Source organism: Cololabis saira, chromosome 18, assembly GCF_033807715.1.
Source record: "Cololabis saira isolate AMF1-May2022 chromosome 18, fColSai1.1, whole genome shotgun sequence".
Classification (NCBI taxonomy): Eukaryota; Metazoa; Chordata; class Actinopteri; order Beloniformes; family Belonidae; genus Cololabis; species Cololabis saira.
Window position 1 is genome coordinate 20,444 of NC_084604.1, and position 71,687 is coordinate 92,130.

Consider the following 71,687-nt stretch of genomic DNA (forward strand, 5'->3'; position numbering starts at 1 on the left):
CGCAGGTTGCTCGAGGGCGCATGGGAGTTTGCCCAATCAGTCTACATGTGTTTTGTGGACTTGGAGAAGGCTTTCGACCGTGTCCCACGTGGCATCCTGTGGGGGGTGCTCCGAGAGTATGGGGTCGGAGGCCCTCTGCTGAGGGCTGTACGGTCCCTGTATGACCGGAGCAGGAGCTTGGTTCGCATTGCCGGCAGTAAGTCAGACCTGTTCCCGGTGCGTGTTGGACTCCGGCAGGGCTGCCCTTTGTCACCGGTTCTGTTCATTATTTTTATGGACAGAATTTCTAGGCGCAGCCAAGTGCCGGAGGGGGTACGGTTCGGGAGCCACTTGATTTCATCTCTGCTTTTTGCAGATGATGTGGTCTTGTTGGCTCCCTCGAGCCAGGACCTTCAGCATGTACTGGGGCGGTTTGCAGCCGAGTGTGAAGCAGCTGGGATGAGAATCAGCACCTCTAAGTCTGAGGCCATGGTTCTCGACCGGAAAAAGGTGGCTTACACCCTCCAGGTTGGGGGAGAGTTCCTGCCTGAGGTGGAGGAGTTTAAGTATCTTGGGGTCTTGTTCACGAGTGAGGGGAGAACGGAGCGCGAGATCGACAGGCGGATTGGTGCGGCGGCCGCAGTAATGCGGCCATTGTATCGGTCCGTCGTGGTGAAGAGGGAGCTGAGAAGAAAGGCAAAGCTCTCGGTTTACCGGTCGATCTACGTTCCCACCCTCACCTATGGTCATGAACTCTGGGTCATGACCGAAAGAACGGGATCCCGGATACAAGCGGCCGAAATGAGTTTCCTCCGCAGGGTGGCGGGGCGCTCCCTTAGAGATAGGGTGAGGAGCTCTGTCACCCGGGAGGAGCTCGGAGTAGAGCCGCTGCTCCTCCACATCGAGAGGAGCCAGCTGAGGTGGCTCGGGCACCTGTATAGGATGCCCCCTGGACGCCTCCCTCGTGAGGTGTTCCGGGCATGTCCCACCGGGAGGAGGCCCCGAGGAAGACCCAGGACACGCTGGAGTGACTACGTCACTCGGCTGGCCTGGGAACGCCTTGGAGTCCCCCCGGAAGAGCTGGAGGAGGTGTCCGGGGAGAGGGAAGTCTGGGGATCCCTGCTCCGACTGCTGCCCCCGCGACCCGGACTCGGATAATGCGGTGGACAATGGATGGATGGATGGATGGAAATTGTTTTATTGAATTTTCCAAACAAATTATGTGTACACAAGAAAACGCTCACATTCACTGGTAGAATGGTATATCTCCAGTACTCGAGTTGTAAAAAAAAAATCAGGGGGGGTGGTGGATTTTATCATATGGGGACAGATAATTTGTGCTGAATACAAATAATATAATATATTACAAATAATAGCACTGACCAAAACACCTGCAGAAATACTGCAAGAATGACATAGCAGCAGTTAAATGCAGCCTTCTGTAAGCTTTAAATATCCACTGGCCTTACATCAAATACATCAAAACACAACAATAAAAAACAGTTTTCTGAACTTATCAATATGACTCTGTCCTTCACAGGATAAGTAAAATGGATAACTGCAAAAACTCAAAATCTTAACAAGAATATTTGTCTTATTTCTAGTTAAAATGTCTTATTTTAGTAAAAAAAAATCTCATTGGACTTAAAACAAGACTCATCACTGGAAAAAACATCAATTTTCCCTTGTTTCAAGTAGATTCTCACTTAAAATAAGTAGAAAAATCTGCCAGTGGAACAAGATTTTTTTGCTTGTAATAAGAAGATAAATCTTGTCCCAATGGCAGATTTTTCTACTTATTTCAAGTGAAAATTTACTTGAAACAAATGAAAATGGTCAAATAAGTTATTTTTCTGGTGATGACTCTAAATGCTGAAATAGCAGTAAAACCACATTCATTTTTATTTCAGGGGGGATGATTTCGACCGTTTTTATTTCAGGGGGGGGATTTTGATTTTGATGGACAGCTTTCAGCAGAGGCTTCAGAGCTGCTGGTGTCCGGGATCCCCTCAGCTCCTTGTATTCCCCAAATCCTTGAATACTTCTCCTCCTCTCCACTTTTACTCTCAACTCCCGGGACCTCCGTAAACTGATTTAAGGTTCTGCGTTACACCAACGTACGTGCGCGTCGCCGCGTACCATACGGCGTAGGTTCTGCTGCGATTTAGCGCAGAACCATAAATCAGGCTTTACGAGTGAACGTCTCACGAGGGGCAGTCGCGTTGCAACGCCACTGTAGCCAAATCGCAAGGAGAGAACAGAGTACTGTGAGCTCATGAGAAGTCCCGGTACGCCATAAAAAGTCCCGGTACCCCAGAGGCTAATATTGAGAAGTGGGGGTACTCCGTACCGCTGCGTAACGGCCCATTTAATGCACTGCATGGATGGAATATTCCATTTTAACGCGAAAGGGAGGGGGTGTGCACGGATTCTGTATTTCTCTGTATTTTATTGTGTTGTTTTTGCTTGTGATTTAAACATACAAAATGACAATTTATAAACACATGGATGGGGCTCACTCCACACTCCAGGGGCCCCCAATTAGACTAACAGCTGTACGGGGAGTGTGTGGGTAGCTGCTCTGGGGGCCCCTATGTATGGGGAAGTTTAGTGGGACCCCAGGCGGTTGCCTACCAACGCCTCAATACAAAGACCGCCGCTGGGGGGGGATATACAGCGGGACGACAGATACTAGTCCCCTATTTAAAGGAGCTTGAGGCCGGATTGTGGCAAGATTTATGAAAAAAATCTGTATACATTTTAAGTTTTCTAGTAATAATGTCAGATGAAGCGTTCCAAACCCAAAAGAATGAGCCCTCTAGTGTATCTCTCCTTTGCCTTGAACAGGCTGTGTGCTGCAAAATGTGCTGCAATTCGGTCCCGAATTTCCCGCGCTGGGCTGCGGATGTGACGTCACATGACGCTGCATGTGCGTTCTCCCCGTTCTCCCGTGCCGGCTTCACTGTTGGCTGCAGTACCCCCAACGGCCGTCGTGGTGAAGGGTGGCGCTAGAGAGTCTCATTTCTTAAAAGGAGCCTCAAGCTCCTTTAAGTTTTTAAAATATATATATACATGTCCCAAAAATGTCAGATAACTAGTACAGTCACTGAATATATGGGAATTATAAACGCAGCATGCAATGAATTAAACTAAAAATATATTTTTCAAAAAGGCTGCTGTCGTTTGTTGGTGCCCAATTCCATCCCCATTTCACTCTGGCCAAATCCGAAGTGGAAAAATGCTTCTTAATAACTGATAAACCATGCATGATACTCACTGAACAGAGATTGTGGGGAAAAAAGGCATATTTCTCGCAAATCAAACCACACTTTTAAATGGAAATATATGCATTTTTTTAAAAAGAGGAATGAGGAAACCGCTCGCGGGCTCTGAGCGTCAAGTATAGCCGCAGACAGAATTACATTGGAGTCAATAGGAGCCTAACCCTAACCCTAACCCTACCCTTCTGCGTCTGAAAGAGACGCAGAAGGGTACCTTTTGCGTCAGTAGGTGTCGCCAAAGGTTCGTGACCGTTCATCGGATTTCGACGCATTCGGAGTGAGACTGTGTTGGAGAGGTGGGTAAACGACCCCACTCAGTGGCCAGAGGTTCATACCTCAGATATTTATAAATACCTCATTGAATCTCCAGATAATGTATGTATGACATCTATCACTTCCTCTATCAATATATACATGCATACATGCATACATGCATACATGCATACATGCATACATGCATACATGCATACAAAAATAAATAAATAAATAAATAAAAATAAATAAATATATATATATATATATATATATATATATATATATATATATATATATATATATATATATATATATATATATATATATATATCCAGTACTCGAGTTGTAAAAAAAATATCAGGGGGGGTGGTGGATTTTATCATATGGGGACAGATAATTTGTGCTGATTACAAGTGATATAATATATTACAAATAATAGCACTGACCAACACACCTGCAGAAATACTGCAAGAATGACATAGCAGCAGTTAAATGCAGCCTTCTGTAAGCTTTAAATATCCACTGGGCTTACATCAAATACATCAAAACAACAATAAAAAACAGTTTTCTGAACTTATCAATATGACTCTGTCCTTCACAGGATAAGTAAAATGGATAACTGCAAAAACTCAAAATCTTAACAAGAATATTTGTCTTATTTCTAGTTAAAATGTCTTATTTTAGTAAAAAAAAATCTCATTGGACTTAAAACAAGACTCATCACTGGAAAAAACATCAATTTTCCCTTGTTTCAAGTAGATTCTCACTTAAAATAAGTAGAAAAATCTGCCAGTGGAACAAGATTTTTTTGCTTGTAATAAGAAGATAAATCTTGTCCCAATGGCAGATTTTTCTACTTATTTCAAGTGAAAATTTACTTGAAACAAATGAAAATGGTCAAATAAGTTATTTTTCTGGTGATGACTCTAAATGCTGAAATAGCAGTAAAACCACATTCATTTTTATTTCAGGGGGGATGATTTCGACCGTTTTTATTTCAGGGGGGGGATTTTGATTTTGATGGACAGCTTTCAGCAGAGGCTTCAGAGCTGCTGGTGTCCGGGATCCCCTCAGCTCCTTGTATTCCCCAAATCCTTGAATACTTCTCCTCCTCTCCACTTTTACTCTCAACTCCCGGGACCTCCGTAAACTGATTTAAGGTTCTGCGTTACACCAACGTACGTGCGCGTCGCCGCGTACCATACGGCGTAGGTTCTGCTGCGATTTAGCGCAGAACCATAAATCAGGCTTTACGAGTGAACGTCTCACGAGGGGCAGTCGCGTTGCAACGCCACTGTAGCCAAATCGCAAGGAGAGAACAGAGTACTGTGAGCTCATGAGAAGTCCCGGTACGCCATAAAAAGTCCCGGTACCCCAGAGGCTAATATTGAGAAGTGGGGGTACTCCGTACCGCTGCGTAACGGCCCATTTAATGCACTGCATGGATGGAATATTCCATTTTAACGCGAAAGGGAGGGGGTGTGCACGGATTCTGTATTTCTCTGTATTTTATTGTGTTGTTTTTGCTTGTGATTTAAACATACAAAATGACAATTTATAAACACATGGATGGGGCTCACTCCACACTCCAGGGGCCCCCAATTAGACTAACAGCTGTACGGGGAGTGTGTGGGTAGCTGCTCTGGGGGCCCCTATGTATGGGGAAGTTTAGTGGGACCCCAGGCGGTTGCCTACCAACGCCTCAATACAAAGACCGCCGCTGGGGGGGGATATACAGCGGGACGACAGATACTAGTCCCCTATTTAAAGGAGCTTGAGGCCGGATTGTGGCAAGATTTATGAAAAAAATCTGTATACATTTTAAGTTTTCTAGTAATAATGTCAGATGAAGCGTTCCAAACCCAAAAGAATGAGCCCTCTAGTGTATCTCTCCTTTGCCTTGAACAGGCTGTGTGCTGCAAAATGTGCTGCAATTCGGTCCCGAATTTCCCGCGCTGGGCTGCGGATGTGACGTCACATGACGCTGCATGTGCGTTCTCCCCGTTCTCCCGTGCCGGCTTCACTGTTGGCTGCAGTACCCCCAACGGCCGTCGTGGTGAAGGGTGGCGCTAGAGAGTCTCATTTCTTAAAAGGAGCCTCAAGCTCCTTTAAGTTTTTAAAATATATATATACATGTCCCAAAAATGTCAGATAACTAGTACAGTCACTGAATATATGGGAATTATAAACGCAGCATGCAATGAATTAAACTAAAAATATATTTTTCAAAAAGGCTGCTGTCGTTTGTTGGTGCCCAATTCCATCCCCATTTCACTCTGGCCAAATCCGAAGTGGAAAAATGCTTCTTAATAACTGATAAACCATGCATGATACTCACTGAACAGAGATTGTGGGGAAAAAAGGCATATTTCTCGCAAATCAAACCACACTTTTAAATGGAAATATATGCATTTTTTTAAAAAGAGGAATGAGGAAACCGCTCGCGGGCTCTGAGCGTCAAGTATAGCCGCAGACAGAATTACATTGGAGTCAATAGGAGCCTAACCCTAACCCTAACCCTACCCTTCTGCGTCTGAAAGAGACGCAGAAGGGTACCTTTTGCGTCAGTAGGTGTCGCCAAAGGTTCGTGACCGTTCATCGGATTTCGACGCATTCGGAGTGAGACTGTGTTGGAGAGGTGGGTAAACGACCCCACTCAGTGGCCAGAGGTTCATACCTCAGATATTTATAAATACCTCATTGAATCTCCAGATAATGTATGTATGACATCTATCACTTCCTCTATCAATATATACATGCATACATGCATACATGCATACATGCATACATGCATACATGCATACATGCATACAAAAATAAATAAATAAATAAATAAATAAATAAATAAAAATAAATAAATATATATATATATATATATATATATATATATATATATATATATATATATATATATATATATATATATATATATATATATATATATATATATATATATCCAGTACTCGAGTTGTAAAAAAAATATCAGGGGGGGTGGTGGATTTTATCATATGGGGACAGATAATTTGTGCTGATTACAAGTGATATAATATATTACAAATAATAGCACTGACCAACACACCTGCAGAAATACTGCAGGAATGACATAGCAGCAGTTAAATGCAGCCTTCTGTAAGCTTTAAATATCCACTGGGCTTACATCAAATACATCAAAACACAACAATAAAAAACAGTTTTCTGAACTTATCAATATGACTCTGTCCTTCACAGGATAAGTAAAATGGATCACTGCAAAAACTCTAAATCTTAACAAGAATATTTGTCTTATTTCTAATTAAAATGTCTCATTTTATTAAAAAAATCTCATTACACTTAAAACAAGACTCATCACTGGAAAAACAATTTTCACCGGTTTCAAGTAGATTTTCACTTGAAATAAGTAGAAAAATCTGCCAGTGGAACAAGATTTTTTTTGCTTGTAATAAGAAGATAAATCTTGTCCCATTGGCAGATTTTCCTACTTATTTCAAGTGAAAATTTACTTGAAACAGGTGAAAATTGTCAAATAAGTTATTTTTCTGGTGTTATTTTTCTGGTGATGACTCTAAATATTGAAATAGCAGTAAGACCACATTCATTGATGAAATTACATACTGTAAGGGATGATTTTGACCCCCACCCCCCCTCAACTCAAGTACTGTATGTATATGTATATGTATATATATATATATATATATATATATATATATATATATATATATATATGTGTATATACACAATTTTAATAAATGTATTAAAATGAACATATCGGTCTATTGAATTTCATTTAATTTTATTATTAACAAAGTCCTTCTCTCTGTCGAGTCGCTCTCTCTCCATCTTCTCCTCCTTGTCCATACGCTCTCTCTGCATCTATTTATTTCAGCTCCCGGACAAATTCTCTGTCAAAACACAGCAGTGAAAAATAGTTATTTCATGAAAATACAACGAACTACCGATATATAACGTTGTCATAACACTTAAATCACTTTTATTTACCTAGCAAGCACGCTAAGATAACTAACAAAAACCTAACATACTATTAAAAACCTAATTTTAATCCTTTTTGGGCAGCATTTCGCCGCCCACTGAAGAGGCTTTGTCGGCGGATCGCCAGATTATCAGCGCGTCGGTGTCTGCTCTGTCTCTAATAACAACAAATAGATTTTAAACACAAGGCCTGATCACATTGATTCCAAAACCTAAAAAAGACCATCTTCTTATTGATAATTGGCGACCCATTTCGTTACTTAACACTGATTACAAGGTATTTGCTTCAATACTTGCCAAACGACTTAAAAATGTTTTAGACCCAATTATTGATGAGACCCAATCAGGATTCATGAGAAAAAGACATAGCCTATCTCTAATAATATTAGACTTGTTTTAGATTTAATTGATTACTCTTCTCTGTGTGCTGATGACAGTTTTATCTTATTCCTTGATTTCTACAAGGCATTTGACACCATTGAACATAAGTTTTTATTTCAGACAATTGAATATTTTGGATTCTGTGATTTTCTTTATAAAGCTGTTAAAACTTTGTACTTCAAAGGTAACAGCTCCATCAGACTAAAAAGCGGGACCTCCCCGAGATTTGATTTACAGCGGGGAATTCGACAGGGCTGTCCCGCCTCCCCTTATCTATTTATCCTTTGCACTCAACTACTCTCTATTCACATTAAAAATAGCTTATTAAAAGGTATCTCTATTGCAGGCAGAGAAATTATAATCAGTCAGTTGGCAGACGATACCACATTATTCTTAAAAAATGCTTCACAGGTTCCCATTGCTATCCACACAATAGATGCATTTTCTGCAGCTTCTGCTGGTCTTGCCTTAAACCTGAAGAAATGTGAGTTATTCCCTCTTAAAAACAGCGACGTTTCAGTGATTTACAATATACCTGTTAAAAACAAAATCACCTACCTAGGGATTACCATTGTAAAAAATCAGACAGATAGATGCTCTGAGAATTTTAATGTGATTATTGATAAGACAAGGGAAAAGCTAAACCAATGGCTTCAAAGAGATTTATCTCTAAAAGGTCGAATACTACTAACAAAGGCAGAAGGATTATCTCGTCTTACTTATGCAGCTATTCCCTTGTCTGTCGACAAAAAAATCTGTAATGCCATTTATTCTGTCCCTGATACGTGTATCATCTACGACAGATAGCTAACAGACAGGATTCAGAGAAAGTCGAACACAGTTTCTCTTCTTTCCATTCTTTATGTAAAACTGAAATAAACAAATTAACAAAGCTTTAGTTACAAAAAATATACAGCATAAATGAATTTACATTGCTTACGTACACCTGTTACGACAAGAAGCTACATTTAGCTTGGCTTAGTATTTTTAACAAACTAAACATATGAATTTCAAGTAATATATAAGTATATAAATTTCCCCAAAACATTAAAAGGTGATGAACTTACAAGCAAAGAGTCTCCAAGGCACAAACGCGAAGAAAAGAGGAGAGAAGCTGTCTCTCTGACCGCATGGAGAGCTTTTCCTGGCTGACTGAGTCACATGATCTGAACTAACCACTCAGAAACGCTTAACTTACACTACTAAACTACCACCAGGTGGTGCAAAAGAGAAATAATTTGAGGCCACAGAATGTGTGCCATGACACTCCCCGCTTGGTATTAATTATATACCACTATGTAACTAACTAAGAACATAGGAATGTCTACTAAAATGCACCAAAATATCAGCAAGGCGACATAAGGAGAACTGTTTCTGAAACAGGTCTGAGGAATGTCTTGATTGTCCCATGTTTTGCGACCCTCAACTCAATTTTTCTGACTTTCCCATCGCTACCAGGAAATGTCTTGGTCACAAGTGCCATCGGCCAGTCATTGCGCTTGTCTTGAGAATCTTTAAGAAGGACAACGTCACCCTCCTTCAGGTTTGGTCTGTCCTCTTGCCATTTCCTTCGGCTCTGAAGCGTTGCCAAGTGTTCACGCCTCCATCTACTCCAGAAAATGTCAGCAAGATGCTGCACCTGCCTCCATTGTTGTTTGTACAGATCAGATTCCTTGAAGTTGCCTGGGGGAGGAGAGAGAGTGCAGACCTTTTGAGTTAGGAGCATGGCTGGCGTCAACAAGAAAGGTGACTCTGGGTCCGTCGAGATAGGAATTAGAGGCCTTGAATTGACGATTCCAGTGACCTCTGCCATCAGGGTAGAAAGCACATCATGTGTCAAACGAGAGGGACTGTTCTGTTGTAGCATAGAATCAAGTATGCGTCTTGAGACACCTATCATCCGCTCCCAGGCTCCTCCCATGTGGGATGCATGAGGTGGATTGAAGACCCATGAACAGCCCTCTTCGCCAAGGTACTTCCTTACTCTGTGGTCATGGGGGACGGTCAGCAGAATTTCCAGGTCTTTGCAAGCCCCTGTGAAATTAGTCCCACAATCTGAGCGTATCTGCTTGGCGGGTCCTCTCAGAGCAAAAAAACGTCTTAAGGCATTTATGAAGGTGGAGGAGTCCATGCAGTCAATCAACTCAATATGTATGGCACGAGAGCTCATACAGGTAAAGAGAACAGCCCATCTCTTACTTTGCAACTGCCCTCCTCGCGTACGTCTTGCAACAACTGTCCAAGGACCAAACACGTCCAGTCCTACATACGTGAATGGTGGTTCGGTGGACAGGCGATCGATGGGTAAGTCTGCCATCTTCTGCTCGGTTGCCTTTCCACGAAGCTTGTTGCATTTCACACATTTGGGAATAATGCTGTTGATACGCTTCCTGACACCAACAATCCAATACCCTGCAGTGCGAACAGCAGCTTCAGTAAACACTCGACCTTGATGCTTTACTCTGTCATGATAGTGTTCCACAAGAAGCTTTGCGACATAGCTGCTGCCTGGAATAAGCACAGGGAACTTTTCTTTGAAGTCCAACGCAGCATGCTTAAGCCGACCTCCTATCCTGAGGAGGTCTCCATCATCCAAGTAAGGGTCCAGTTTCTTCAGAACACTGTTCTTTGGAATGTCTTTTCCGCTAGCAATACAAGCATGCTCTTCTCCATAAGCTTCTCTTTGCACACTTTTGATTATGACAGTCTCTGCTTGTTGCAGTTCTTCCACGGTACAAGGTTTTGTACAGTGGTGCCATGATTTGCAGGTTCTGTCCTGAACGTCAGCCTTATAAGACTTGGCAACATGTATTAGTGAAGCTGTGGCTCTCACTAATGACTTCCACGAAGAGAAACGCTCAAAGCGTTGAGATCCTAGGAGGAGACTCTGAGTAGATAGAGTGGTGGAGAATGAACGAACTTCTACATCCAAGTCCGGATCAACAAGGTCAAACTTGTCCTCTTCCAAAGGAGGTTCTTTTCCAGTTTGTGATAGGAATGCAGGTCCTGTTAGCCAGGTGGTGGAGCTTAACTGAGCTGCTGGTACAGAGCGAGTGGCATGGTCTGCAGGGTTATGCTTTGTAGAAACATAATGCCATTGTGTTGGGCTTGAGACCTTCCTGATGCGCTGCACTCGATTGCTGACGTACACGTAGAATCGCCTTGTCTGGTTATGGATATAACCAAGCACGACTCAGCTGTCGGTGTAAAACTCCACAGCATCTGGGATGAGATCCAATTCACTTATGACTATCTCCGCTATCTCTGCAGCTAGAACAGCAGCTCCCAGTTCCAGTCTGGGAATAGTGTGAGCAGCTTGTGGAGCTAGCTTCGCTTTACCAAGAACAAATCCAACATGACATGTCCCTTCTCTGTCGATGACACGGAGGTACACTACTGCTGCAACTGCTTTGACAGAAGCGTCCGAGAAAATGTGAAGCTCCTTTCTCAGGGCTGTAGAGAGAGTGGAGGGAGCATATGGCCTGGGAATCTCCAACTGTTCAAGATCATGGAGAGATTTCCTCCAGGTGTTCCATTGTTCTTCCTTTTCCTCAGGAAGAGGGGAATCCCAGTCAAGAGCCTCACTTGATAATTCGCGTAGCAGGAACTTTCCTTGGATGCTGATGGGCGCGACGAACCCGAGCGGATCAAAGAACCTGTTGACGGTGGCAAGTATTCCTCTACGTGTAAACGGCTTCTCTGTGTCAGCTACGCAGAAGGTAAACACATCTTTCTTCAGATCCCAGCTAAGTCAGAGGCTGCGTTGGATAGGAGCAGGATCTTTCTCCAGGTCGAGGTCCTTGAGTCCTTTAGCACGATCGTCAATGGGGAACGCTTCCATTACCTCCTTACTGTTAGAGGCAAACTTATGAAGTCTCAGGTTCGAGTCAGCAAGCATCTCCTGTGTTCGTGCTAACAGGTCGATAGCCTCAGTAGCTGTGGGCACTGACAGAAGTCCATCGTCAACATAAAACTCTCTGTCAACAAAGTGTTTAGCATCTGAGCCATAGTCCTCTTCACCATGAGCAGCCGCACGTCGGAGACCATAAATGGCCACAGCAGGGGACGGACTGTTACCAAACACGTGCACCCTCATGCGGTACTCGATGATCTCTTTGCTGGTGTCATTGTCTTTAAACCATAGAAAGCGGAGAAAATCTCTGCTGTCCTCCCTGACGATGAAACTGTGGAACATCTGCTCGATGTCTGCGGTTACGGCGACCAATTCTCGTCTGAAACGTAACAGAACTCCCAGTAGACTGTTGTTTAAGTCTGGGCCAGAAAGCAGAACATCGTTCAGAGAGATGCCTTGTTTTTGTGCACTAGAATCGAACACAACTCTGATCTGACCTGGCTTCTGAGGGTGGTAAACCCCGAAGATCGGTAGGTACCAACACTCCTGACCCTCTTGCAGGGAAGGGGTTACCTCAGCATGGTCACGATCAAAAATGTTCTGCATGTAGTTGACGAAGTGAGTTTTCATCTCAGGCTTCTTCTCCAGAGTGCATAGTAAGGATGTTAAACGTGTCAACACCTGGTCTCTATTGTTGGGGAGCCGCTTTCGTGGTGTCTTGAATGGGAGCGGTGCCACCCAACTGTTGCTGTCATCTATGAACATCTCTCTATTCATGATTTCCAAGAAGTGTCTGTCTTCAATAGACGGTCCAACTTTATCGTCGTTCTTTGACCTTTCAAAGATGGCACTCCCTATGGCACAGCTGTCGAAGGTGAGAGTGTCGCATTCAAGAGAAACTTCAGGCGGAGGTTCAACGCTGAACTTCTCCTTGACACAGAACCGGTTGGGACATGGAGGGAAAAGAGAAGGACGTCCATTTTCTAGTACCGTATTTTCGCGACCATAAGGCGCAACTTTTTTTTTTTTTTTTTTTTTTTAAATGTGCCGGGCGCCTTAAGAAACGGTGCGCCGTGTCTATTACCTGAATTACGGTAATGTCAGGTCGGCCACCATGAGAAGGTAAAAAGAGAAGGGGGCGGGTGAAGCTGAATGAGACCATCCACTGAGCTGTTTAATGCGAAACAGATGATGAAGACTTTTAAGGATTTGCTTGATGTGTAAAGTGAAATAAAATACAATCAAACTAAGTTTTGCTCCGCTCTATTTAAATAAGCACACTTGTGTGTGAGTGTTCTGCAGCGCGTGTGTTTTGCATGTCGGGAACCGATGCAGCAGCGCGGTGATGCGCGCTGCTGCAGCCGACTTCCTGGTTCCCCAAGCGGGTCCGATGACCTGGTTCCCGGCCGCTTTAAGAGCAGAGATTTCTGGGGTCTGTCTCAGGTCAGATCAGCTTCACTCTCCGAGATTTGCAGCCAAATCTGTCGGTTACAAACCCGGTACCGGATCCCGACATGCGCGTGTGTGTATTCGCGGCGCGACACACAGATTCTCATGTAGCCTATGTGGTGCTGGACTGGCGCAGCTGATGGACAGAAACTTATGGTGATTTTTAAAAGAAAAACTTTGCATAAGACGTTAAGGGGGGGGGGGGGGGGGGGCGGACCGGGACCGGGACTGGGACCCGGTCCGCCGCGGGACCAGCGCGGGGGGGGGCGGACCGGGACCCGGGACCCTGTCCAGCGCGAGGGAGCAAACGGGGAGCGGGACCCGGGACCGCCGCGGTCGGGATTTTTAAAAGAAAAGCGTTCCCTAAAGAGACTTTTCCAGCCAGAGTGAAATGAAAAGGGCTGGATGGATGAGGAGATGATCAGTGGCTGAGACAGGTTTGTGCAGCAACCCGGTGGTTTTTTTAAATTCTTTAATGCAGAAACAGAATATGAACCTTTGAAGGATTTGATTGATGTGAAAAGTGAAATAAAATATCAAACTAAGTTTTGCTTCTGCTGTATTTTTAGCGCGTGTGTTTTGCAACGCGTGTGTGTGCAGCTCCGTCTCCGTAGACGGCGCCTTTTGGGTCGGTGTGCCATATGTGTGTTTTAAAACCAAAAATGACACACAAAACTGAGGGTGCGCCTTTCCACACAGTGCGCCATATGGTCGCGAAAATACGGTACATGGGTGCGGTAGGTACTTACAGCTGCAGACTTGTGCACTGATCCTAGGCAGATGTCTCCTACCACAACCCAACCCAGATCAAGTCTGTGTGCATAGGGGGTGTTGTGGGGTCCATTCCGCTTCTCTCGCACTTTATGGAGCTGAAGGATGTCACGACCCAAGAGAATGAGAATCTGGGCTTCTGGGTCCAGTGGAGGAATGCAATGAGCAATAGGTTTTAGGTGAGCATACACCTGCGCTGCCTCTTGAGTCGGTATTTCTGTCCGGTTATCTGGCACGTCATTACATTCAATCAGAGTTGGCAGTTTTACCTTTGTCGATCCATCTAGGGACTCCACTATGAACCCTGTGGCCCTCCTGCCTGTGGTTTCTATCACGCCTGCACAGGTACGGAGTGTGTATGCTGAGCTTACTCCTTCGATGTTCAACAGGTCGAAGAACTCGGTTCTGCAGAGTGAGCGATTACTCTGTTCATCTAAAATTATGTAAAGCTTCACTGCTTTCTCTGGGCTGCCTTCTGGATACACTTTAGCTAGGCAGATCTTCGAGCACGACCTTGAGCCTCTCTCATCTCCACAGACGTCAGTACATTTAGAAGTAACATCAGGTTGAGCAGCCTCGGTCTCTCCCTCCCCGCCTTGCTCGATTGGTGTTAAAGGGGGTGGTCCCGGATGAAGAGCTGCGATGTGAGTGTCACTATTACATTCCTTACATCTGATTGCTATGTTGCAATTCCTGGCCAGATGAGTGGTTGTAGCACAGCATCTGAAGCAGATGCCATTTTCTTTTAAGAAAGTCTTACGTTCCTGTAGGAGTTTGTTCCCAAACCCTCGGCAGCATCTGAGAGGATGGGGTTTCTTATGTAGAGGGCATTTTTTGTCAACATCATCTAAATGACCGCTTGAACCTCTTGTCTGACTCGCAGTCTCTGGTAAGACTTCCGTCTTGTGGGTATAGACTGAGCTTTTCACTTGTCTTTTTACAGGCTGCTCCATTTTTGTCAGACCTGTCCTGTCTGGTCCTGATGAAAGAGCAAAACTTGGGTCGTTGCGTGTCCGTGCCTCTCTGCTGACAAAGTCACAGAAGAATGAAAATGGAGGAAAGGCTACTTTACGTAGAGTTTTGTACTGAGAACCTTGAGCCATCCACTTCTCTTGAAGACCATAAGGTAGCTTATCTACAATAGGCGCTACGCCGCGAGCTGTGTCTAGATAAGCGAGTCCTGGCAAGAAACCTTCATATTTAGCAGACTCCACTTCCTGTAGAAGATCTCCAAGCTCACGGAGTTTGTTGGCATCTTTATTACTTATCCTTGGAAAGTTGTCGATCCTGTCAAAGAGAGACTTTTCTATTACCTCAGGAGAGCCATAGCAGTCTTCCAAGCGCTCCCACACCTTTACTAGGCCTTTAGTTGGATCTCCTACATGCACGGCTCGAATCCTCCTCACGTGACGTGCTGAATGCTCACCCAACCATTTTGATAGAAGTTCTAGCTGCTCACTAGCTGATAATTGCAACCCGTCTATGGTGTTCATGTAGGAGGATTTCCACGCCCAATAGCTCTCAGGACGATCATCAAACTTGGTAAGTCCTGAGGTAATAAGCTCACGTCGTGCTAAGTACCTAGCAACATCACCCACATTGTTATCTCCAGTGAGTAGTGTTTTTGGAGCAATAGGTGAAAAAGTGAATGGAGGTGCCGGTGAGATGGGATGAGGCGCTGGTGTTAACTTTTGAGGTTGCTGTACTTCCTCATTATTAAGCATTTCGGTAAGAGCTGTAACATTTTGAGCTGTAAGGCGATTCTGCCTCGTTGGTGTTTCAGGTCTGAGTACATGGATAATAGGTTCTACTGGTTGATATGGCTCAGCCTCTACAGGAGTCGTTAATCCCAGCTGGGACTGGCTCTTTATGTAGTCGCGGATGCGTTCGGAGATGTCACCTGAATCTGAGTTCTCTCCATGATCGCTTCCTGCTGCTGCCTCTAGCACCTCTGTCTCAGCGATGGCTGCGGCCACTTCTCCATCATGCTTTAGTGTTGCTTCCATACGAGCCTCTGTCACTTTGAGTTTAGCTTTTTCAATCATAATTTCAGATTCCTTCTTGATGAACTCGGCCTTGGCTCGGGCTGCCTCTAGCTTGGCACGGGCCTTGGCAGCAGCGGTGCTAGCTGATGAGCTGCTTGATCCACGTGATGAAGCTGAGGCTCTGGATCTGGTCTTGAGAGTTTCATTTTGCTCCTTTGCATCTTCACCCTTTAATGCTTTCTCCGACATCATGTATTGCCGTTGCCTACCAGGCGTATGGAGCGTGATGATGTGTGAGGAATACTTGAGGTGAAGCTTGCTTTCTTGAGCTGTTGTGCCCGCTGTAGCGTTGCTTTTTTACTATTCTGTCCCTGATACGTGTATCATCTATGCACCACTGACAGATAGCTAACAGACAGGATTCAGAGAAAGTCGAACACAGTTTCTCTTCTTTCCATTCTTTATGTAAAACTGAAATAAACAAATTAACAAAGCTTTAGTTACAAAAAATATACAGCATAAATGAATTTACATTGCTTACGTACACCTGTTACGACAAGAAGCTACATTTAGCTTGGCTTAGTATTTTTAACAAACTAAACATATGAATTTCAAGTAATATATAAGTATATAAATTTCCCCAAAACATTAAAAGGTGATGAACTTACAAGCAAAGAGTCTCCAAGGCACAAACGCGAAGAAAAGAGGAGAGAAGCTGTCTCTCTGACCGCATGGAGAGCTTTTCCTGGCTGACTGAGTCACATGATCTGAACTAACCACTCAGAAACGCTTAACTTACACTACTAAACTACCACCAGGTGGTGCAAAAGAGAAATAATTTGAGGCCACAGAATGTGTGCCATGACACCATTGACAAGTTATTATTTAATTTTATTTGGAAAAACAAGACGCATTATGTAAAAAAGTCTGTTATTATGAACACTTATGATTCTGGTGGTCTAAATTTTCTTGACTTTACCACCCTCAACAACACCTTTAAAGTTAACTGGATAAAGCAGTTCCTACATAATCCTACGTCCACTTGGAATTTTATACCCAAATTTATTTTTTCTACCATTGGAGGTCTTGAATATGTGTTATGTGACTATAAAATAGAAAAACTTCCCTTAAAAACTTCCCTTGACCTTCTTATGGCCTCAGATAAGGGATTAGTGTCCATATTGGTTTTACTGGACCTCAGTGCTGCTTTTGACACTGTTGATCATGGCATTTTACTGCACAGGTTAGAGCATGTTGTTGGGATTAAAGGGACAGCTCTACGTTGGTTTAATCATATCTATCTGACAGGTTCCAGTTTGTTCATGTACATGAGGTTTCTTCAGAACAGTCAAGGGTCTGTTATGGTGTTCCGCAGGGTTCAGTGCTAGGGCCAATCTTGTTTAGTTTATACATGCAGCCGTTGGGAAGTATAATCCAGAATCACGGCATACACTTTCATTGCTATGCTGATGATACGCAGCTCTATTTGTCTATGAAGCCGGATGAGACAGAACCGTTGGTTAAACTTCAGGCATGTCTTAGGGACATCAAGGACTGGATGTCCAGAAATTTCTTGCTTCTAAATTCAGATAAAACAGAGGTTATCATTCTTGGTCCAGAGCATTTTAGGAAGGGACTAGATGGTGTTGTGATGGCTTCCAGTGCAACTGTGAGAAACCTTGGTGTTGTTTTCGATCAGGATTTGTCGTTTAAACCATATGTTAATCAGGTTTGTAAAATAGCGTTTTTCCATCTCCGTAATATTGCAAAAATTAGGAAAATCCTCTCGCAGAGGGATGCAGAAAAACTAGTTCATGCGTTTGTATCTTCTAGACTGGATTACTGTAATGTGTTGTTAGCAGGATGTCCAAGTAATTTGCTGAATAGGCTCCAGCTGATCCAGAATGCAGCAGCACGAGTGCTGACAGGAATCAGCAGGAGAGACCACGTCTCTCCAGTGTTAGCGTCGCTCCATTGGCTACCTGTAAAATTCAGAATTCAATTTAAAATTTTATTACCTGCATATAAAGCCCAAAACGGCTTAGCTCCGCAGTATTTACAAGATTTGATAGTGCCTTATGTTCCCGGCCGAGCTCTCCGCTCCCAGGGTGCAGGTTTACTCGTAGTTCCTAGAGTATCTAAATGTAGATTTGGAGGGCGGGCGTTCTGCTATCAGGCACCATTACTTTGGAACCAACTTCCAATCTGGGTTAAGGAGGCTGACACCACCTCCACCTTTAAAACTAAACTTAAAACCTTTCTGTTTAGTAAAGCCTATAGTTAGTGTTTAGTAAACCTCTAGCTGGTGTTGGTAAATCTCTAGGTAGTGTAAACTCTAGTGTGTTAGAGTCAGTAGTCATAGTCGAAGCTATAGAACAAAACTATAATAGTTAGTCTCAAATATAGCTTTGCGGTAGATATGCTGCTACAGGCTTATGCTGCAGGGGGGCACCGACATGATCCGCTGGGCGGTGCCTCTCACCCTTCTTCTCCTCTCCTTTTCCCTGCCTCTCTTCTCCATTACCATTTTTTTAATTATAAATATCTCATAGCTATCATTTTTGTCCATCGTTCCTGTAGTTTCCTGTGCCGGCCCCCCTTTTTTTTCTCTTTTGTGTATGTTTGCAGGCTGGAGCCTCGGGAGCTGCGTTCTGGCCTGTGTTTGGCCCTCCCCCCCATTCCCGGTCATCCCGTTGCTGCTTCCACCTGCCTACGTGGATGTCTGCTGTTGCTGCTTCCGCCTGCCTGCACCCCCCCCCCTCTGGTCATCCCGCTGCTGCTTCCACATGACTGTTGTGTGCTGCTGACGCCCCCCCCCCCCACCTCTGGTCATCCCGCTGCTGCTTCCACCGGCCTGCTGTGTGCTGTTGACGTCCCTGACTCCCCCAGTCTGGCCTTCGGCAGGAGGGTCCCCCCTTATGAGCCTGGTCCTGCTCAAGGTTTCTTCCCTCCTAAAGGGGAGTTTTTCCTTGCCACTGTTTGGCTTAAGGCTTTTCTCCCACTATGGGAGTTTTTACCTGCCATTGTTTATATAATAATTGCTCGGGGGTTTATGTTTATGTTTATGTTCATGTTCATGTTCATGTTCTGGATCTCTGGAAAGCGTCTAGAGACAACATCTGTTGTATTAGACGCTATATAAATAAAATTGAATTGAATTGAATTGAATTAACTTTGTCAAACTTTCATAAACAAATGTTGTTAGCATGGTCCTTAATCTATAAGCACAATTTCTCTCCACATAGATGCTTTATTTGGAACAATCAACAAATCAAATATAAAAATAAATCCCTATTTCTTAACTCATGGTTCAACAACAACATTATTTTAGTTACCCAACTGCTTAATGAAAATGGTAATCTGCTAAATTACACTGAATTCCTTACAGTTTATGGTGTTCCTGTGACCCCAAAAGACTTTGCAGTTGTAATGGATGCTGTTCCGTCTGGTATTCTAAATCTATTAAGGGGCGCTGGTAAACCAGTCTGTCCTCCCTTAGATCCTATATTAACACCAGTGGGGCGAGATCTCTTTTTCAGACTGACATCACCTCTACTCCATATGTTGTTCCGTACTGGTCTAATATTGTTCCTGGACTGAATTGGATCCATATATGGAACCTTCCATACAAATATCTAATTACAAATAAAGTTAGAGAAGTGTCTTACAAACTAATTCATAGATATTACCCAGCCAAACATTATTTGTTAAAATTTAAGAAAGATTTGTGTGTGAATTGCTCCCTGTGTGAATCTGAACCTGAAACTGTAATACACTTATTTTGGCTCTGTAACTCTACTGCCATCTTCTGGAGAGAAGTAACCCGTTACATCACCTTGAAGATTGACTGATTTTTCTTTAGATTGGAACAATGTACTTTTTGGTGTCCACGATGTCAAAAGTAAGAAACAGAAAGAACTGTATGTCATAAACTTGATAATAATATTAGGGAAGTATCACATACACAAAGGTAAATTTACTCGCTCGAAACCATGCTTTATTGCATTCCAAAAGGAAACTGAACAGTACATACAAAGTATTTGTGAGTCGAATAACAAGAAAGCTATGAAAACTTGTGATTTGTGCACCTTGTTTTCTGTATTTATTTAGCAGCCTACCCCCTGGCTGATGTTCTGATGTTTGATATTTCATTGATAAGACTTGCTTTTGTATTGTTTGATTGTTTGTTCTGTTAATAAAGAACTGAAAAAAAACAAAAAAAAACAAACAAATAGATTTTAAGTTATATATTGTTTTCTTCTTGACAGCTTTCTATCGTTAACAGTAACGTTACTTTAGCTGACTTAACGTTACGTTATCGCTTTGTATTAACGTTATTAGGACAAATATGACAAGTTCTACATTCATTACAAATAGGCAACGTAGCTTTGTCACAATTTTTAATCGTTGTCCTTGCACTAAATTGAATTAAAAAGGTTATATATTAAAGTTACTTACATTTATATTCCTCCTTCTCCACGGTGCAACTAGTCCTTTCTGCCATCACAAAATTGTGCTGTCTGATCGCCGCTGTTTTGTCCTGCACTTGTGTTTTCTCTCAATAAAGCTTTGACAAAAAAAAAAGCGCTGTCCGCCCCCGGGTCTCGCACTCAGAAGGCACGCCGATTTTTCAACCCAGAAAAATGCTCTGGGTTTTTCTAACCCAGAGCATCATGGGAGGTGACTCAACTGCGCATGCTCTATGGGCCGCATAAAGCGGAAGTAAACCCGGAAGTCAGGAATTTTTTCGGCTTTTTATAATGGATCCATGATGCCAGCCCCCCAGTCTCGCGCTCAGAAGGTGTGCCGATTTTTTCCAGTGTCCAGCCGCGGTACTGCAACAAAAATCCCATGGGGCCCAGAAAGCTTTTTTCCCATAGACCGCAATAGTGAAAGAGAAGCCTCTAAAACTGTTCACAGGACACCTCCAGCTGTAATCACCGGCAATTACTAATCTTTGTATTCTATATTTTTAAGTCATGGACTTTATATCCGTCAAAAATGTTTTATAACGGCCAGAAAAGTCAAAGAAAAGTCTCTTTCTGGGCGTGACGTCACGGCTGACGTCACAGCCGTGTCCTGCATTCCACGGATGTATTATATTAATATATATTATATAATTATATTATATTAATACATTAATAATATATGTAATACTATACATGTAATAATATACATGAATTAATATATTATATTAATACATATATGAATACTCATTGCCCCGGGGCATGATGGGAGGCCCCAGAGCATCATGGGAGGTGACTCAACTGCGCATGCTCTATGGGCCCGTGTATGCGGAAGTAAACCCGGAAGTCAGAGATTTTTTCGGCGTATGCGCTGGCTGAGCAGAATGCATTGAAATGAATGGGCGGCCATTTTCAATTTCCCATCCAGTTCTATAATACATCCATGCGTATGCGCTGGCTGAGCAAAATGCATTGAAATGAATGGGCAGCCATTTTTTGTGTCCCATCCAGTACTATAATACATCCATGATTCTAGTAGGCGAGCTAGACTGGTCTGATGCATGCTGCGGATTTTGTTCCAAATCAGTAAGACATCCGGGTATTTTTCGCACACTGCAGATTTTCTTATGTTCACATACAGCATACTACTTACTACATATTGGCCAAATCAGTATATACACTATACAGTATGCAAGTTCGGATACAGCCTAATTCTCTTAGCTTCTCATGTGGAATTCTTTACCATTCTTGCTTGATTAACGGCTTCAGTTGTTCAACAGTCCGGGGTCTTTGTCGTATTTTACGCTTCATAATGCGCCACACATTTTCAAAAGGGAGACAGGTCTGGACTGCAAGCGGGCCAGGGGAGAACCTGGACTCTCTTACTTCCAAGCCACGCTGTTGTAACACGTGCAGAATGTGGCTTGGCATTGTCTTGCTGAAATAAGCAGCGGCGTCCATGAAAAAGACGTGGCTTGGATGGCAGCATATGTTGCTCCAAAATCTGTATGTACTTTTCAGCATTTATGTTCCTTCACAGAAATGTAAGTCACCCCTGCCATGGGAACTAATGCACCCCCATGGGAACTAATGCACCCCCACAGATGCTGCTTTGGAACTCTGCGTTGATAACAGTCCGGATGGTTCCGCTTCCTCTTTGGTCCGGAGGACACGACGTCCAGTGTTTCCAAAAACTATTTGGAAAGTGGACTCATCAGACCTCAAAACACTTTTCCATTGTGCATCAGTCCATTTTACATGAGCTCGGCGTTTCTGGATGTTGTTCATAAACGGCTTTTGCTTTGCATGGTAGAGTTTTAACCCGCACTTACTGATGTAGTGACGAACTGTATTTACTGACAGTGGTTTTCTGAAGTTTTCCTGAACCCATTTGGTGAAATCCTTTACACACTCATGTGGGTTTTTTAAGGCAGTGCCGTCTGAGGGATCGAAGGTCAGGGTCATTCAGTCTTGGTTTCCGGCCGTGGCGCTTACGTGCAGTGATTTCACCAGATTCTCCGAACCTTTTGATGAAATTATGGACCGTAGATGTTGAAATCCCTAAATTCCTTGCAATTTTGCTTTGAGAAATGTTGTTCTTAAACTGTTCAACTATTTTCTCACGCAGTTGTGGACAAAAGCCCCATCCTTGCTTGTGAATGACTGAGCATGTTTGTGGAGGCTCCTTTTATACCCAATCATGGAACCCACCTTCTTTTTTGTTTTTGTAATTGCATTACAGAAAATCACAATATTCTAATTTTCTGAGACAGTCCTGTATGTTTCTTTTGTGACTTTGCTTTTAGATTAAACGTTAAGGATGCAAAGGATTTCAGTTAATATGTAAAATTATTTTATTTTGATGTGCTTGTCCAAAGGTTTTTTATTTATTCATCATGTTTTCTTCCTGTTTGACTTGCAGTTTTCAGCGGGTCAGGGACTACGGATGCCAATGAGCAGCCGTTCATTTCTGTGAGAACGTTGAACTGAACGCAACATATTTGCAAATAGAGAAATTGAACTTGTTCATTCTGCAGATAAACTGGAATTTGAACTGTTCAGATTATGCGAGTTTCAGCTTCACTGTTTAGGTCCAATTATTACGGAATAATCCTTATTTCACCAGCGGGCGGCGCGCACATTTAACCCTTGTACTGTCTTTGGGTCAAAATGACCTAATTCTCCTGTCCTTTCCTCCTGCTCTCTTCTTCCTTCTCCCTTCCTCTTTTCTCCCTTCCTTCTTTCTTTTCTCCCTTCCTTCCTTCCTTGTTTTCTCCCTTCCTTCCTTCTTTCCTCCCTTCCTTCCTTCCTTTTCTCCCATCCTCTCTTCCTTCCATCCTTCTTTTCTCCCTCCCTTCTTCCCTTCCTTCTTCCTTGACCCGAAGACGGCACAAGGGTTAAAATACTCGAGGCGATGACTTCACACTACATTACCCACAATGCAGTGCACACTAGCATAGCAACGGGACCAGCTCCATGGCAACGGTGGCCCGAGCCCGGTGCATCTTTACATGACCAGTGAAGAGAGAGACGTTGCAGACGCAGCATCAGCGAGACGTCAGATGATGATCCTTATCATTATCTGTGGGAATTTTACACATCGTCTCCCAAAGAGTCCGACGGTAGAAATCTAACCTTTCTGTGCAAGTTATGTCCACCTGAGAAAACAAGTCAGAGCGTCTGCCTCGTCAACTTCACATTGTAAACGTCATGTGGAGTTAAAGCAAACGTCCAGTGTGAGAAAATATCTGCAAGTCCTTGACAATCAAAAAAGTTCCCAGAAAGAGCAAGAAGACCCAACAGCCCCAAACGACCCCAGTCCCTCTGCTGCACCTTCAGGGGGAGGATTTACCTGCAAAAGGTAGAAACACTGATAATGGACTACATTGTTGAAGATTTACAGTCTCTGAATACAGTTAAAAAACCACTAGGAAATACATGATTGTATACAGTGAACAATTTTAGGATAGGGGGGCGTTTCATTCGAACTTCTCACCTAAAAATATTGAAATTAACTGAATTTGAACTTGTTCAAAGTTAAAATGGTTGAACTAGTTCATGAGAAGTAGGAACTTGTACAACACTGGTCTACGGTTGAACTTGGCTAAGACCTCAGACCACGTTACCAACGGCAGGTATTTCACATGCTGAGTGTCGCTACCATAGCAACCATCGAGCTACTCCACAGCTGAAATAACCCATCACAGTGTCAGGAGCCTATTTGACTTCAAACTGCAGTCCAGCGCCACCTTAAAAGCAACCCAGACACACCATACTACATGAAAATTCATTTAATCATGCTGGATAATTAAGTTAAAATACAATGAGATTCAATATAAACACTTTCATGGTTCTAATATACAATTAAACAAAAACAAAACTTGTTCATCACATAAAACACACAACAGATCATGAGAAAGTACCAGGCTGGACCAGTCGGGCTGTCAGACGTTTGGGTTGGAGCGGCAGTGAAAGCACCGTGTTCCTCCCACAGAACTGAGATCACACTCGCGTCATCACGCTGTGCACGGCCGGGAAAAACGTGTTCAGTGAGGGAGGTGTGAGGGGAAACATTCCTGTGAGTCGAACATTTGGAGATCAGAAAACAAAACAACAGTACAAGGATTTCCAAAGTGTGGACAATAATAAGGCTGAAGTGTCTGGGCCACAATCAGTGTTCATTTCACTCCACCTTTCATTAGTAAAACAAGCCATGTCCTTTAGGTTTTTTCCTTTTTAAAAAGCATCATTTAACCCCTGAAACACATTTTTTTGCATGATTCGGCATCCATGTTGCACATTTGGGAACACGGGTCTCATCTCTTTCCACAAAACCTTTGAACACATTTGGTAGTTTGAGACTCTGGTGGAGGACCGGTTTCTTTCCAAGACAGCAGAACTTAAAAACAAAACAAAAAAGAGCTGCTTGATAGCTCTTAAATAGACCTGAGTCTTACTCCGGGGAGAATGCGTGCTTTAAAACCGGAGCAGCCGGTCGCTCCAGATTACCAGGACGTGCCATCCGTCTGACGGAGCGCCCAACAAGTCATGAGTAGGCACGTTGGAATCCACTGTCACCGTGGTGACAGGCATCTCTGCGTGTCAAGAGTCAACATCCTTCTTTTTTAACACAAGTGAAATTTAGAATTACATTTGCCACCGTTGTTAATTTGAGTGATTTTCTTTAGACGGCGTTTAATACTTCCAGCTGGAGCCTGGGCGGTTCTAGTAGCGCGCGGCGTCATCGTAGGAGCTTACGTCCATGTCGAAGAACTCCTCCAGCTTCCATTGGAGCGTTTCAAACGTGGGCCGGTCCTTCTCGTTTTCTCTCCAACAGTCTTCCATGACAGCGTAGAGGATTTTGGGGCAGTTGGCGGGACACGACATCCGGTAGCCCTGCGTGATCTTCTGGGCCACCTGCATGTTCGTCAGGTCTACGAGAACAAGACAGTGAGTGAGTTAGGGGGAAATGTGAGACCAAAACATTTGCTTTGGAAGGTTTTTTTCTGATTGTTGCGCAGAACTTCACCTGGGTAAGGCATCTGGCCGAACGTCACGATCTCGTACAGCAAGACCCCGAAGGACCAGACGTCAGATTTGATGCTGAAGCGGTTCTCGTGCATGGCTTCAGGAGCCGTCCACTTAACAGGGAATTTAGTTCCTTCTTTAGCCTCATACACGTCTTCGTTTTCTTTCTAAAAGAAAAAGATAAAATAAAAGGCACATGTCACACAATCTGACAGCTTTAAACCTTCTTAGAAGTGAGTGGGAGACTGACTTTGATGAGGCAATCCCAGAAGAAACCTGGCAGAAAATAATTAAGAATATTTTTTCATCCTCTATATGTCTAAGGTTTGCCGTCATCCAGTTCAAAATTGTTCATGGTTTACACTGGTCTAAGGTCAAGCTTTCAAGGATCAATGCTGAAATAAATCCCACATGTGATAGATGCAGCCGGGCCCCTGCTACTCTGCTGCACATGTTTTGGACTTGTCCTAAACTTTTTTTATTTTGGCAGAACATCTTAGAGCAATATATCCCCACATATTTTGGAAAAAGTCTCTGTTTGGCTCCTGTGGACTCTCCTCTATTTATGCGGCGGGAAACCAACATGATGGCCTTTTGTTCCCTCCTGGCTCGGAGACTGATTTGGTTTAAATGGAAAGACTCTGCTCCACCATCATCTAACACTGGATCAGGGAAGTTGTGGCTCATCTCAAACTGGAAAAGATCAGGTAACTGTTCAGGGATCCACTGAGACCTTATAGAGGATCTGGCAGCCTTTGCTGAACTTCGTGGAGGGTATGGATGCTGACAATATAATAAAGGGTTTCATTCCTTTTCATTTATATTGGCCCTGTGTCTGATGATTATCTGGCAATATATGTTACTTTTTTGGGGGGTTTATTTCTGGTTTTTGGGGGTTATTAGGGCCCGAGCACTTACAGTGCGAAGACCCTATTGTATCTGTAGGAATTTTAATTTTTTTTCCCCCCGACGAAAGGAGGCCCTTTTTAACACCTAAACGTGCCCCAAGAGTCACCAAATTTTTCACCAAGCCAGGCCTGGCAAAAAATTTGACATTTAGTGGTTTGCATTAATGGGCGTGGCCTAACGGCTCAACAGCGCCCCCTAGAAAACTTTGTGCCTCAAGCCCCACAATATGGTTTGACGTACATGCACGAAAATCGGTACACACCTTTATCATGTCACAACTTAAAGAAAAGTCTCTTGGCGCCATGGCCGAAACCCAACAGGAAGTCGGCCATTTTGAATTAATCATGTCATTTTGGCAAAATTTATGCCATTTCTTCCGCCGCTTCAGAGCCCGAACCGTAACGTGCACCCAGGTCTGTTATACATCAAAATGTGCGTCTCCATCCTTTACTTTTCTCTTTCAAAAGTGTTACCGTGGCGAATGCTAGATGCCAAAAAGCGCCCCCCCTTCTTCTGATTGGTCCATATCTGATTCTTATTTTCTGCCATAACTTTTGAATGGTTTGATATAGAGAGTCATGGGTGGTTTCATCCGCTAAATGTCCAGGCCTGAAGAATCTACATGAAGTCATACAAGCTTCCACTGCAGCCTGAACCTGCACAAGGGTGTGAGGGCCTGTTCATCGCTGCTTGCAGCTTTAATTTTTCTTGTTTCTTGTTTTTTTTTGTTTCTATTTTCTGTTTGACTGTATGATCCTGTTATAATGATAAAAATAAGGCACATGTTTGTCAGCAAAGGCTTGTTCTGGTGTCATTTAAAAACGCAGCTTAGGGGTTAGGTGTCAAACCCACCATGAAAACCCTGGCCAGGCCGAAGTCGGCCACCTTGCAGATGTTGTTTTCCCCCACCAGCACGTTCCTGGCCGCCAGATCTCTGTGGATGTAGTTCTGCAGCTCCAGATAAGCCATGCCTGAGGCCACCTGGGCCGCCATCTCTATCTGGTCTGAGAGACTCAACGTGGCGCCCTTGTCCTCTGGAATCCAAGCAGAAATGTCATTAGATTTGAGTTAATACATGTCCGAGCCGAACACCCAAACATCCCAGTATGGAAGGAAGAAGAGCTTTTTCAGTGGTTTGCATTCATCCAGGATGGAGGCCCTGCAGTGGAAGAAAATGGATCATGGCAGATCCACTGTGTCCCGATAGGTAAGAACACCTTTCTTAGGTGTTCATCAGTATTGGCAGTACTGGAGTTGAGGGGGGATGAGGGGAGACGGCATCCCCCCCATAAATAAAAATGGTCCAAATCATCCCCCCCTGAAATAAAAACGGTCCAAATCATCCCCCCCTGAAATAAAAACGGTCCAAATCATCCATCCCCCCTGTAAAACTGCCATCCCCCCTTTCCATCCCTTATGTAATTTCATCAATGAATGTGGTTCTATTTCGTCCCTACTGACCGCCAGGCGGTGCTGTAAGCACTGGATATCTCCCCTCGCGCATGCGCATGTCGAGTACAATACCAACAATGTCACGTCACCCGTGACCCCTGCATGACCCCCGGAAGGGTATATCTTCCGGCGTCAAGCATGGGATCGACTCCTTATTCTTCTCGCATCGCGCTGAAGTACAGGACGGAAATAGAAGGCTGGTTGAAAGCTTCTTCCTTTCCTCCCTAAACCGCCGGCCCCGGTGCAGCTTCGTGCCGTAAGGTAGGAGTAACGATCTCTGTCGTCCTCCGAGAGGCTGTGGCCGCGCGGTATTTATTGGTGTTCGTTGCGGCGGTGGCGTCTCCCCGCCCCCCTGGCCCAGCTGACAGAAGGTAAGCTGTTGGCTGCGCCCGACACCTGAATATTCTGTGCAGTTATTTTTTCTGCTGAAAAAAAAAAAAAAAAAAAAAAAAAGACAGAAAGGGATTATTTTTTTCTTTTGGGAAAAAAAAAAAAAAGACACCTTTTTTGTCCTTCTTACAGCCGTGGTGAAGGCCACGCCCCTCTCCCACCGGCACACTTGTGGTGACGGCAGCGTTTCGCTCTCCCACTTTATTAATGTGACAACATTATTTTTTTCCTTGCAGATTATTTTTTCTTTAAAAAAAAAATATAAGAAAGGAAAAGAACAGCGCCTTTCCGCTCCCTCTCCCACCGGCTCGTTCAGGGTGACGGCAGCATTCGCTCCCTCTCCCACTTACTGATGTGACATTATTATTTTTCCTTGCAGTTATTTTTTTTCTTGAAAAAAAAAAAAAAAAAAAAAAAGAGGAAAAGAAACAAGAGAGGATTGTTCTCTTCTTTTTGAGTAAAGACGCCTTTTTTGCCTTTTCTCATAGCCGTGGTGATGGCAGCGTGGCCCTCCCCTCTCCCGCCGGCATATTGGCGGTGACGGCAGCGTGCTCGCTGTGGTGACGGCAGCGTTTCCGCTCCCCTCTCCCACTGACACACCAGTATTGACGGTAGCGTGGCTGCTCCCCTCTCCCACCTGCATATCGGTGGTGACGGCAGCGTGCTCGCTGTGGTGACGGCAGCGTTTCCGCTCCCCTCTCCCACTGACACACCCGTATTGACGGTAGCGTGGCTGCTCCCCTCTCCCACCTGCATATCGGTGGTGACGGCAGCGTGCTCGCTGTGGTGACGGCAGCGTTTCCGCTCCCCTCTCCCACTGACACATCCGTGCTGACGGTAGCGTGGCCCTCCCCTCTCCCGCCTTCATATTGGTGGTGACGGCAGCGTGCTCGCTGTGGTGACGGCAGCGTTTCCGCTCCCCTCTCCCACCGACACCTACGTGGTGACTGCAGCGCGTCCGCTCCCCTCTCCCACCGGCACATCCGTGGTGACGGCAGCGTGACCGCTCCCACCGACACATTCGTGTGGACGGCAGCAGCCGGGGCCGTCGGCCAGCCTCCCCTCATCCCAGCCGGGGTCTTCTCTGAAGCGATCGGCGAAGAGAGTGGTGGGGGCCCCCAAACGACGGCGGATGACGAGCCAGCTCTCCTCGAAGGTAGATCGCTTGGCTGCCGACATGGAGCAGATGAAGGCGCTCCTCCTCAATCTGCAACCTGGTACTGGCCAGGTGGAACCTGCCGTGCCAGAGTTTGCTCTGGGGTCGCCACCGCCGCTGCCAGAGGACGCAATCTCCATTGCAGCCTCGGCGAGCCACTTCAACGTGTCATCAGGGGACCCGGCCTCACAGCGCTCGGGGTTCTCCTCGCACTCATCTGCCCAGGGCTCTCGGGAGGGGACGGTTTGTTCCTCCGTGCAGAGCATTATCCGCACTGCCCTGGCACACTTGCAGCTGGATGCACCGCGTGCGGAGGTGGCCTCTAGCGCCTTCCACAGGCGCAATCCTTCTCTGGTGGAATTCACCATTCCGCCTTCGTCGGATTTTTTGAGGGAGCTGCACTCATGCTGGAGAGATGTCACAGCCCTCTCCAGGCTAACAGCTGATGACCGTGCTCTGACGGCGATGGAGGACGCTGCAGTGGCTGGTCTCCACCACATGCCCCCCATCGAGCCCTCCATTGCAGCACTGATAGTGGCTCCTGATGAGGCTCTGAAGCCAGATCCCAAGTGCCCCTCTACCCAGTGTAGGGTTACTGATGGGCATATTTGTAAGGCTTATGAAACAGCGGCGCGCATCGGCCGGCTGGGGAACACCCTTTCTCATCTGCTACTGGCTCTCTCCACCTCCCTGCAGGATGCACAGGTGGATGATTCCACACGGGACTTGTGCGATGTGTCCCTACAGGCTTTTGCCTCCCAGACGAGGGAACTGGGGCGGCTGATGTCCACCCTGGTGCACACGCGCCGTCATGTCTGGCTGGTGCAGTCACCCCTGACGGAGACTGCTCGTAGGGTTCTTCGTCAGGCACCGGCAGAACCGGGGGAGCTGTTTGGGGCAACTGCCCTGGAAGCTCTGAACCGCACCGCCCTGGCCGATGAGACCAGGCAGCGACTGGTGCACCTTCACAGGAGGGCGCCCGCTTCCAGTAAACCGAGGGGCCCTTCGTCCGCCCCTGGACGTCGCCCCCAGCAGCCAGCGCAGCTCCCAACGGCCCGTTGGACAGCCTGCCGGGGGATTTCGCCCCCCTGTGCGCGGACCGCCCCAGCAGCGTCGGGGTGTTGGCCTCGACCATCGCCCCCCCCGGCACGTCCAGAGGCCGGGGGAGACGGCGCTAGGGCCACGTGGCCGGTCGTCGGCTGCTTTTCCCGGCAGCAGCTCAGTCACTGGGCTGCCTGCTCGTCGGACCCCTGGGTAATTTCCACCTTAACCCACGGGTACGTACTGCAGTTCCGACACCGGCCCCCTACCTCCGGCCGGGTCAAGATGACCATCATCAGAGACCCGGCGAACATTCTGGCTCTGACTCAGGAGTTGTCCGTCCTGCTGGCCAAGGGCGCCATTGTGCCGGTAGACCCCCTGCTGCAGCCCCAGGGGTTCTACTCAACCTACTTTCTTGTCAGCAAGAAAGACGGCGGCCTTCGTCCCATCTTGGACCTGAGAGGCCTCAACGGGTACATGAAGGCCCTGCCCTTCCGGATGCTGACCTCAGCAGATGTTCTGCGTGCGGTCGGTCAGGGGGAGTGGTTTACGACGGTAGATCTACAGGACGCTTACTTTCACGTGCCGATTGCGGCACAGCACCAGCGGTTCCTGAGGTTCGCCTATCAGGACCGCCATTACCAGTTCAGGGTGCTCCCGTTCGGGCTCTCCCTGTCCCCAAGGGTTTTCACCAGGTGCGTGGCGGCAGCCCTCGCTCCCCTGCAGGCACAGGGTATGAAGGTTCTGCCGTACCTGGACGACTGGCTGATATGCGCGCCGTCCCGAGAACAAGTGGTGGCAGACACGGCCCTCCTTTTGTCGCATGTGGCCAAACTAGGGCTCACAGTGAACAGAGGGAAGAGCTGTCTGGCTCCCTCCCAGCGAGTCGCCTACTTAGGATTGGTACTCGACTCGGTGACCATGAGGGCCTGTCTCTCACCGCGGCGTGTGAGTGACATCCTGCGGCTCCTCCCCCGATTCAGGAGGGGCAGACGGCTGCCTTACCTCCAGTTCCTGCAGCTTTTGGGCAGATTAACAGCCGCCTCGGCTGTTGTGCCTTTGGGCCTGCTGAGGCTACGCCCCCTGCAGATGTGGCTGAACAGCCTTCGCCTGGATGCCGAAAGGCACAGGCTAGTCAGGGTGTCGCGGGTATGTGTCCATGCCCTGGCACCCTGGAAAGACGGGGCATTCCTGCTGGGGGGTGTGCCCTTGGGCACTATCACCTCCTTCCGGGAGACTGTCACCGCAGATGCCTCCCTCTCGGGGTGGGGTGCTGTTTGGCGCGGCAGGCCTGCCCAAGGGCAGTGGTCTGCGCGGGACCGCACACGCCACATCAATGTGCTGGAGCTCCGTGCTGTACACCGAGCACTCGAGCACTTTTTACCTCACCTATGGGGGAGGCACGTACTGGTTCGGTCGGACAATGTGTCCACTGTCTCCCAGATCAACCACCAGGGGGGCACCGGGTCTGCACAGCTGCTGCAGGTGTCCCGGGGCCTTCTGACGTGGGCCGCTCCTCGCCTCCTCAGCCTGCGGGCGATATACCTGCCAGGGGTCAGGAATCAGGTGGCAGACTTCCTGTCCCGACACAAGCCTCCCCCAGGAGAGTGGCGGCTTCATCCGGAGGTAGTGGGGATGATTTGGGTCCTCTTCGGCAGAGCGGTGGTGGACCTCTTCGCCTCGGGCGTCTCGGCTCACTGCCCCCTCTGGTTCTCCTGGACAGAGGAGACCAGTCCTCTGGGTCAGGATGCCCTAGGGCACGAGTGGCCCGACGGGCTCCTGTACGCGTTCCCCCCACTACCTTTAATCCTGCCGACGTTGCAGAGGGTCCTCCAGAGAGGTCACAGGCTCCTCTTGGTGGCCCCCTTCTGGCCGGGGAGACCGTGGTTCCCACTACTCCGGAGGCTCTGCTGCGGCACGCCATGGCGCCTACCCGACCGGAGGGACCTTCTGTCCCAGCTGGGACCCCCGTCGCCCTCAACTCTGGGTCTGGCCACTGCAGGGCCCGACCCGTTAGTGTCAAGCTGTACTGAGCCCGTCAGGGCTACCATCTTGAACGCTCGTGGGCCCTCCACCCGCCTCCAGTATGAGTGCAAGTGGAGGAGATTCTCTGCCTGGTGTGCGGACAGGGCAGAGGACCCTATGCTTTGCCCTGTGGCCACGATCCTGGAGTTCCTTCAGTCCCTCCTGGATGATGGCCGTGCTCAGTCCACCTTAAGGGTGTACGTGGCGGCCATTTCATCACGACATGCCCTGGTCGAGAATGCCACCGTGGGGTGCCACCGGCTGGTTTCTCTCTTTCTTAGGGGGGCTCTGAGGCTGCGCCCCCCGAGGACCCCAAGGGCCCCGGTGTGGGACCTGTCTATGGTACTAGGTGCCCTCTCTTCTCCACCTTTTGAGCCCTTGGCCCAGGTGGACCTGAAGTGTCTCTCTATGAAGACGGCTTTTCTCCTCGCTATGACGTCAGCAAAGCGAGTCAGTGAGTTACATGCCCTGTCAGTCAGCGGGTACTGCCTGAGGTGGAACCCGGATGGCTAAGGGGTTACGTTGTGGCCGAACGTGGCGTTCCTGCCCAAGGTCCTGCCACGCGATCATGCTAATCGGCCTATCCAGCTTGCCCGGTTCGACCCCGAGCCTGCGGAGGGTGGGCCAAGCCCTTTGTGCCCCGTACGGGCCCTTGCTGCTTATGTTGCTGCCACCGCGCCTGTGCGACGGTCGGAGCAGCTTTTTATCTGTCATGGTGGCCCTGACAGGGGGCGTGCTATTTCTAGACAGCGCCTGTCCCACTGGGTGGTGGACACCATCGAGCACGCCTACAGGGCCAGTGGCCGCCCCTTACCAGTGGGGGTGAGGTGCCACTCGACCAGAAGCGTTGCAGCTTCTTGGGCTGCCCTGAAGGGGGTGCCTCTGGAGGACATCTGCGCAGCAGCTTCGTGGACGTCGCCGGACACGTTCTCCAGGTTTTACCGGATCAATGTCGCCACTCCCCAACCATTGGGCGTGGTTCTACTCCCGGGTCCTTCTGCCCATGGTCAGTGAGGTATGTGACCGGGATTCTATGTGACATTGTTGGTATTCGTCATCCAGTGCTTACAGCACCGCCTGGCGGTCAGTAGGGACGAAATAGAACGAAAGTTACGCCTGTAACTACGGTTCTATGAGTCCCGGATGACCGCCAGGCCTGCCGGTCACTCCGAATCCTCGTGCTCTCGCGAGAAGATTCTAGGAGTCGATCCCATGCTTGACGCCGGAAGATATACCCTTCCGGGGGTCATGCAGGGGTCACGGGTGACGTGACATTGTTGGTATTGTACTCGACATGCGCATGCGCGAGGGGAGATATCCAGTGCTTACAGCACCGCCTGGCGGTCATCCGGGACTCATAGAACCGTAGTTACAGGCGTAACTTTCGTTTTACTGCTATTTCCACATTTAGAGTCATCACCAGAAAAATAACTTATTTGACAATTTTGACTTGTTTCAAGTACATTTTCACTTGAAATAAGTAGGAAAATCTGCCAGAGGGACAAGATTTATATTCTCATTACAAGCAAAAAAAATCTTGTACCACTGGCAGATTCTACTTATTTCAAGTGAAAATCTACTTGAAACAGGTGAAAATTGTTGTTTTTTCCAGTGATGAGTCTTGTTTTAAGTGTAATGAGATTTCTTTACTAAAATGAGACATTTTAACTAGAAATAAGACAAATATTCTTGTTAAGATTTTGAGTTTTTGCAGTGATCCATTTTACTTATCCTGTGAAGGACAGAGTCATATTGATAAGTTCAGAAAACTGTTTTTTATTGTTGTGTTTTTATGTATTTGACAGTGGATATTTAAAGCTTACAGAAGGCTGCATTTAACTGCTGCTATGTCATTCCTGCAGTATTTCTGCAGGTGTTTTGGTCACTGGTATTATTTGTAATATATTATTATTATTATCTGTCCCCATCTGATAAAATCCACCATCCCCCCTGATTTTTTTACAACTTGAGTACCGAGTACTGGGGATGGGAATCGAAAACCGGTTCTTGTTGAGAACCGGTTCCCAGTGTTTCAATTCCTTTGTTCTGAAAGTTTGGTTACATTTTACCAAAAAGGATGACAACAGGGCGACTTGCAATACTTGCAATGTGGACATTTCAAAGGGAGGAAACACTAGCAACATGCAAAAGCGGAAAGCTTTGTGTGCGTGCAGGCGTTCTCCACAGCTGGAAACACCACAAGTCCAGAAAGATCGCGTATCCTTCCCCTTAAAAAGCAGATATGCTTATTTTTCTGCAAAAGAAATGTACATTTTTCATAGTTGATGTTTGCAGAATTGCACAGATCCATTGGACTTGAGTTGATTGTATTTGTCACTGGCTGACGTGGTTTTATCTTTGAGTGCTCAGCTCGGATATCCTTTTAAAAAGGAGAATTTTAATTTCTATTAGAAAAATGTTGAAAATGCTACTGGACATTCTTGTATAATTGCCACAAAATAATTTGCTGTATTTAGTTCATTTCTACAGAAGAATATTTATTTTATTATTTTATATTTATTTTCAAGACAAATAGTTTTTTCTGGGGACCTCCTGGCCTCTTTTAAGACCTCACTTGTATTTTTTTATTCAAAGATACAAAACAAAGTTGATGCTAATCGACCCTTTTTTCCATGAGAATCAATAAGAGAATCGAATCGTTGAACAGAATCGAAAATGGAATAGGAAAAATCTTATCAATTCCCATCCCTAATCAGTATGCAGAGCTGGTGAAAATGGCAATGATAGCAGCTGGTATTTATACTTGAACTTTCAGTTTGTCAATCTGCAAAAAAAAAAAAAAAAAAAAAAACCCACACAGCGGTGCGAGTTCCTTTGTACGACACGGCATCTTCAGATTCTGAGTGTCCTTTTCTTTGCTCCGCCCCCACATACATACAACAAATAAAATGGAGCAGATCTTGTGCGAGTTACAGTTTATAAATGTCAGACAGTTATTTTTACTGAAATGACAACAATCTGGTTTGAGAATAGAGATACCAAGGATGGAGTATCTCTGTAGAGCTGCGGTGACGATCCAAGTGACATTACAGATCATTTCATTTTTTATTTTATTTTTTTTCCACTGAATTACATCACTTTGTTCCCGTCTATAAAGTTTTTTTGTTTCAGTGACGGCTTTTGTCATAAAATGAACCTCATTGAATGTAATATTAGTTCAAACTTAAAGATTACTCAAACACCAAACTATGTTTTCACAAAACATTACACGTTCCATTTCTTCTTGTATGATCAAAACACGGATGCTACAAACACCTTACACTGCCTGCCAGAAAGAGAAAAGTTCACCCAGATTTAAATAAGCAAATATTAACCTTCCCAATGCAAAAGTACTGCAGCAATTAAGGCATTTCAACATCACCAAGCCAGCTTGGTAAGCGTTTGTTCCTTCAGCGGTTTTGTCAGAGGATATTTACTGCAGCTGCAGAGAAGGAGGAGGAAATCACCAACAGCACCGCCATGGTGACAGAGCATTCATCAATGATGATGATATGTATGGATTCAAATGGAGTCCAGATTTTCTCTGTTCCACAGCAATGACAAACAAATGGACGTAGCCATGCAACCATCACTGACTGCGTTTCCATGCATCAATAACCCTTTTAAAACCCGAATATTGGCAATAACCTGAATTTGCACGGCCATGTAAACACCAATAACCCCTTTGAATAACCCCAATTTGCTCATATTGGGGTTTTTAAAAACCCCAATATGAGCCCTGGGTTACTCCTTTTAAAACCTGAATATTCGGTCACGTAAACGCCAAACAGAATATGAAACGGAACAGGAATTTGTTTTCTGCACATGCTCTGTTCACAAGGAATCCTGGTCTTTTGAGTCCAGGAAGTTCTTCTAAACACGGAGAAACCAAGACCAGGAGGAGACTAATCACTTCATAAATGTAATGAAGGATATGAACATTTCTGCATTTGTAGACGGTAGAAAGTATCGGGATAGCCAGATTAACAAGAAGATGAGCGAAAAGTTGCGCAAAGCAGGATTTGTTTTGAATTTGGATACAGGAAGAAGAAGCGGAAATGACGGGAATTGCGTCATGATGTTCTCCGTGCGTCGCTGGTTTGTTCGAGATATCCTAATTGATTAATTACTATTATTATTATAATTATACAGGGATAACCCTGTTTGTTCACGCATGGAAACAGAATATTCTGAATGTTTCAGTAACCGGCATATTAGCAATAACCCGAATTTTGACTGCATGTAAACGTAGTCATTGTATGGTGACAAAAAACCCCAAACATCCCCGCCGGTGGATCAATCAGGGTAAATTAGTTCAGGAACTCCCCTTCATCCAGTAACCAGCCAAGTCCCAGGCGTATGCAAGACTTCAGTCTGGCTTTCATCTGCATTTAATACAGTAATCCCTGTTTTTTTTTGTGGGGGTTACGTTCCAAAAAGAACCCGTGATAAGTGAAATCCGCGAAGTAGCAGCCATTTTTATTTTTTTTTACAATTACTTTAAAACACTTTAAAAAAAAAAACCTTATGTTGTACATTTTTGCTTGTACATTTTCTCATACATTTGCTCTAGTATTGTATTGCACTAATCACCACAACAAATTCCTTGTGTGTGTTTAACAAACCTTTTTTCTGATTCTGATTATACAAGGCTTCAAATTGCAGAGATCAGCACCGCCCCACCGCGACCCGAGTAATTGGATTTGAACGGGAGAAAATGAAAAATTATTATGAAAAAAATACAATACAAGTACAGTAGGACAGATTTTGACTGGTGCGTATTTCCCTGCTCTTCTGAGCCGCTGCAGCCTGACTCACTCTGCAGCGTCTTTTTCTTCTAAAGCCCGCGGTGCAGGAGTGTTTTTTTAAGAGAAGAACATAGTTATGGGTCGTTGTCTTTTTTTCTTCTGGGCAAAAAGATTCTTCTAAACCGACATGCCACCATGGTTTATATCTGAGACTGTAATGAACGATTCATCAAAGGTCCCGTTTTAGAGCTGCTGCTGAAGCTAATTGGCCGTTCTCAGCTTGTTGCTAAGCAACCAACGTTATTGACACAGGAAGTGAAGAAGCGGGGAGACTGTTGAGCCAATCAGAATGCAGAACACGATGCACAATGCAAATCCGTGAAGCAGCGAGACGTGAAAGGTGATAGCCAGGGATTACTGTATACGACAATATTCCTCACGGTGAAGTTGACTCTCACAGTAAAATAGAGCGGTAGTGCCGGACTGTTCTGCTGAGGAGTAGAGGCAGCGAGTGGTCTTACTCTGGAGATAGCCCAGCAGGCTGCCGTTCTTCATCAGCTCCGTGATGATGTAGATGGGCTCCTGCAGCGTGCAGACGGCGTACAGCTGGATCAGCTTCCCGTGCCGCAGCCTCTTCATGATCTGAGCCTCTCTCAGGAAGTCGTCCGAGGCCATCGTACCTGGGACAGAAAGGACCCGTCGTTTTAACTTCAGACACCAACGCTGAATGTTTATACGACTAAAGGAGACATGTTAGTTGAAGGACAGGTGTGGTGTTGTGACCAAATGGCGTAATAGACATTTCGTTAGGAACCAAGTCTTCGCCCCTAAAACCGTCTGCTTTTGTCAAAGCTGCGGAGCGATCCACTCAACTTCACACCCAAAACCTGATACATCATATGATGGATAAATAGATGAGTAAAGAAATTAAAATAAATCAATTTTTAGAAAGATAAAGATTTCTAATAAAATCAAATATTTATTCAAACCAGAGAAACTCTTCTGTAGATCAGTCCACAAACGTGGGCTGTAATAGTTAATGGAGGCCTTGCGGTACATCTGACCCAACAGTTTGAGAAGCTCCAGAAAGCAAAAGCAACTGTGATTTAAACAAAAAAAAAAAAAAAAAAAAAAAAGGCAGGACAAAAACCATGAGGAGTTTTATAAATGACAATTAATTCTGAATTGGCTATCCAGTGCTGGCACTTAACACAGATGTAATGTGCATCCTGGTTCTGGTTTTAGTAAGTAAACCTGCAGCTGGGTTCTGAGGGAGCATCAATTGTGAAGTGATTTTCTTAGGAAGAGCAGAAATGTGCAGGTGATGAGATTCTGCAGGTATTGTATCGCAGTGGCTAAAGAGAGAAATGGTTGTACTCTGGAAATACAGTTTTACTTCATCAGGATTGTTTTTCAGATCTCGGTTATGTCCTGATTGAGCTGTAGAAAACAATTAACCAACCATGACTTGATATGCAGAATGCACTCTGAGGTTGTTGACTGGACTCAAGTCATCAGCAGACTACAAATATAACGCTGCGTCTCGTCTGTGTAACTAAGGAAACTGCAACTAAGGAACCAGAGGACGACATCTCCAACAGAAAACAGGTTTAGATCAAGAACTGTTGGACCTAGAATGGAACCCTGTGGAACACCAGTAAATTGTGTTTCAGATGTGCAGTCTGAGAAATACTGAGAAGAACAGTCTGGGAGATATGATTCAAATCAGTTGAACAAGCGCACTAGAGGGCACAACCAGGCAATAGAGGCCTGTCTGAGGTCCCCTGCTGCTTCCACCTGCCTGCGGTCCCCCACTCCCCTCTGGTCATCCCGTTGCCGCTTCCATCTGCTGCTTCCACCTGCCTGCCCACCCCCCCCTCCTGGTCATCCCGCTGCTGCTTCCACCTGCCTGCTGTGTGCTGCCGACGTCCCCGACCCCCAGTCTGGCCTTCGGCAGGAGAGTCCCCCCTTATGATCCAGGTCCTGGTCCAGGTTTCTTCCCTCCTAAAAGGGAGCTTTTCTTGCCACTGTTTGGCTTAAGGCTTTTCTCCCACTATGGGAGTTTTTACCTGCCATTGTTTATGTAATAATTGCTCGGGGGTTTATGTTTATGTTTATGTTCATGTTCTGGGTCTCTGGAAAGCGTCTAGAGACAACATCTGTTGTATTAGACGCTATACAAATAAAATTGATTTGAATTTAAACACCCGACGGATGTGGCAGGGAGTCAAAGTGCTGACAAAACTAGGCAGGGGGTCCACAATGCTTCTCTTCCCTGAAGACTCAACAACTTCTTCACATGCATGGAAAAATTGAACCCCGCAATCAGAAAGAAGGGTTGATCCTTTTCTGTCCGTGAAGCTAGTGTTCACCACAAAACGTAGCAGACACACGGAAGACCCTAACCAGGGTCAACCCACGAAAAGCAGCAGGTCTGAACAACGTCCCAGGACATGTGTCCTGGCAAGCTGGTTGATGTTCTGACTGACATTTTCAACAGGCCATTGTCCCCAGATGCTTCAAATTGCCCCCCACAGTTCCAAGGGCAAAGACATCAGTTGTAATCTGTCTCAATGACTACCGCCGCATCGCACCAATTGTGATCAAGCGTTTTGCACGGCTTGTCAAACCACACATCACAGCCAGCCTCCCTCATCGCTCGACTCCGTTCAAGTCCCTTACTGTCCCAACCGCTCAACAGAGGACGCAACATCCACCACCTTGCAATCAGTCACTCACCTGGACAATAAAGACACCTACGCTAGAACCCTGTACATTGATTCAGCTCAGTGTTTAATAGCATTGTCACTCAGAATCTAAGAGAAACTCTAAATACTCAGCCTGGGTACTGCCACATCATGTGTCTCGGACATGGACTTTTTGACCAAGAGACCCCAGTCTGCTCGGGTTGGAAACGACATTTCCAACGCCATCATGCTGAGCTCTGGATCTCCTCAAGGCTGTGTGCTCAGTCCACTGTTGTTTACACTGCTAACACACAACTGGTGATCCAGATCATCAAGTTTGCCGATGACACCACAGTGGTGGGACTAATTCATGGAAACGAGAAATCAATATACAGGGCTGAGGTTAAACCCGCTGTTCAAAAACTGGACAAAACAAAAGGAGATAGAGAAGTTCCTTGGAGTGCTACCTCAGTGATCTTCAAAACGGTCCCAGCAGACACTGCATTTCCTGAGATAGTTGAAACAAGCCTTTCCCCCACCAGGGTCCTCAGAACTTTCTACAGAGTTGAGGTCATCCTGACATACTGCACCTCAACATAGACACTCCGGCTGCAGTAGGTCAGACAGAAAATCCCTGCAGAGGACGGTCATGGGAGCTGAGAGGGTCATCCGAGTTTCCCTCCCCTCTGTCCAAGACCTTTTCCAGAGCCGCTGCAGGAGCCGGGCACTGAATCAGGGAGCCAGGACTCCTCACACCCTCTCCATAAACTCTTTGAACGGCTGCCATCAGGCAAACATTTCTGGAGCATTAAAAGCAGAACCTCTAGACCAGGGATTGTCAACCGGTGGTCCGCGGCCCTCTGGTGGTCCGTGGCGGTATTGCAGGTGGTCCGTGAAATTGTAAATGGAAAACAATAAGACTCAATTTATTTTCCATTTACTATTCATTTTTGTGAATAATTTACCCATCCAAATTATGTCAAATGAGTGAGAGTGAACTTTGTAATATTATAAGCCCTCTTGGCTTCCTATTGTTAATTTTTCATTGACTGTTTTTTTTTTTTTTTTATAGCAAAAGGTGCCAATAAAAATATACACTGATCCTAATAAATGGCCCATATAGGCCCATACTCTTATTTAAAAGCAAGGTGCAAAATAAAACAAACATCCCCCAAAGCAGTGGTCCCCGAGTTGCTTCTTGGCTATATTGGTGGTCCCTGGGACAAAACCAGTTGAAAACCTCTCTCTAGACCAGGGGTGTCGGACTCCAGTCCTCGAGGGCCGGTGTCCCTGCAGGTTTGAGATGTTTCTCTGGTTCATTGCACCATGATACAAGTGACTGTGTCATCAACAGAACTATCCAGACTTTGATGACAAGCTGGTGACGATGATTAATTAGAATCAGGTGTGTTAAAGCAGTGAAACATCTAAAACATGCAGGACACCGGCCCTTCTGGGATTCACTTTGACACCTGTGCTCTAGACCGATCAAAAACAACTTCGATATTCCATAAGCCGTCAGAAGGTTGAACTACTGATCTGGATACGCAGACACATCTGCACTTTAATCTTTCAGTATTTAAGTTATTTATCATTCCACAACGTCATTTTAACCGTTGTGCACTTTATATCACAGGCTGCTGCTATGGACACCTAGCAATTCAACTGCCTACTTTGTCAATTTTGTCTCGATATGTGGGTGATGATGTGAGGGTGTTGTAAGAGCCTTTGCAAAATATTCTATTTTCATGGTACATAATTCATAGTTGATTTCATAATTTCATCTGTTAAAAAGATGAACAATTTATTTGATGTAAAGTTAAAATTGAAGTTTAATAGTACAGTAAATTGATGTTATTTGTTACACTTAAGAACGATTAGGCACGCCTATCTGTCCTCTAGCTTTGGTTTACACGTTACGAAAAAACACACGAGTGGCACAACAGAGCGGATATCTCTCACTGGACTTCGCTACAAGTAATAAATATGCACTTCTGAAGCTAAAGCAGATGTCAATGGACGTTCTAAAGACTCTTAAAAGGAACCTCTTTTCAGGACAAGCGGCCAACGAGTTATTTTGTTATACGTAGATACAGTGTGTGTCTTTTGTACATGTATGCCAAGTGTTGGTTTGTTTCATGTTGTACAATTGTTATTTACGTAGTTCTCACGGCGTGATGCGGGATGATGGAGATCAGTGCTTCCAGACGATGGTCTTAGCATTCTCCATTTAGTTATTCTGTAAAAGTATAGTGCTTCTTCAGAGATTCAGGAAACATTACTGAATTGAAATGAGACGTTTACAAGTGTTGAGTAAAACACTTCGGTCATGTACCAATCCATGGGCTTCCATCCAAATGTGTTATAAAGTGCAAGAGTCAGATATTTCCCATATACAGGTAACTGTTTAGGGGAAAGATCGCCACACATCTCAAGTTCCTTATTGTAGACATTTGATAGCACGTCAATGAAATCTGAGCAAAGTCCATTACACCAGCGCTAATAAAAATGTACTTCCTTTAAGTAGCACGGGAGAGAGAGAGAGAAAAAAAAGGGAAGGGGAAATAAATTAAATACCACACACACACACACACACACACACACACACACACACACACACACACACACACACACACACACACACACACACACACACACACACACACACACACACACACACACACACACACACACACACACACACACACACACACACACACACACACACACACACACACACACACACACACACACACACACACACACACACACACACACACACACACACACACACACACACACAAACTCATCTTCTTCCGCTTATCCGTTCCCGGGTCGCGGGGTCAGCAGACTTCCTTCACCCCAGACACTTCCTCCAGCTCTTACGAGGCGAGTCCGAGGCGTTCCCAGGCCAGCCGAGAGATGTAGTCTCTCCAGCGTGTCCTGGGTCATCCCCGGGGTCTCCTCCCGGTGGGACATGCCTGGAACTCCTCCCTAGGGAGGAGGGACATGCCTGGAACACCTCCCTAGGGAGGAGGGACATGCCTGGAACACCTCCCTAGGGAGGAGGGACATGCCTGGAACACCTCCCTAGGGAGGAGGGACATGCCTGGAACACCTCCCTAGGGAGGAGGGACATGCCTGGAACACCTCCCTAGGGAGGCGTCCAGGAGGATCCGGTACAGATGCCCAAGCCACCTCAGCTGACTCCTTTGAATGTGAAGGAGCAGCGGCTCGACTCCGAGCTCCTCCCGAGTGACCGAACTCCTCACCCTATCTCTAAGGGAGCGTCCAGCCACCCTGCGGAGTAAACTCATCTCTAAGGGAGCATCCAGCCACCCTGCGGAGGAAACTCATCTCGGCCGCTTGTACATCTCGGTCACTACCCAAAGTTCATGACCATAGGTGAGGGTAGGTGCGTAGATTGACCGGTAAATCGAGAGCTTCGCCTTTCGACTCAGCTCCTTCTTCACCACGACGGTCCAGTACATCGACCGCATAACTGCGGTTGCTGCACCGATCCGTCTGTCAATCTCCCGCTCCATCGTTCCCTCACTCATGAACAAGATCCCGAGATACTTGAACTCCTCCACCTGAGGCAGGACTTCTCCACCCACCCGGAGAAGGCATGCCACCCTTTCCCGATGGAGAACCATGGCCTCGGTTTTGGAGGTGCTGATTCTCATCCCTGCCGCGTCGCACTCTGCCTCAAACCGCCCCAGCACATGCTGAAGGTCCTGGTCCGATGAACCCAACAGGACAACATCATCTGCATAAAGCAGAGATGAAATCCTGAGGTTCCCAAACCGGATACCCTCCGGCCCCTGGCTACGCCTAGAAATCCTGTCCATAAAAATTATGAACAGGACCGGTGACAAAGGGCAGCCCTGCCGGAGTCCAACATGCACCGGGAAGTCTGATCTACTGCCGGCAATGCGAACCAACCCCCTGCTCAGATCATACAGAGACCGGACAGCCCTTAATAGAGGGCCCTGGACTCCATACTCACCGAGCACCCCCCACCGAATGGCACGAGGGACACGGTCAAATGCCTTCTCCAGATCCACAAAACGCATGTAGACCGGTTGGGCAAATTCCCATGAACCCTCGAGCACCCTGCGGAGGGTGTAGAGCTGGTCCAGTGTTCCACGACCAGGACGAAAACGCATTGTTCCTCCTGAATCCGAGGTTCAACTATCGGCCGTAATCTCCTCTCCAGTATCCTGGCGTAGACTTTCCCGGGGAGGCTGAGAAGTGTGATCCCCTTATAGTTGGAACACACTCCCCGGTCCCCCTTTTTAAACAGAGGGACCACCACCCCGGTTTGCCACTCCAGCGTACTGTCCCCTTCCTCCATGCAATGTCGCAGAGGCGTGTCAACCAAGACAGCCCTACGACATCCAGAGACTTGAGGTACTCAGGGCGAACCTCATCGACCCCCGGTGCCCTGCCACTGAGGAGCTTACGAACCACCTCAGTGACCTCGGCTTGGGAGCGGAGACCTTGCAACCACAACTTCAAGCCGCCGCGTTGACAATGGAGGCAGAGAACATGGTCCACTCGGACTCAATGTCCCCCGCCTCCCCCGGGATCTGTGAGAAGTTCTCTCGGAGGTGGGAGTTGAAGATGTCCCTGACAGAGGGCTCAGCCAGACGTTCCCAACAAGACCCTCACAATCCGTTTGGGTCTGCCCGGTCTGTCCAACCTCCTCCTCCGCAAGCGCATCCAACTCACCACCAGGTGGTGATCAGTTGACAGCTCAGCCCCTCTCTTCACCCGAGTGTCCAAGACATGCGGCCGAAGGGCAGATGAAACGACCAAGTATATATATATATATATATATATATATATATATATATATATATATATATATATATTCTTTTCTGAATGAATGTGTATTTTGTATAGATCAGACACACACTACATTCAATAAGGGAAAAAAAAATATTGTTACTTATTTTCCTTTTCTGAATAAATGTGTATCTTTGTATAGATCACCATTATTTACTACTATGCATGTTCAAAGAGGATTGTGACGTTGATAGATATTTATTATTATATTCTACATCACTTATTTAATTCATCAATTACCCCCTACTTTTACTTTGTTTATTAAATATTATTATTATATTTATGTATGTGTATGATCTGATCCTACCCATACATAACAAGAAAGGGGAGGGGGAAAGGGAAAGTGAAAACTTATAATAAAAGGAAAAGAGGAAAATGCGAGAATATGAAACATACTGAATTAAAAAGCAAATTGAAGGGAAAAAAAAAACTGGCTCTGCCGTCCAGGCCCCGCCCCCCTTTTAGCTTTATTTACTTATATATTTTTGGCTGCATTTATCTCCTTAAATGACCATCATTGTAGAATTTCAATTCAATTTTATTTATATAGCGTCTAATACAACAGAGTTGTCTCTAGACGCTTTACAGAGACCCATACCCAGAACATGATCCCCGAGCAGTTATTACATAAACAATGGCAGGTAAAAACTCCCCTAGTGGGAGAAAAACCTTAAGCCAAACAGTGGCAAGGAAAAACTCCCCTTTAGGAGGGAAGAAACCTTGAGCAGGACCAGGCTCATAAGGGGGGACCATCATAGAACCATACCATAGAACACCATCATACCCATCCACAACACACACATAAGCGCCTTCATACACGCACGCACCTGATCGAAATCTGTGCAAAAACATTGACTTTGTTGTTTTGTACCGTTTCGTTTGACTGTTTTTTTTTGTGTAAATAAAAATTAAAAAAAATAAATAAATAAACACGGGAGATGTTTTTTGATTTCTCAGCATCTCAGTGATTCCGGTCATCTGGGAATCTGATTGGGCGTGAAGCTTTGAAGGGATCTCCGTCAGCTGAACAAACAGGGCTGAAGGGCCACATTTACACCACTGGGATTTCAGATTTCACTCAAAAAGAAAAAGGGGATTGTTCCCTACCGGCTTTGAGGGTCTTCACTGCTACGGGCGTGGTGTCGTTCCAGAGGCCCTCGAACACTTCTCCAAACTGCCCGGCTCCCAGCTTCTTCAGCAGCTTGATGGACTTGCGGTCAATCTCCCAGTGGTCCACGGTGTTGTAGGACAGGCCGTAGGTCTGGGGGGCTTCCATCTGCAGCGTCTGGGGGAGTTACGGGGCAATGAACGTGGTGGTCAAGGAAACCGCTAAGGGCCAGTCCCAATACACCCCCTAGTCCTACTTTTGAGCCCTAACCCTAAATTTTGCGCGTTCCCGTGAGGGTAGTGGTGTCCCAATTGCTCTTTGCATGTCGGGCTAGTGGCTTAAACGAGGGGTAGTGGTTATCAATCTAGCCCTTCACAGTGAGGGATTTCAGATGTTTACTTCGCGACGGAGGGCTAGAGAAAATTTCCCAGAATGCTTTACGTCATTTGCAGACTGAATCAAACAAAAAAACATGGACATTTTTAATTTTTAGTGAATAAAATCAATATTTTGAGTTAGTTTCTGCATAAAAATGCGTTTTGATTACATTTCTAGTGAGAAATATATATTTTACTTTCATAATATTCACTCAGTGAATGTACATAATCACTCGTTTGCTCGTTGTTGCGTTGTATCTTCAGATCTCGCCAGAATAAAGGCTGATTTATGGTTCCGCGTTACACGCGTTAGTCGATTTAACGCGGAACAATAAATCGCCGGCGGCTCTTCTCATCCCCGAAAACATCGGATCAAATTTCTTAACAGGCGTTATTTGGATAAACTGAGCCCAGGTTGGGGATCTTAACGGTTACTTTTACGCCTGAAAAAATATTAAAACTTCATAAAGTGGCCTATTAACAGCGCTACAGCTGAAATTTTGGCTCTCAGCTTCCTGATATGGTGTGACGTATGTGCAAACGTAACTACGCAGTCGCTTACGTACCCGAACGTAAACCACGCAGTGACGTAGCAAGTGGTGTCCCAATCACTAGGGAAGATTACAAGGGCCCTACGCCTGTGGCTTCATTTTTAGGGCTAGTGGTAGTGAGTGAGGGCTAGTGGTAGTGAGTGAGGGCTAGTGGTAGAAAGTAGGGTGAACATTGGGATTGGCCACAAATGCTTCCATCGTGGGATCATGTGATCATGGGATTTTACCTTCTTGCACGGTTCACCCAGACGCACGCAGAGGCCGGCAGCCTGTTTGGAGTAGTATTCCACCAACTCCTTCAGGGTTAAAAACGACTGCTGCCTGGTCACGAAGTACTGACCATTATCAGTCTTTCTCAGCCTGTAATGCTTCACTATTCCATCATCCAGCACTGGAAGAGAAGAGAACCCTGCATTAATCCCTAGGCAAGTTTATTTGTCTAGCACAATTCAACACAAGGTAATTCAAAGTGCTTTACATCAACATTAAAAGCGACAAGACACAATTAAACAGTAAATAACAAATAAAATTAAATAAAATGATAAGAAAATAGGTAAAATAATAAAAAGCACAAGTTGTTAAAAAGTCAGGGCAGTTCAGTACAGCAGGTACATCTCATTCTTACAATGGCAAGAATTACTGTACGTTTCTATACGGTCAAAACGTACAAAGACCGGGTCAAATACAGTAGTACAAAAGTAATCTGTGCCGATTCGTGCGGTGAATCAAACCAATTTGACTATTCCTGCATTCAGGGCTTATCCATAACTAGTGTAACTTTGCGCGTTTAAAAAAGAATCATAAGTATTTAATGTAAGAGTACGCTTGAGTAAACAATGTTTTTAGGCCTGGAAGTTTGTTCCACCGGTGAGGAGCAGAATAACTGAACGCTGCTGAACCTTGCTGGTTCTGGTTCTGGAACCACAACAAACCAGATCCAGATGAACCTCAGGGGTCTGGAAGCTTCACAGGAACTAACAGATCCAGATGAACCTCAGGGGTCTGGGAGCTTCATAGGAACTAACAGATCCAGATGAACCTCAGGGGTCTGGGAGCTTCATAGGCACTAACAGATCCAGATGAACCTCAGGGGTCTGGGAACTTCATAGGAACTAACAGATCCAGATGAACCTCAGGGGTCTGGGAGCTTCATAGGAACCAACAGATCAAGCATGGATTTTGGTCCAAGGCCATTCAGTGATTTGTAGACTAGCAGTAAAACAAAAAAAAAGTTTTTGCCTAAAAAAAAAAAAAAAGAATGCATGCATGCATTCAGGCTAAAAAAGGCGTGTCCCCTCTGGCGCTGAGTCGTATGAAGACAAAGGCACCGATCTGCATGTCGCGTGGCTCTTTTGAAGCATTTTTCAACTTCCAGTGACAGTGAAGAGATTTCAATGACGTAACTTCTCTGTTCATCAGTATTTATACAGTTTCGGTGCTTAAGCATGTTCATGGCGTGTGTTGCAAAACCGGTTCAGCATATCCAGAGAATGCTTTGTTACCTTGGTTACGTAACCAACAGCGCAGACAGGTTCTCCGATGCCCGGCCAGTTCAGCGTAGCTACTCACTTGAATCATCCCATAAAAGCCAGATGCTTCAGGAACTAACAAGCAGTCAGGCAAGTATCTCTCGAGAAGGTAAAGGCTTCAGAGAAAACAGGAACTTTGAAAGGTGCATGTCATCTTATCTTCTGAAGGAAGCTTTTACGCTGAAAGAGGACAAACCCGCAAGCTGTGTTTGGAAACGGGCTGTTGAAAGCGTGAAACGTGACAGGCTTGAAAGTATGGAGCTAGAACAGTCTCATAATTGACAAATGCACAGGACAACACACACCGTTTCACACATGCACAGAACAATTCACACGTGCGTAGGACAAGATACACAAATGTATTTTTGATGCACACACAAATATAACCTGATTTACAAAACGTGTTTTTGTCTGTGAGCTGCACTGGATTTGCGTGTGACTTTTGAGACTCCCCTGACGTGACTCGATCCACAAATACGTTTTTTTTTTTAACACCGAAGGATCTGCAAACAATCAGATTAAAGGGGCGGAAACACCTGCTGTTTGAATTGCGTTCGCTTAGAAAAGTGATTAATATTTCGAGTTGGTGGAGTAAAGATAAATAAACAGCAACAGGAGATAAAAGATAAATAAACAGGATGGAGAGGAGATCACTGTTCTGATTTTCTTGTGATCTCGGTAAAGAAAACAGCGCAATCTGAGATGGTTTGTTGGGCCGTTCAACCAGAGCCATCAGGAGACTGCACTCCAAGTCCTGCCGATGCAGCAACTGATGAGAAACAGCAGAGATATTTATGTATTTGCTCCGTTTGGTTTGACTATGTGTCACACGGTATTGTCCCGCTGATTCAGAACCAGACGGACCGCAGCAGAGAGCTGGCCGTCATCCTTCTATCTGACGGGAACGAGCTGCAGCGGCCAGGTGGAGCGAGCACGCGCATATCAGGAGATTAATTTACCGAAATATCTGGAGTAAAGTCGATATCAGTCGACTGATAACCGAAGAACTTCTGTATCCAGCTCAGATGTTTGATGATCGGTGGGCTAAACCCCGAACAGCATCATCACGGCTGCATCTTCCCATGAGCATGACTCTGCACCGGGAATGTGTTGATCTGCCACCGCTGTTTTGACACATGTTTGTCTCTGTGTGGTGGCAACGTCACATCATAAATGTGAGGATAACAGCTGCTTGTTTCTGACCTCCACGTCTGGTCACTGTGGTCAGCTGGTGTCTGACCGGGACCAGCGCCACTCGCGGCCAGAGCCAGAATGCGACCTGCAGCAATATTCCCCCCCGTCATTTGACGGGGGGGAATATTGCTGGCTCGCTGGCAACAGGCTCGTTCTCCTGAAAGACACCTGTAGTTCAAATACATAGGCTTAATATCTCTGCTGTTTCTCATCATCAGTTGCTGCATCGGCAGGACTTGGAGTGCAGTCTCCTGACGGCTCTGGTTGAACGGCCTGACAAACCATCTCTGATCGCGCTGTTTTCTTTACTGAGATCACAAGAAAAGCAGAACAGTGATCTCCTCTCCATCCTGTTTATTTATCTTTTATCTCCTGTTGCTGTTTATTTATCTTTACTCCACCAACTAGAAATATTAATCACTTTTTTAAGCGAACGGCGCTGACGCAGTTCAAACAGCAGGTGTATCCGCCCCTTTAATGTGATTGGTTTAGACGAGTAAGTCGTGTTTTATCCACTGCTCTGCGTCCTCCACGTGGGGTGCGCTCTTATGATTGGCTGGAACAAAGGAAAACATCTGATTGGTTGCAGTTCCTTCCGTGTTAAAAAAAAAAACGTATTTGTGGATCGAGTCACGTCAGGGGAGTCTCAAAAGTCACACGCAAATCCAGCACAGCTCACAGACAAAAAAAAACGTTTGTAAATCAGGTTATATTTGTGTGTGCATCAAAAATACATTTGTATATCTTGTCCTACGCACGTGTGAATTGTTCTGTGCATGTGTGAAACGGTGTGTGTATTTGCAAATCGGTCTGTGCATTTGTAAAACTTGTCCTGTGCATTTGTCAATTATGAGACTGTTCTAGCTCCATATGAAAGCCTGTGGAGATGACCCGACTAAAGCAAACTGGGGGACGACGTTCAGCCTCACAGACAATCGCTCGGGTCTTAAAAATCCATTTATGAACCGCCTTTACATACGAATGAAAATGAAAATCTGATTATGTCTGGTGTTCATGAATAAATGTAGAGATTTCACTGAGAGATGTCACGAAACAAGAGACAGATGAGAGGTAAAGTCCTCCAGGAGGCGCTTTTCCACTAGTACCTACTCAGCCCGACTCGACTTTGCACTTTTCCACTAGGGGTCTAACGTACAGAGTAGATACTTTTTCTGTAACTATTCTACCGAGGTTCTAAGCTGCTGAGTCAGCTGTATCTGACATCATCACACTACAGGCCACCGATTGGTCGGGGGGTTGGAGTCAGACGTCTAAGTCAGGAGGAGGAAATCAGAGAAAGAGAGACTGACGGCTTCTTGTTCATTTTATTCAAAAGTGTGTTTGGTGATCCAAATCTGAGGTGCAGATGTTCATAAATCTGGTGCCTGAGGAGAGAATTAAGAAAAGGGATCTAGACGGGCGATAAGGAACGACCAGATCCACCAGGAGCTCTGTCACTTCATAGCTACTCACAGCTCCAGCTGACTTTCAGCAGCGCAGAGACAAACTAAAAAGCGTCGCCGCTTGAAGCTTCTTTATAGCTGAGAGGGAATTCATGAAAATCGTGCACTTCGTGATATATTAGTTATAGAGATAAGGTTTTCAAAAATCACTGCAAACAAATTGGGACACCCCTAGTGGCCGGTTCGCAGAAAATTCAAAATGAATCAAAAAGCAATAAGGCGATAGAGGCAGAATTGTAGGTGTTGAGTTTAAATATGCACAGCTGAAGTTTGTGTTATTTTAATAAAATCCTATTCTTTCACTGTGACTTAGTTCTGAGGTTCTGTTCATCTTAAGCCTGAATGAATGAATGAATGAAGCCACTGTTCTCATCCAATCAGATTATTGACACTACAGTGATAGTGACCTGTCCAATAAACAGAAAACTGCATTCCTTGGGGGTGAAAATAGGATCTAGAGCCTCTATAATCTATGTGACTTAATTCTAGAGTTTTTTGGGCAAAATATGACATTGAAAATCAAATTTGACCTTCAACATGACCTTGAAATAGGAAATTTATCTCAGAATTGAATTCCTAGCACCAAAAAAGTAGAGAAAGTGACAGTATACAACAATCCCAAATTGTTTGCGGTGGTTTCTGGAAACCTTATGTCCATAACTACCACCATGCCAAATATCAAAAACTTGTCACCAAGTGAAAGATTTTCATGATTTCTGACATATTCCCTCCCAGCTAATACTCTCATTTTTTAACTTGATATCGAACACAAGCCACAGACCCAGCAGCACATTTATCATCTCCTCCAGGTTCTACATCTTTAGTGTTGTTGTCTTCTTCGTTTAGATCATACAATCAAATACGTCACAGCAGCTTCGTTCCAACCATTTTGATGCTCCAGGTGCTGAATTGTTATGGAAAAGAAACCAGGCCAAGTTGAGATAAGTAGAGCCGAGTAGGTGCTGGTGGAAAAGTGCCATTATTGGTCTCACCTGAAAGGGAGAGCTGTCCCTTCTCACTCTCCCGTTGTCTGATGAGGAAGGCTCCATGCAGGTTCCCGTCGGCCATCAGCATCTTCTCAGCATCCACCCTCTTTGTGTCTGCGAAATACCACCTAAACACCGAAGAGTAAAACGGTTTCAGACGTTCAGCAAGATGACGAGAAAACTTCAAGTGGTCCGACCCAGAGCCGGATTAAATAAATGGACTACACTAGGCAGCCTGTGATTTTTGGGCCCCCCTCCATCGATGTTATTTATGAAATCTTAAACTTACCAAAGTTACTAATAAAACTTAATTCACATTTTACATAGCAAAGTCATAGTCAAGTTGGCTCTTTGTATTCCAAAATAAGTCATGTGTTGTATATTAAACAGTCTATCAGACTATCTTTAGATTTTTATTATTTATACGTTATTAATAATAATAATAATAATAATAATACATTTTATTTGAAGGCGCCTTTCTGAGCACTCAAGGTCGCCGTACAATAGTTAAAAACAGTGTAACACAATAATAAAAGCTAGGGGGTAAACAAATACTCAGAATAAAAAACCACAACAACGACACAACGACACAGTGCAAGTGGGGTCAGAGGGAGAAGGCAGTTCTGAACAGGTGGGTTTTCAGTTTGGATTTGAAGTGAGGGAGTGAGGTGGTGTTCCTGAGATCCGGTGGTAGGCTGTTCCAGAGACGGGGAGCAGAGCGGCTGAATGCTCTGCTCCCCATGGTGGCAAGACGGGCAGGTGGAACAGTCAGGTGGATGGAGGAGGAGGATCTGAGGGTGCGTGAGGGCGTGGCGACGTGGAGGAGGTCCGACAGGTAGGGAGGGGCAAGGTTGTGGATTGACTTAAACGTTAGGAGAAGGATTTTGAAGTCGATTCTGTGTTTTATTGGAAGCCAGTGGAGCTGTTGTAGGACAGGGGTGATGTGGTTGATGGATGGGGTCCTTGAGATGATGCGGGCAGCTGAATTCTGAACTAACTGGAGTTTGTGGAGGAATTTGTGAATGACACCGGAGAGGAGAGAGTTACAGTAATCAAGGCGAGAAGTGACGAGGCTATGCACAAGAATAGAAGTGGTGTGGGGGTGAGGGAGGGGCGGAGGCGGTTGATGTTGCGCAGGTGGAAATAAGCGGACCGGGTAATATTGTTGATATGAGAATGAAAAGATAGGGTACTGTCGAGGATGACACCCAGACTCTTGACCTGTGGGGAGGGGGAAACAGTGGAGTTGTCAATGAGTATAGGGAAACTGTCGGTTTTGGATAGTGTTGATTTAGAACCAATGAGGAGGACCTCGGTTTTGTCACTGTTTAGTTTGAGGAAGTTGGAAGAGAACCAGGATTTGATATCGGTTAGGCAGTCAGCGAGGGACGAAGGTGGGAGGGTGGAGGTGGGCTTACTGGAGAGGTAGAGCTGGGTGTCATCCGCGTAGCAGTGAAAGCTGATGTTGTACTTACGGAAGATGTTGCAGAGGGGGAGAAGATAGATGATGAAAAGGAGGGGCCCCAGGACAGAGCCCTGGGGCACACCTGAAGTGACAGGGGAAGGCTGGGATGTGAAAGATTTAAGTTGAATGAACTGAGTGCGGCTTGTGAGGTAGGAAGTGAACCAGTTTAGAGGAGTGTGGGTGATGCCGATGGCGCGAAGTCTATTGAGGAGGGTGGGGTGGCTGATGGTGTCGAAGGCCGCACTCAGGTCAAGGAGGATGAGGATAGTGAGTAAACCAGAATCAGCTGCCATGAGGAGGTCGTTGGTTATTTTTACAAGTGCAGTTTCGGTGCTATGGAGGGGGCGGAAGCCAGACTGGAATTGTTCATACAGGTTGTTAAGTGATAAATGGTGCTGGAGTTGTGCAGCGACTATTTTCTCGAGGATCTTGGAAATGAAGGGCAGGTTTGAGATAGGACACAATGCACAATGCTCTATTAAATGCTAGTAAATTATCCTTATCTTATCGATTGTGAGCATTTTGCAGAAAATCTTAATTAAATGTGTTGATTAAATTGAATAGTTAAATAAGAAGTAAAATCTACAAAGACCAATACAATTTGCAGTAAGACAAAGTGTGCTGTAGTATGTACCGTATGTCTGTATGTGTATATGTATGTATGTATGTGTATGCGTATGCAGAGCCGTTTGAGAGATTTGCGAGGCCCTGTGTGAAACAGCCAGGGGGGCCCTCGCGCGTGAGCGTAGCGAGCGCGCGCGCGCTCGAAATTTTTGGGTTTTTCGGGTCGGATCGGGTGTCTATATGCGCAATTTTAACTCTCCAATTAGCAAAATACTGGATACCTTCCCCTGCCTCATCATCATCTCTTGCCTCGACGCGGAGCCCCACGGCTGCTTGAGACCCGGGCGGATCGGTGATTTTTGTAACAAATTTATCAAACGTGCCTTTCAGAGAGGCATTAAACTCTTCCATTTTCTTTTGTTTTTTTCTTTTTTCATCCCCTGATGGAAATTTCCTTAATCTGTCTCGTTCTCTCGACATTGTGTGACAGTTTGTTCCAACTCCACCCGTCTGGATCAGAGCAGCTTGTGTCTGCGCTTAGTCTGATCAGTTGTATTGAACAACAGACACGCGTCATTATTGCACATATATTTATTGATATGCACAGACTAGTACACATTTAGGTCCGTAATGGAACGTGACTGTTGATATTTATAAGGAAAAAAAAAAAAATTGGGGAAAAAAAAAAAACGGCCCATAGCGCCAGGCCCCTTGGGGCGCCAGGCCCCTTGGGGCGCCAGGCCCCGTGCGGTCGCACGGTTCGCACATCCCTTGCGGCGGCCCTGTGCGTATGTATGCGTATATATATATGTATGTATACTAAATATAGTAATAATGCACATATATATATATGCCTTAGGTTTTTACCGGCATGTTATCAACCATTAATATGTGTGCAGACAAAAAAAAAAAAAAAAAAAAATCTTTTTTTTTTTTGTCCCTCTGTCTGGGCCCCCCCCCTGTCGGGCCCTAGGCACGTGCCTAGTCTGCCTTTGCGTTAATCCGGCTCTGGTCCGACCCACTAAATCTGATTATGACAGATTCCAATATTTAACAGAATAAATACAAACAATTTAGGAAATTATTGCAAACTCACATTAAAGCAAATGTTGTACTGCAAGCATCGGTATAGTAAAGCCAACATTAGATCATTGCAAGCATAATAAAGTTAAAATATTCCAGGATGTACTAAAATGAAGGTTGTATCACTGGTGTGTTTATACTGAACTTTGAACTATAAGACGCTGCCCTTCTCATGACAATAATATAATAATAAACTTTATTTATATAGCACCTTTCTTAAAGTTACAAAGTTCTTCCCAAGAACAATAAGATCAAACATCAAGATAAAATTACAGTGCATAGTGGATGAGAACATAAGACAGTAATAACCCAGTCTGAAATTAATAATATTCACACCACAATAAAAGCTTTTCAAAAAAGGAATGTTTTTAGTAAAGATTTAAAAGCAGTGGGGGATTTACCTGAATGGATCTTGCCAATAATCCCATCATCTGAGGTGACAAAATAACATGACCCTGAGCTCACCGAAACCAAAACATCCTCATTTAAAGTAAAAAGTAAATTGAAGAAAAAAAAAAACTTAAAAACTTGACGTGGTCAAGACGGTGATGGGCTGTTTACTAGCAGTCCATCACTCAGGACCAACCAGCCGGTAGCCACGGTAACCAGGCCCAGGGTCTTTACGGATGCAGGAAATTCACCCCTCTGCTAATTAAGTGCACGTCTACAGGCCTAAAGCCTGTTCGTGCATAAAACACCAGCAACCCAGATGTGACACCTGCTCCCTGTTACTCTTTATCAGGGCTGGGGATCGATTCAAATGTCAAGAATCGATCAGATTCCGATATTGATTTGGGTTAGTGTTGTTATAACTGTTTTTTGAGCTGTTGCATGAATTATATGACTGTAGTTCTGCAACATATTAGTACTTGTATTTTACTGAGATTCAACAGCAAGTATTGCAGCTAATGATGCTGTAAGGACCAATCAGCTCCCAGAATGCTGATAGAACTGCTTTCAGAAACATTGTATGGGTCAGAATGATCAAACACATCCAGGGAGGAAACAGGTATGAAATCGGTTTTATTCTTTCCCAGATTCCGTTTTAATTTTTGAGAATTTGGTTTTAGCATTTTATGCAAATGTGACCCCAAGACAGTATATAAAGTAATGAAATATAGACAATGTATGCAATTATAACTGAAAATTGTAATATTTTCATACCTTTAAACATATTTAAAGGCAAAAACAATGTGCCTAACAAAACATCCTTTTTTGGGCATAACACAAAAATACCAAAAGTTGTAATGTAATGATAAAAAAAAAAATACATCCATCTTTAGACATACAAATCGATTTTTAGGAATTAATATGAGAATCGATTTAGAATCAGAAAATCGATTTTTTTTTCAACACAGGCCTACTCTTTATCTTGAAACTTTGACTACATTTTTTATAAGATTCGACTTTATTCACTCCAACAGTGAAAGGCTGCTTTTGTCCATCTTATTTATTAAATAAATAAACTTCTGAAGAATTCCTTGTTTTGTGTAGCCCTTTTTTACTTTAAAAAAGGGAAAATAAAATCAATGTGGTGCTTCTAACATTTTTTTTCAAGAACAGAAAATGTAAAAACTTTTATGTTTATCTTCAGCCCTTGTGTGACCTATTCCCGTCATGGACTGTCCATCTTCGGGCCCAACTTTTTACCGGGGAGGTATTTGCGTACTTCAGTCGCAATACTTGCTATGAAAGGTTCTGGTACATTTTTAAAAAGTCCAGTAATATTTAATTGGGGTGACCGAGCCTTTTCAATTGGAACAAGCTCCCCTGCAACTTACGCACCATCTCTGACCTGACTCTGTTTAAATCAAGGCTTAAAACCTATTTATTTAGAATGGCTTTTAATACCCAGTAGTGTGGTGACACTTTTTACTGCTCTGTCTTATGATTGTATGTTGTATTTCTGTACGTTTTATTCTGTAAAGCACTTTGGCTCACCTGGAGGTGGCTGTAAAGGGCCGTATAAATAAAGTACATTTAATTATCAAATGACACTTTAAAATATTTCAGATAAACCAACGGCTACGACTGCGTCGGACTGAACAGCCGACAACATTCCACCCGTCACCGGTGAACGCTCGTCTGCAGATGTGTATCACGGCTGCAGATGTGGATCAGGACGCCGTGATTTGTCACCGCTGCGTTATGAAACATTCCTGCTCCGCAGCCGGGTCGGCGCTGAAACCAGGAAACACTGAACGGCTCTCAATCTTTTAAACAAAGCAGGAAAAACCAGATCACCAGCGACCTGCCGGGTGCAAAACACTCCACCAACACCTGTTTCCATGACGTCGCCTTTCCAGTTATTAAGCTGCGGACGGCAATAAAAGGAAAAGACACACCTTTCTGATTAGGGTTAATATCCAACAATCTACTACTGCTGAACTGGTTAGCGACAGCTACGTTCACTTTTGTTGCACAACCAGTTTATGTCCAAGTGCACCAGGAAGTAGTTGAGCTCCAGATGGTCTAAGAAATGCCAAAAATGGTTTTACTGTACCATTGTTCCCGTCATGGGAATCATTAACCTGAGAACCTTCACTTCCTGGTCTCGTAATGATCGACTTTGTTCGAGCCCGGACTTCATCCATCATTTCAAACTCCAGACGGAAACACTCGGCCTGTTATCACCCTTTACAGTCCCTCGGCTCTGACATGACAAATAATAGCCGTGGGACGTTTGTGCAACCGCAAAACGCTTCAATCAGAGGACAAATCACTGTCAGAGTAAATCTGTTGAGCGTCAGACAAACTCATATTCACCTTAGAATAAAGGCTAAAGTCCCTTTCAAAAACATGACATGTACAACGTCTTTGCTAACCACTCCAAATATTCAAACATGTCGTGTTTTTCCTCAGTATTTAGCCTACCACCAGATTAATCTGAAGAGTTGAAATTATCACTGCTGTCAATCAAAAACAAACAGGATCCTGTAATCATTTCTGGAGTTCTGTGTAAAACATCTGCCCCGATCCTGATGTGGCACCAAACAACCACTTTGTTAAGATGCTGAAAATACACTGATATCCCAGCTGATCCATTGATTGGGCGACCAGTTAATTAGTGGATTGATTACTGGCCCGTTTTATGTTTTGGCTTCAGACGAACCAATGATAAAAGATAAAACACACAAACTAAACCCCCACATGCTGGGACCAACAGGTCACCACCTTCCGGAACAAGGGCTTTTTTACTTTCAGGTGGATTTTCCCAGCAAGATGTTCACAATCCGACTTCCACCTGCTCCGTTACTGTTCAACAGTTTCTGCTGTTTCTGTTTGGACTTGAAACAGACTGCAGAATCAATGCCGGTGTCACCAAAGCCCCGGTTCCAAGCGTCGTGGGAGTCGTGCACAGACTTCCACGGTACAGAGTCCAATCAAAAAAGCTGCGCCAGCTGACGCCGGAACCGGCTGACTGGACCCTGGAACCGGGTCATCGGAAGTGAAGGTTCTGGGTGCAGTACTGGAGTTGAGGGGGGATGTGGAGGGATGTCATCCCCCCTGAAATAAAAACGGTCCAAATCATCCCCCCTGAAATAAAAACGGTCCAAATCATCCCCCCTGAAATAAAAACGGTCCAAATCCTCCCCCCTTGTAAAACTGCCATCCCTCCTTTCCATCCCTTGTGTCATTTCATCAATGAATGTGGTTTAATTGCTATTTCAACATTTAGAGTCATCACCCAGAAAAATAACTTATTTGACAATTTTCACCTGTTTCAAGTAAATTTTCACTTTAAATAAGTAGGAAAATCTGCCAGTGGGACAAGATTTATCTTCTCATTACAAGCAAAACAATCTTCAAGTGAAAATCTACTTGAAACAGGTGAAAATGTTAACTAGAAATAAGACAAATATTCTTCTTAAGATTTAGAGTTTTTTGCAGTGATCCATTCTACTTATTCTGTGAAGGAGAGAGTCATATTGATAAGTTTAGAAAACTGTTTTTTATTGTTGTTTTGATGTATTTGATGTAAGCCCAGTGGATATTTAAAGCTTACAGAAGGCTGCAGTTAACTGCTGCTATGTCATTCCTGCAGTATTTCTGCAGGTGTTTTGGTCACTGCTATTATTTGTAATATATTATTTGTAATCAGCACAAATTATCTGTCCCCATATGATAAAATCCACCACCCCCCTGATTTTTTTTTTTACAACTCGAGTACTGTCCGGGTGACTCTGGCTCGTCCTGCTGATCAATAATAACTTTTTTCCTGCAGGTTTGTTAATGATCAGTCCCAGTCAGGTCCACTCACGGTTCTGCGTCGATGCTCTCCACGGGCGCCACGTAGTTGGCGGGGATGTATCCCTGCTGCTGGGCCGACACCCCGGTCACCCCCCGGGCGAACCACCAGTCCCCGGCGCTGCAGTCCAGCGCCTGCAGCCGGTCCCCGGCGGAGAAGCTCAGGTCCTGCTCGGTGCGGGCCGAGTAGTCATATAGGGCCACGTACAGGTCCCCCCCGGGGGGGGGCGAGGGCAGGGGTCTGGCCAGGGCCGGGGCTGGAGCGGGGGCCGGGCTGGGGGAGGACCGGTCCCCGTCCCCGGTCCCCGGGTTCACTATCACTATGTCCGCCCGCTTCCCGGGGGAGGACTTGTGGAAACAGCCGGTAAAGCGCTCCCAGCACGCGGAAAGCCGCTGTCGCATCTCCATGGTCGGGGTCGGCAAGATCAGCCGGTCATGGTGAGAATAAACACGGGGGGGAAAGCTGCTCCGCTCCGGTCTCAGGACCCGCTCATGGTCCGCGGGGGAGCTGGGTTTGATGAACCCTCTGCGGGTTAGAGCTGCTCTCTGGACTGGTCTTTGCCCTCAGAAACACCCAGCAGTAGGTAAACCACCACCCCGGTCGAGCGAATTCCTTTTCTGCCCAGGTTTGAATCAATCACCTGCACCTGAGGAAGGGGGCGGGGCTACGCTCACCTCCACTGGAAGGGGGCGGGGCTACGCCCACCTGCGCTCACCTGCACTGGAAGGGGCGGGGCTACGCTCACCGCCACGGGAAGGGGCGGGGCTACGCTCACCTCCACGGTGACGCCACGCCCCCTCCGGACCGGACTACCGTGCAAATGTTAAAAATAAAAATACCCAGCAGACTATTATAGCCCCGTAAATACGTCCCTTAAAGTTTCTTTATCCATGAGATCACCATGTGTCTGTACATTATATATTCAGATTCAGATTCATATTCAGACGACTTTAATCCCTTTGGGAGGTTCCCTCGGGGAAATTGACATCTCCATCTCTATGGAGGTAGATTTGTGTCTTAATTATTCAATAAAAAAAAAGATTGCTTCAATGAAAAAATATATTTTCAATTTAAAAAAAATTCACTTCAATCAATAAAAATGATTTCAATCAAAGAAAAAACGTGTTTGAATGCAAAAGAATATTTGAGACTCAAAAAAATGCATTTGAACACTGTTTTTCTTTGACTAGAAATGTTTTCTTTGATAGAAGTGAAGGTTTTTTGTTTGAAGCAACTTTTTTGATTGAAGTAGTGTTTTTTTGTGTGTGAGCCATATTATGGGTAGGACATTTGTGTCTTTATCATTTATTCAAAAAAGAAGTTGCTTCAAAAAGGAAATAAATATTTTCAATAAAAAAAAAACTTCAAATCGAAAAAAATATTTTCAATCCAAGAAAAAAAGTGTGTGCATGCCAAAAAATATTTGAGACCCAAAAAATTGCATTTGAACAATTTTTTTTTGGAATGAAAATATTTGTTTCGATTTGAAGTGATTTTTTTTTTTGATTGAAGTGAAATAAGATTTGAAGTTGTTTTTTATTGAATCATTTTGACACAAGCATCCCGCAGTGGGCGGATGCTTCCCCATTGGTCAGCAGGGTCAGGCATGTTTGAGTGACAAGTGTCTACACCAACCACGTCTTTCTGATAAGCAAGTTATGGTCGCCAGCAAGACCTGCGTGAAGCTGCCCCGCCACCCCACGCAAAACTCAGTGAAAATATTCTCAATCGTTTGTGCTGGTTTGGGCAATTTGTGGTTTGTGTGGTCTGGGTCCTCTGGTGTGGGTCCTCTGGTGTGGGTCCTGTGGTCTGGGTCCTGTGCTCTGGGTCCTCTGGTCTGGGTCCTCTGGTGTGGGTCCTCTGGTCTGGGTCCTCTGGTCTGGGTCCTCTGGTCTGGGTCCTGTGGTCTGGGCCCTGTGGTCTGGGCCCTGTGGTCTGGGTCCTGGGGTCTGGGTCCTGTGGTTTGGGTCATGTGGTCTGGGTCCTCTGGTCTGGGTCCTGTGGTCTGAGTCCTCTGGTCTGGGTCCTCTGGTCTGGGTCCTCTGGTGTGGGTCCTCTGGTCTGGGTCCTCTGGTCTGTGGTCTGGGTCCTCTGGTCTGTGGTCTGGGTCCTCTGGTCTGGGTCCTCTGGTCTGGGTCCTCTGGTCTGGGTCCTGTGGTCTGGGTCCTGGGGTCTGGGTCCTCTGGTCTGGGTCCTGTGGTCTGGGTCCTCTGGTCTGGGTCCTGGGGTGTGGGTCCTCTGTTCTGGGTCCTGGGGTCTGGGTCCTCTGGTCTGGGTCCTTTGGTGTGGGTCCTCTGGTTTAGCTCCTCTGGTCTGGGTCATGTGGTCTGGGTCCTCTTGTCTGGGTCCTGTGATCTGGGTCCTCTGGTGTGGGTCCTCTGGTGTGGGGTCTGGGTTCTGGGTCCTGGGGTGTGGGTCCTCTGGTCTTGGTCCTGGGATGTGGGTCCTGTGGTCTGGGTCCTGGGGTGTTGGTCCTGTGGTCTGGGTCCTCTGGTCTGGGTCCTGGGGCCTGGGTCCTGGGGTGTGGGTCCTGTGGTCTGGGTCCTGGGGTGTGGGTCCTGTGGTCTGGGTCCTCTGGTGTGGGTCCTGTGGTCTGGGTCTTGGGGTGTGGGTCCTGTGGTCTGGGTCCTCTGGTCTGGGTCCTGGGGCCTGGGTCCTGGGGTGTGGGTCCTGTGGTCTGGGTCCTGGGGTGTGGGTCCTGTGGTCTGGGTCCTGTGGTCTGGGTCCTGGGGTGTGGGTCCTGTGGTCTGGGTCCTCTGGTGTGGGTCCTGTGGTCTGGGTCCTGGGGTGTGGGTCCTGTGGTCTGGGTCCTCTGGTGTGGGTCCTGTGGTCTGGGTCCTCTGGTGTGGGTCCTGTGGTCTGGGTCCTGTGGTCTGGGTCCTCTGGTCTGGGTCCTGGGGTCTGGGTCCTGGGGTGTGGGTTCTGTGGTCTGGGTCCTGGGTTCTGGGTCCTGGGGTGTGGGTCCTCTGGTGTGGGTCCTCTGGTCTTGGTCCTGGGGTGTGGGTCCTGTGGTCTGGGTCCTGGGGTGTTGGTCCTGTGGTCTGGGTCCTCTGGTCTGGGTCCTGGGGTGTGGGTCCTCTGATCTGGGTCCTGTGGTCTGGGTCCTGGGGTGTGGGTCCTCTGGTCTGGGTCCTCTGGTCTTGGTCCTGGGGTGTGGGTCCTGTGGTCTGGGTCCTCTGGTCTGGGTCCTGGGGTGTGGGTCCTCTGGTCTGGGTCCTCTGGTCTTGGTCCTGGGGTGTGGGTCCTGTGGTCTGGGTCCTCTGGTCTGGGTCCTGGGGTGTGGGTCCTCTGGTCTGGGTCCTCTGGTCTGGGTCCTCTGGTCTGGGTCCTCTGGTCTGGGTCCTGTGGTCTGGGTCCTGGGGTGTGGGTCCTCTGGTCTGGGTCCTCTGGTCTGGGTCCTGGGGTGTGGGTCCTCTGGTGTGGGTCATCTGGTCTGGGTCCTCTGGTCTGGGTCCTCTGGTGTGGGTCCTGTGGTCTGGGTCCTGTGGTCTGGGTCCTGTGGTCTGGGTCCTGTGGTCTGGGTCCTGTGGTCTGGGTCCTCCGGTCTGGGTCCTCTGGTCTGGGTCCTCTGGTGTCGGTCCTGTGGTCTGGGTCCTGTGGTCTGGGTCCTCTGGTGTCGGTCCTCCGGTCTGGGTCCTGTGGTCTGGGTCCTGTGGTCTGGGTCCTGTGGTCTGGGTCCTGTGGTCTGGGTCCTGTGGTCTGGGTCCTCCGGTCTGGGTCCTCTGTTCTGGGTCCTGGGGTCTGGGTCCTCTGGTCTGGGTCATGTGGTCTGGGTCCTATTGTCTGGGTCCTGGGGTCTGGGTCCTCTGGTGTGGGTCCTCTGGTGTGGGGTCTGGGTTCTGGGTCCTGGGGTGTGGGTCCTCTGGTCTTGGTCCTGGGATGTGGGTCCTGTGGTCTGGGTCCTGGGGTGTTGGTCCTGTGGTCTGGGTCCTCTGGTGTGGGTTCTGTGGTCTGGGTCCTCTGGTGTGGGTCCTGTGGTCTGGGTCTTGGGGTGTGGGTCCTGGGGTGTGGGTCCTGTGGTCTGGGTCCTGTGGTCTGGGTCCTGGGATGTGGGTCCTGTGGTGTGGGTCCTGGGGTGTGGGTCCTGTGGTCTGGGTCCTGGGGTGTTGGTCCTGTGGTCTGGGTCCTCTGGTGTGGGTTCTGTGGTCTGGGTCCTCTGGTGTGGGTCCTGTGGTCTGGGTCTTGGGGTGTGGGTCCTGGGGTGTGGGTCCTGTGGTCTGGGTCCTGTGGTCTGGGTCCTCTGGTCTGGGTCCTGGGGCCTGGGTCCTGGGGTGTGGGTCCTGTGGTCTGGGTCCTGTGGTCTGGGTCCTGGGGTGTGGGTCCTGTGGTCTGGGTCCTCTGGTGTGGGTCCTGTGGTCTGGGTCCTGGGGTGTGGGTCCTGTGGTCTGGGTCCTCTGGTGTGGGTCCTGTGGTCTGGGTCCTGGGGTGTGGGTCCTGTGGTCTGGGTCCTCTGGTGTGGGTCCTGTGGTCTGGGTCCTCTGGTCTGGGTCCTGGGGTCTGGGTCCTGGGGTGTGGGTTCTGTGGTCTGGGTCCTGGGTTCTGGGTCCTGGGGTGTGGGTCCTCTGGTGTGGGTCCTCTGGTCTTGGTCCTGGGGTGTGGGTCCTGTGGTGTGGGTCCTGGGGTGTGGGTCCTGTGGTCTGGGTCCTGGGGTGTGGGTCCTCTGGTCTGGGTCCTCTGGTCTGGGTCCTCTGATCTGGGTCCTGTGGTCTGGGTCCTGGGGTGTGGGTCCTCTGGTCTGGGTCCTCTGGTCTGGGTCCTGGGGTGTGGGTCCTCTGGTGTGGGTCATCTGGTCTGGGTCCTCTGGTCTGGGTCCTCTGGTGTGGGTCCTGTGGTCTGGGTCCTGTGGTCTGGGTCCTGTGGTCTGGGTCCTCTGGTGTCGGTCCTCCGGTCTGGGTCCTCTGGTGTCGGTCCTCCGGTCTGGGTCCTCTGGTCTGAGTCCTCTGTTCTGGGTCCTCTGGTGTCGGTCCTCCGGTCTGGGTCCTGTGGTCTGGGTCCTGGGGTCTGGGTCCTCTGGTCTGGGTCCTGTGGTCTGGGTCCTTTGGTGTGGGTCCTCTGGTCTGGGTCCTCTGGTCTGGGTCCTGTGGTCTGGGTCCTGTGGTCTGGGTCCTGTGGTCTGGGTCCTCTGGTATGGATCCTGTGGTCTGGGTCCTGGGGTGTGGGTCCTCTGGTCTGGGTCCTCTGGTATGGATCCTGTGGTCTGGGTCCTCTGGTCTGGGTCCTCTGGTCTGGGTCCTGTGGTCTGGGTCCTCTGGTCTGGGTCCTCTGGTCTGGGTCCTCTGGTATGGATCCTGTGGTCTGGGTCCTCTGTTCTGGGTCCTGGGGTCTGGGTCCTCTGGTCTGGGTCCTTTGGTGTGGGTCCTCTGGTTTAGCTCCTCTGGTCTGGGTCATGTGGTCTGGGTCCTGGGGTCTGGGTCCTCTGGTCTGGGTCCTTTGGTCTGGGTCCTCTGGTTTAGCTCCTCTGGTCTGGGTCATGTGGTCTGGGTCCTATTGTCTGGGTCCTGGGGTCTGGGTCCTCTGGTGTGGGTCCTCTGGTGTGGGGTCTGGGTTCTGGGTCCTGGGGTGTGGGTCCTCTGGTCTTGGTCCTGGGATGTGGGTCCTGTGGTGTGGGTCCTGGGGTCTGGGTCCTGTGGTCTGGGTCCTCTGGTGTGGGTCCTCCGGTCTGGGTCCTCTGGTGTGGGTCCTCTGGTCTGGGTCCTGTGGTCTGGGTCCTGGGGTCTGGGTCCTCTGGTCTGGGTCCTGTGGTCTGGGTCCTCTGGTCTGGGTCCTCTGGTCTGGGTCCTGTGGTCTGGGTCCTCTGGTCTGGGTCCTGTGGTCTGGGTCCTGGGGTGTGGGTCCTTTGGTCTGGGTCCTCTGGTCTGGGTCCTCTGGTCTGGGTCCTCTGGTATGGATCCTGTGGTCTGGGTCCTCTGTTCTGGGTCCTGGGGTCTGGGTCCTCTGGTCTGGGTCCTTTGGTGTGGGTCCTCTGGTTTAGCTCCTCTGGTCTGGGTCATGTGGTCTGGGTCCTCTTGTCTGGGTCCTGTGATCTGGGTCCTCTGGTGTGGGTCCTCTGGTGTGGGGTCTGGGTTCTGGGTCCTGGGGTGTGGGTCCTCTGGTCTTGGTCCTGGGATGTGGGTCCTGTGGTGTGGGTCCTGGGGTGTGGGTCCTGTGGTCTGGGTCCTGGGGTGTTGGTCCTGTGGTCTGGGTCCTCTGGTGTGGGTTCTGTGGTCTGGGTCCTCTGGTGTGGGTCCTGTGGTCTGGGTCTTGGGGTGTGGGTCCTGTGGTCTGGGTCCTCTGGTCTGGGTCCTGGGGCCTGGGTCCTGGGGTGTGGGTCCTGTGGTCTGGGTCCTCTGGTGTGGGTCCTGTGGTCTGGGTCCTGGGGTGTGGGTCCTGTGGTCTGGGTCCTCTGGTGTGGGTCCTGTGGTCTGGGTCCTGGGGTGTGGGTCCTGTGGTCTGGGTCCTCTGGTGTGGGTCCTGTGGTCTGGGTCTTGGGGTGTGGGTCCTGTGGTCTGGGTCCTCTGGTCTGGGTCCTGGGGCCTGGGTCCTGGGGTCTGGGTCCTGGGGTGTGGGTTCTGTGGTCTGGGTCCTGGGGTCTGGGTCCTCTGGTGTGGGTCCTCTGGTGTGGGGTCTGGGTTCTGGGTCCTGGGGTGTGGGTCCTCTGGTGTGGGTCCTCTGGTCTTGGTCCTGGGGTGTGGGTCCTGTGGTGTGGGTCCTGGGGTGTGGGTCCTGTGGTCTGGGTCCTGGGGTGTTGGTCCTGTGGTCTGGGTCCTCTGGTCTGGGTCCTGGGGTGTGGGTCCTCTGGTCTGGGTCCTCTGGTCTGGGTCCTCTGGTCTGGGTCCTCTGGTCTGGGTCCTGTGGTCTGGGTCCTGGGGTGTGGGTCCTCTGGTCTGGGTCCTCTGGTCTGGGTCCTCTGGTCTGGGTCCTCTGGTCTGGGTCCTCTGGTCTGGGTCCTCTGGTCTGGGTCCTGTGGTCTGGGTCCTGGGGTGTGGGTCCTCTGGTCTGGGTCCTCTGGTCTGGGTCCTGGGGTGTGGGTCCTCTGGTGTGGGTCATCTGGTCTGGGTCCTCTGGTCTGGGTCCTCTGGTGTGGGTCCTGTGGTCTGGGTCCTGTGGTCTGGGTCCTGTGGTCTGGGTCCTGTGGTCTGGGTCCTGTGGTCTGGGTCCTCCGGTCTGGGTCCTCTGGTCTGAGTCCTCTGTTCTGGGTCCTCTGGTCTGGGTCCTCTGGTGTCGGTCCTGTGGTCTGGGTCCTGTGGTCTGGGTCCTGTGGTCTGGGTCCTCTGGTGTCGGTCCTCCGGTCTGGGTCCTGTGGTCTGGGTCCTGGGGTCTGGGTCCTCTGGTCTGGGTCCTGTGGTCTGGGTCCTTTGGTGTGGGTCCTCTGGTCTGGGTCCTCTGGTCTGGGTCCTGTGGTCTGGGTCCTGGGGTGTGGGTCCTGTGGTCTGGGTCCTCTGGTCTGGGTCCTCTGGTCTGGGTCCTCTGGTATGGATCCTGTGGTCTGGGTCCTCTGTTCTGGGTCCTGGGGTCTGGGTCCTCTGGTCTGGGTCCTTTGGTGTGGGTCCTCTGGTTTAGCTCCTCTGGTCTGGGTCATGTGGTCTGGGTCCTATTGTCTGGGTCCTGGGGTCTGGGTCCTCTGGTGTGGGTCCTCTGGTGTGGGGTCTGGGTTCTGGGTCCTGGGGTGTGGGTCCTCTGGTCTTGGTCCTGGGATGTGGGTCCTGTGGTGTGGGTCCTGGGGTCTGGGTCCTGTGGTCTGGGTCCTCTGGTGTGGGTCCTCCGGTCTGGGTCCTCTGGTGTGGGTCCTCTGGTCTGGGTCCTGTGGTCTGGGTCCTGGGGTCTGGGTCCTCTGGTCTGGGTCCTGTGGTCTGGGTCCTCTGGTCTGGGTCCTCTGGTCTGGGTCCTGTGGTCTGGGTCCTGGGGTGTGGGTCCTTTGGTCTGGGTCCTCTGGTCTGGGTCCTCTGGTCTGGGTCCTCTGGTATGGATCCTGTGGTCTGGGTCCTCTGTTCTGGGTCCTGGGGTCTGGGTCCTCTGGTCTGGGTCCTTTGGTGTGGGTCCTCTGGTTTAGCTCCTCTGGTCTGGGTCATGTGGTCTGGGTCCTCTTGTCTGGGTCCTGTGATCTGGGTCCTCTGGTGTGGGTCCTCTGGTGTGGGGTCTGGGTTCTGGGTCCTGGGGTGTGGGTCCTCTGGTCTTGGTCCTGGGATGTGGGTCCTGTGGTGTGGGTCCTGGGGTGTGGGTCCTGTGGTCTGGGTCCTGGGGTGTTGGTCCTGTGGTCTGGGTCCTCTGGTGTGGGTTCTGTGGTCTGGGTCCTCTGGTGTGGGTCCTGTGGTCTGGGTCTTGGGGTGTGGGTCCTGTGGTCTGGGTCCTCTGGTCTGGGTCCTGGGGCCTGGGTCCTGGGGTGTGGGTCCTGTGGTCTGGGTCCTCTGGTGTGGGTCCTGTGGTCTGGGTCCTGGGGTGTGGGTCCTGTGGTCTGGGTCCTCTGGTGTGGGTCCTGTGGTCTGGGTCCTGGGGTGTGGGTCCTGTGGTCTGGGTCCTCTGGTGTGGGTCCTGTGGTCTGGGTCCTGGGGTGTGGGTCCTGTGGTCTGGGTCCTCTGGTGTGGGTCCTGTGGTCTGGGTCTTGGGGTGTGGGTCCTGTGGTCTGGGTCCTCTGGTCTGGGTCCTGGGGCCTGGGTCCTGGGGTCTGGGTCCTGGGGTGTGGGTTCTGTGGTCTGGGTCCTGGGGTCTGGGTCCTCTGGTGTGGGTCCTCTGGTGTGGGGTCTGGGTTCTGGGTCCTGGGGTGTGGGTCCTCTGGTGTGGGTCCTCTGGTCTTGGTCCTGGGGTGTGGGTCCTGTGGTGTGGGTCCTGGGGTGTGGGTCCTGTGGTCTGGGTCCTGGGGTGTTGGTCCTGTGGTCTGGGTCCTCTGGTCTGGGTCCTGGGGTGTGGGTCCTCTGGTCTGGGTCCTCTGGTCTGGGTCCTCTGGTCTGGGTCCTCTGGTCTGGGTCCTGTGGTCTGGGTCCTGGGGTGTGGGTCCTCTGGTCTGGGTCCTCTGGTCTGGGTCCTCTGGTCTGGGTCCTCTGGTCTGGGTCCTCTGGTCTGGGTCCTCTGGTCTGGGTCCTGTGGTCTGGGTCCTGGGGTGTGGGTCCTCTGGTCTGGGTCCTCTGGTCTGGGTCCTGGGGTGTGGGTCCTCTGGTGTGGGTCATCTGGTCTGGGTCCTCTGGTCTGGGTCCTCTGGTGTGGGTCCTGTGGTCTGGGTCCTGTGGTCTGGGTCCTGTGGTCTGGGTCCTGTGGTCTGGGTCCTGTGGTCTGGGTCCTCTGGTGTCGGTCCTCCGGTCTGGGTCCTCTGGTGTCGGTCCTCCGGTCTGGGTCCTCTGGTCTGAGTCCTCTGTTCTGGGTCCTCTGGTCTGGGTCCTCTGGTGTCGGTCCTGTGGTCTGGGTCCTGTGGTCTGGGTCCTGTGGTCTGGGTCCTCTGGTGTCGGTCCTCCGGTCTGGGTCCTGTGGTCTGGGTCCTGGGGTCTGGGTCCTCTGGTCTGGGTCCTGTGGTCTGGGTCCTTTGGTGTGGGTCCTCTGGTCTGGGTCCTCTGGTCTGGGTCCTGTGGTCTGGGTCCTGGGGTGTGGGTCCTGTGGTCTGGGTCCTCTGGTCTGGGTCCTCTGGTCTGGGTCCTCTGGTATGGATCCTGTGGTCTGGGTCCTCTGTTCTGGGTCCTGGGGTCTGGGTCATGTGGTCTGGGTCCTCTTGTCTGGGTCCTGTGATCTGGGTCCTCTGGTGTGGGTCCTATTGTCTGGGTCCTGGGGTCTGGGTCCTCTGGTGTGGGTCCTCTGGTGTGGGGTCTGGGTTCTGGGTCCTGGGGTGTGGGTCCTCTGGTCTTGGTCCTGGGATGTGGGTCCTGTGGTGTGGGTCCTGGGGTGTGGGTCCTGTGGTCTGGGTCCTGGGGTGTTGGTCCTGTGGTCTGGGTCCTCTGGTGTGGGTTCTGTGGTCTGGGTCCTGGGGTGTGGGTCCTGTGGTCTGGGTCCTCTGGTGTGGGTCCTGTGGTCTGGGTCTTGGGGTGTGGGTCCTGTGGTCTGGGTCCTCTGGTCTGGGTCCTGGGGCCTGGGTCCTGGGGTCTGGGTCCTGGGGTGTGGGTTCTGTGGTCTGGGTCCTGGGGTCTGGGTCCTCTGGTGTGGGTCCTCTGGTGTGGGGTCTGGGTTCTGGGTCCTGGGGTGTGGGTCCTCTGGTGTGGGTCCTCTGGTCTTGGTCCTGGGGTGTGGGTCCTGTGGTGTGGGTCCTGGGGTGTGGGTCCTGTGGTCTGGGTCCTGGGGTGTTGGTCCTGTGGTCTGGGTCCTCTGGTGTGGGTTCTGTGGTCTGGGTCCTGGGGTGTGGGTCCTGTGGTCTGGGTCCTCTGGTGTGGGTCCTGTGGTCTGGGTCCTGGGGTGTGGGTCCTGTGGTCTGGGTCCTCTGGTCTGGGTCCTGGGGTCTGGGTCCTGGGGTCTGGGTCCTGGGGTGTGGGTTCTGTGGTCTGGGTCCTGGCGTGTGGGTCCTGTGGTCTGGGTCCTCTGGTGTGGGTCCTGTGGTTTGGGTCCTCTGGTCTGGGTCCCGGGGTGTGGGTCCCGTGGTGTGGGCCCCGTGGTCTGGGTCCTCTGGTCCGGGTCCTGGGGTGTGGGTCCTCTGGTCTGGGTCCTGGGGTGTGGGTCCTGTGGTGTGGGTCCTCTGGTGTGGGTCCTCTGGTCTGAGTCCTCTGGTGTGGGTCCTGGGGTGTGGGTCCTGTGGTCTGGGTCCTGGGGTGTGGGTCCTCTGGTCTGGGTCCTCTGGTCTGGGTCCTTGTGTGGAAAGATAAATGAAAAGTAAAAAAAGACTGCACTCAAAAAGGCACGTGATATTAAACTGGTAGAAACAGGTTTAATTAGACTCATTAGCTTGTAATTTGTTGGACCTCCACCTATGCCTTAAGCACCGGACGTGCTCACACAAGCCCATCCCAGCGCTGGCTCTGCTCTAAACCTTCCCTGTTCTTGATTGGACTGGTCATGCCTTTCCAACCGGTTTCACTATGATGTCGTCAGCTGGGCAGAAACCGACATCCTTCCTGCCAAGCTTTGGTTGAACCTTAGCTGTTGGACCACGGGGACGCACAATCTCCACTTTCACATCTTGCTGGACAGCATCCACAGCAATGGTCTTGGACTAGGTACCATGGTCATATACTACTGCTAACCAGCCTCCATTGATTTGATTTGATTTGATTTGATTCAATTCAGCTAGCAGTGAAAGCAGTGGCGTCAATTCAGTCAAAGCCAAGGTATGGCAAGGTTACGAGTCACAGAACATAACTACATATCAACCAACATGCCCAGGTCTGCTATGTAGCTTATCTGTGTGGTCAAGAAAATTTGAACTTTTTCAAATCCAGTCTCACTCACATCCTGCTAACGTAACTACGAAGTTACGTTAGCAGGATGTTGGGAAAGATAACACTGGTGAAATCGATCATGTTGTTCTGATTTGCATTTGTAGTTATTTTATATGTATTAAATAATAGAATAATCAATACAAATAGACACAGAGTAATTCCATAAATGTACAGTATTTGAAAAACAAACATTTACATTTTCCCCTGAAGCCAAGGTGTGGCAGCTGCTATACCTTGGCATACCCAATTGACAATACCCCTGAGTGAAAGCCACGGCTACACTGAAAAAAGAGCAGAATTTTACAGCAATCAATAAAAAACATACAATTACATACAATTTTATAATTTCAAAATTAAAAATATTTCATTTAAGGGCAACCATGCAATGTTCATTAGCCGTCATGCTGTGTCTTTGGCATCTAAATAGTGTCATTAAACAGTCTAACTGCAGTATGCAGGACTGAGTTTTTCAGCCTGCTGGTCTTGGCGTTGGGTTCAGCTTGTGCTGGTTCCTCAATGTCTCGGCAATACAGCTGCCTCGTGTCGGAGGTAGCAAGTCGTGCAAAGGGTGTTGCTCATCATGCATGTCCCTGACCAACTTCACTGCAACTTCCTCCCTCCTGGTCTGGAGTGATGGGAAGGGTTGGGAGATGTTACCAGCTCTTCTTCTGATGATCTTGCAGGCGCGTGTTTGTACTCGCTCTAGCTCTGCCTGTTGTTTTTTAGAGCAGCCCAACAAGAGCACTGAGCTGAATTCGAGACACGGCCTGATGAGAGTGGTGTAGAGCATGATGAGGTCCTCTGCAGGTAAACAGTGTCCAGGGGCGGAGCTAGAGGGGAGGCCGGGGGGCACTGGACCCCCATGAAGTCTGATTGGTCCCCCCAAGTGCCACCCCAGATGATTGACATATCAGGGCACCGTGCACGTTTCGTCGCAAGGAGCCAGTTGCGTTTTGAAATCAGTGACTCCTGACTGCTACGTCCCTCCTGTCCCATTCCTAAAGTCGTTAAGGGTTTAGGGCTGTCCCATTCCTAAAGTCGTTAAGGGTTCAGGGCTGTCCCATTCCTAAAGCCGTTAAGGGTTCAGGGCTGTCCCATTC

The 71,687-nt window shown here is 47.6% G+C and overlaps 1 protein-coding gene across 1 annotated transcript; it reads right to left on the minus strand.

Moving 5' to 3' along the window:
* Positions 1–24,182: 24,182 nt before the first annotated feature.
* frk (fyn-related Src family tyrosine kinase) lies at positions 24,183–59,889 on the minus strand. The gene is made up of 8 exons (XM_061707387.1): positions 59,276–59,889; positions 51,909–52,030; positions 46,958–47,121; positions 45,802–45,979; positions 37,678–37,836; positions 27,197–27,378; positions 25,437–25,602; positions 24,183–25,341 (listed from the first exon to the last, which is right to left on the minus strand). The coding sequence occupies exons 1-8, from the start codon at positions 59,668–59,670 to the stop codon at positions 25,133–25,135; spliced, it is 1,575 nt and encodes a 524-aa protein (XP_061563371.1). The 5' UTR covers positions 59,671–59,889; the 3' UTR covers positions 24,183–25,132.
* Between the last annotated feature and the right edge of the window lie 11,798 nt (positions 59,890–71,687).

Bases quoted from the DNA above. Each gene is read 5' to 3' on its own strand.
- frk (XM_061707387.1), bottom strand. From the start codon at position 59,670: ATGGAGATGCGACAGCGGCTTTCCGCGTGCTGGGAGCGCTTTACCGGC. The intron at 45,980-46,957 runs GTAAAATCCCAT...TAACTCCCCCAG, and splicing joins TGGGTGAACCGTGCAAGAAG to ACGCTGCAGATGGAAGCCCC. The intron at 25,342-25,436 runs GTGAAGTTCTGC...TTGTTCTCGTAG, and splicing joins CGGCCAGATGCCTTACCCAG to ACCTGACGAACATGCAGGTG.